This window comes from Vicia villosa, unplaced genomic scaffold (genome assembly GCF_029867415.1).
Source record: "Vicia villosa cultivar HV-30 ecotype Madison, WI unplaced genomic scaffold, Vvil1.0 ctg.001450F_1_1, whole genome shotgun sequence".
Classification (NCBI taxonomy): Eukaryota; Viridiplantae; Streptophyta; class Magnoliopsida; order Fabales; family Fabaceae; genus Vicia; species Vicia villosa.
The window spans coordinates 155,527-227,615 of record NW_026705621.1 but is presented as its reverse complement, the minus strand read 5'-3'; the positions used below and the strand labels follow the sequence as shown (position 1 = coordinate 227,615).

At 32.7% G+C, this 72,089-nt stretch overlaps 6 protein-coding genes and 1 pseudogene across 7 annotated transcripts in view; 5 read left to right on the top strand and 2 right to left on the bottom strand.

Moving 5' to 3' along the window:
- LOC131635228 (1-aminocyclopropane-1-carboxylate oxidase homolog 1-like) overlaps positions 1 to 971 on the top strand; it is a 1,549-nt gene extending 578 nt beyond the window's left edge. The window contains exons 1-3 of the mRNA XM_058905832.1: positions 1 to 10; positions 82 to 403; positions 500 to 971. The exon at positions 1 to 10 is cut by the window's left edge and continues 578 nt beyond it. Coding sequence (XP_058761815.1) covers positions 1 to 10; positions 82 to 403; positions 500 to 751 — 584 coding nt within the window. The 3' untranslated portion in view covers positions 752 to 971. The remainder of the gene's footprint in view (positions 11 to 81; positions 404 to 499) is intronic.
- A 4,033-nt stretch (positions 972 to 5,004) lies between these two features.
- On the top strand, positions 5,005 to 7,344 carry LOC131635227 (CASP-like protein 5B3). 2 transcript variants are annotated; one of them, XM_058905831.1, is made up of 3 exons: positions 5,005 to 5,378; positions 5,656 to 5,788; positions 7,064 to 7,344. In XM_058905831.1, exons 1-3 carry the CDS (start codon positions 5,242 to 5,244, stop codon positions 7,253 to 7,255), a joined length of 462 nt encoding a protein of 153 aa, XP_058761814.1. In that variant the 5' UTR covers positions 5,005 to 5,241; the 3' UTR covers positions 7,256 to 7,344. The 2 variants fall into 2 exon arrangements, 1 of the variants encoding a protein (XP_058761814.1); XR_009293759.1 differs by lacking the exon at positions 7,064 to 7,344 and having other exon boundaries at positions 5,244 to 5,378; positions 5,463 to 6,211.
- Positions 7,345 to 8,316: 972 nt separating this feature from the next.
- LOC131635237 (CASP-like protein 5B3) lies at positions 8,317 to 10,521 on the top strand (annotated as a pseudogene).
- Positions 10,522 to 16,785: 6,264 nt separating this feature from the next.
- Positions 16,786 to 19,822, top strand: LOC131635223 (uncharacterized). The gene is made up of 4 exons (XM_058905829.1): positions 16,786 to 17,847; positions 17,933 to 18,425; positions 19,150 to 19,514; positions 19,613 to 19,822. The coding sequence occupies exons 1-4, from the start codon at positions 16,786 to 16,788 to the stop codon at positions 19,820 to 19,822; spliced, it is 2,130 nt and encodes a 709-aa protein (XP_058761812.1).
- A 7,000-nt stretch (positions 19,823 to 26,822) lies between these two features.
- Positions 26,823 to 29,708, bottom strand: LOC131635219 (transcription factor bHLH104-like). Its single transcript, XM_058905823.1, has 5 exons — positions 29,466 to 29,708; positions 28,789 to 28,911; positions 28,173 to 28,250; positions 27,471 to 27,633; positions 26,823 to 27,217 (listed from the first exon to the last, which is right to left on the bottom strand). Exons 1-5 carry the CDS (start codon positions 29,561 to 29,563, stop codon positions 26,963 to 26,965), a joined length of 717 nt encoding a protein of 238 aa, XP_058761806.1. The 5' UTR covers positions 29,564 to 29,708; the 3' UTR covers positions 26,823 to 26,962.
- Positions 29,709 to 42,352: 12,644 nt separating this feature from the next.
- Positions 42,353 to 44,433, top strand: LOC131635222 (uncharacterized). Its single transcript, XM_058905828.1, has 3 exons — positions 42,353 to 42,362; positions 43,810 to 44,324; positions 44,389 to 44,433. Exons 1-3 carry the CDS (start codon positions 42,353 to 42,355, stop codon positions 44,431 to 44,433), a joined length of 570 nt encoding a protein of 189 aa, XP_058761811.1.
- A 12,430-nt stretch (positions 44,434 to 56,863) lies between these two features.
- LOC131635235 (RING-H2 finger protein ATL16-like) lies at positions 56,864 to 58,139 on the bottom strand. The gene has a single exon (XM_058905839.1). The coding sequence runs from the start codon at positions 58,078 to 58,080 to the stop codon at positions 57,103 to 57,105; it is 978 nt and encodes a 325-aa protein (XP_058761822.1). The 5' UTR covers positions 58,081 to 58,139; the 3' UTR covers positions 56,864 to 57,102.
- Positions 58,140 to 72,089: the final 13,950 nt, after the last annotated feature.

The window sequence follows — 72,089 nt, the reverse complement described above, 5'->3', positions numbered from 1 at the left end:
TTGTATGCAGGTAATCTTCGTTAATTAATGTTAATCTTGTGCTAATTAAACCATAAACATGCTTATTTTATTTGTTTGTAGGGACATATTGTTGAAATACTTTAACCAAGTGAAGAAACTGGGGAATATACTGTTTGAGTTACTATCAGAAGCTCTTGGTTTGAATCCGAGCTATTTAAGAGATTATGGTTGCGCTGACGGCTTATATGCTTTTGGCCATTATTATCCGGCTTGCCCTGAACCCGAATTAACTCTGGGAGCGGTAAAACATGCTGATGTTGTCTTCATGACCTTGCTTCTACAAGATCATGTTGGTGGCCTTCAAATTCTTCATAAGGACATGTGGATTGATGTACCTCCGGTAGACGAGGCTCTTATCGTTAACATTGGTGATTTTATACAGGCATGTTTTCGTCTTTCTTTTTCAAGAACTAATAATTATTTGGTTTTGATCCTATCATTAATGTTGTGTGGCTAATTAGAATATTTTTTATCTCAGCTTATCACAAATGATAAATTCAAGAGTGTTTATCACAGAGTAGTGGCAAATCTTGGAGCACCAAGAGTTTCTATTGCAAGTTTTTTTGGCACAATTTATCATGAATCTACAAGAAAGTTTGGTCCCATCAAGGAACTATTATCTGAAGAGAATCCTGCAAAATATAGAGAAACTTCAATTTCTGAATTTGTAGTTCGCTACACAAACAAAAGCGCTGATGGTACTTCTCCACTGATGCATTACAGGATTTGACGAGCAAGTTGCAAATGAAATAATTGGCTATGTGATTTTATATTTTCTCAATATATAATTGCTCAAGTTCTGAAACTTTGACTGGATTTGGACTGAATTATATAACTAGGTGTTAGTGTATTTGTAGTTATTGTTGAAACATTACCATGCTTCGGTTACTTCATGTTTTATTGTTGAACTTGCCTTATTTTTATCACATTGTTTTGTAGTTTAATATATATTTCATTTCTCATTGTTATATAATGGAAGTAGGATAAATTAAATGTGATAACCTCTGCTTCATCACAAAAACATGATAATCTCAGCTTCTTGCTTCAGATGGGATTTGGAAGACGAGTCATTTCTCTGTGTCTGAGACTGTAATTCTTCTAGAAACCTTGACTTAATCTTAGATTATTTCATACATACTTTTTTTAATTCAGGATACTAATGTTTGGCTTAGAAATAGAAGCTCTAACAAGTGATATGTGCAACAAAATCTGGTGATTTATAGAAACACAAACACTACATGTATCTCCCATGATCTTATTCCCTTGTCTCGCCTTTCCCTGTCTACCCGCTATGGCAAACTCCTTCCACACTTGTTTTAGCAAACCCATTCACGAACCCAGGGACGATCGTCTCATAAAATTGAATTCCCTCAATTGCTCTTGTACTATTATCAATGTAGATGGTAACTGTAATGACACACCAACTTACACTGGTACCATTCCAAACTGTAACGATATCCTTTAGGCGAAACTTTATACTATTTCCCCTTGTCTAGATCTTTATGACTCAATTTTCTACGCAGACTCTTCTCTTAGTCTCACTCTATCAAAATCATACTAATCAAGTGTCATGAACTTCTTGTGTTGATTCAAGAAATCAAAGAGCTTAAGGTGTTGCTTTAATGGCAAAAATCAGAGTTGCGGATACTATTGACCTCACAATGCATGCCTCATCTAACAAAAGAGAATGATGACTTGCAAAACAAGTCATCTTAGTAAGGTGCATGTGAGCAAGGTTACTTGTTAAGCAAGTAAATCAGTCTCTAAGTTGGTCGGATAGATACTTAGAAATTCATTTTTCTATTACAATTAATGTAACCGACTTCCCTCTTGCTTGTGCTTCTATAAAAGTTGAGCTTGTATCCATTATTCATTAATAAAGATATGAGTTCATTCACTCTTTTTCACATATTTTAATTGTGCTAATATGGTATCATAGAGCTCACTGATCCAGCTCTTCTTCCTCTTTATGCAAGAGCAATGACGAGGAATAACGACAACAACAACAATGGCAGATATCAGGGTGCAGACGTGGAACTCAGTCCATATTACATCCATCCATTAGAGAATCCAACCACTCTGTGTGTGTGACGGCACATTTGGAAAGAGAATCCAACTACCATGGTTGGGCAAAAAGAACGCAACAAGTTCTTACCACCAATAACAAATTTAATTTTGTGAACGGTTCAATTCCTATTCCACCAAAAGATGATCTCAACTACATTGCGTGGGAGAGGTGCAACAATCTTTTTCATTCATGGTTAATCAATTCCATGAAACCGTAAATTATAGAGAGTGTGCTTTACACCGAATAAGTGGTGGACGTCTGGAATGATCTTAAAGAACGCTATTTACAAGGTGATAAAGTTCGTGTTGCTGCTTTATATCAAGATATCCCGAACTTCAAACAAGGGGAATTTGAATTTCCAAAGTTTTTTTTACTAAAATGTGTGCTATGTGGGAAGAACTTGAGCATTTTAGGCTCATGCCTCAGTGCACATGTCATGTTTGCTTGTGGCTGCGTCGCTATGCGCAATGCAAGAAGATTCAAGAAAGAATTTCTTATGGGATTGAATGAACAGTATCAAGGTGTCAAGTTTAAAATTTTGTTAACGGACCCTCTACCAACCATCAACAACGTTATTTCAATCATGCTGCCAGAAGAAAGACAACAAGGTTATGGATCTAGTTGCCTTGCTGATGTGAAGGAGCATGAAGTAGAGGCACTAGCTAATGTAGTGGAAAACAATGGAGTTAATCAAAATTTTGGCAGGGGAAGAGGATAGAATCAAGCAGGACGAGGTTTATTTATTTTTTCAAGGACAAGGTCTGCACACATCGTGGAAAGAATGGCCACACTATGGATGTATGCTATAGGAAACATGAATATCCTCCCAGCTGAGGAGCATGAAGAGGAAATTCCTCTGCTAACAATGTTGGAATTGATTTTCAAGAGGTCAATGCTGAAATGAAGATGAAGGGCAATGATGAAGGGAACATGCCCCCACTCAAGAACTATATAGCAGGTTGATAGCTCTTCTTGAAAAGAATAACATTGATGGAGGGAAACATGCATCCAACATGGTGAGAGGAGAAAGCAACAATTGTTATTCTGCAGGAGTAGCAAGTAACCATTCTAATTGTGAATCCAAATCCAAAGATAATGATTATAACTAGATTTTAGATACAGGAGTAACAAACCATATATACAATTCTATTGATTGGTTCATGTAATATAGATAAGTAGTCCCCCTATAACTACTGGCTTGCTTGATAAGACAAACATTCAAGCACACATGATTGGAAAAGTGAAAATACATGATAAGTTGGTCATAGTTCCATCGACAAAGAAGATGACCAAAAGATCTGCTACAATTGCAACAAGTCTAGTCACTTCAAATATGATTGTCCCGATTTACAAAAGGATAAGTCAAAGAGAGGAAACTTCCAGAAGGATAAGTTAAAAAAGAATTTGTTGAGAGAAAATTTCATTTTTTTCGTTTAAAAATAGTTTGTTGAGAGAGTTTTCTATTTTTCAGTTAAAAAATAATTTGTTGAAAGAGTTTTATATTTTTTCGCTAAAAAATAATTTGTTGAGAAAGTTTTCTATTTTTCCGTTCAAAAATAATTTGTTAAGAGAGTTTGCAATTTTTCCGTCCAAAAATTACAATTGAGAGAGCGGTTGTCATCTTTCCGTTCAAAAGTTGCAATTGAGACAAAGTCTGCAATTTTCTCCTTAAAAATCACAGTTTGGAGGGTTTGCAATTTTCTCCTTAAAAATTGCAATTATATGAGAGCGTATTGTTTTTTTGTTATTTTCTGAACCAGTAGTATCAAAATCAAGGTTCTGATCCAAAAGTGAGAAAGGAAGAGTAACAAAAATTCGGATAAGGAAAGAAAAAGACATAAATATTGAAGAGTAATAATTTTACGAATATAACTAATATGAGACTTTGGATGAATGTATTAGACTTTGAATGAATTTGTATCTTTTTTTAAAAAATCTTAAAATTTATGATATTTGTGAATTAATATGAATTTATGTCTTCTTTATATCATTCTATTAATTCACAAATATCATAAATTTTTTTATTTTAATATCTAGTTTTCTCGACAAACCAAACACTTTTAAGTAAAATGTCGTTTTCTTTTCCATCATCTCTTTCATTTATCTTGAAGTAAAAAATCCCCAAGTATTTTTATAAGTTTTGAGTAATAAGTTTGGGAAAAAGTTCAATATGAATAGTGTAAATATGAAAGAACAATTCAATCTAACTATTCTTAATAATGGAATAATAGTTTAGCATCAAAGAATTCATCTTAGACATTACCTCAAACTATAAAGAGAGATTTTAAATAAAAAAACAAAATTTTAAAATTGTCTACTATAAAATATTAAATATTTTATAGTCAATCAAATTATATTAAATAAATTTTCATTTAAATATTTTCAAAACCAAGATAAAAAATACGTATAATATAGCGATTTGATTAATTATATGTATAAAATAGTTTTAGATAGTATTCTGGTAATATTAATCTCATGTTTTTAATAAGTTTAAAAAAATTATTCAAAAGTATATGTTAATTTAATTATATGAATTATAATTAGCTGCAAAATAAGACTTTAATGGTAGTGCACTGTCAGTGTAAAGAAGTATTACACATACATCCAATCAGATTATTTTAAAGTGCCAAATCATTTCAGTATTTTAAAATTTAAAGAATGACTTGGTAAGATACATGGTTGTCATTGGTTGACAGTGTAAAAATAATTTACACTGCCAGTGCACATCCCCTTTTCTCGCAAAATAATTATGTAAGAATTAAAAAAAGATATTAATTGAAATTTGTAAGGAAAAGCGGAAAACCAATATTTAATTTTTATAAATTATAACTATAATTTTTCATTTAAATTTTGGTTATAATTACATTATAATAAATTATTAAAAGTTCATTTGCTTAACCATTTTCCCTTTCAGTTTCATTTGCTTAACCATTTTCCCTTTCAGTTTCATTTCAGAAGTTCCTTTCACTCTATTCTTTTGTTGTATTGTCTCCATAATTAATCACCAAAAATTCAAATCTTATTTCATAATCTTCACTTTGTCTCCTTGTGGATTCTTCTATCTATTCATTGAATTTCATTCTGAATTCTGAAGATGGATTTTCAATTTTACCCCTTAGGGTTCTGAGGATTGGTGTTTTTGGTAAAGGAAAATGAAGGATTTCTCTGGGATACCTGGCACTTTTCTTGGCTTGATTCTTAGGATTACACAGTTCGGTTTTGCTGTTGCTTCAATGGCTTCCATGGCTAGCGCTAAAACCCCGCGTTTCTTCAATTTCACTACATTTTGGTAATTTTTCAATCCATTTTACGTTTAAGATTGATTTAGCAATTGTTAGCTACATTGTTTGATTTTATTGCAATGGATACACAGGTTCAATAGACTTATAAGATAAGTTATTAGAAAGATCTCGATTAACGTTTTGGATAGAAGCATTTTACTGGATAGAATATTATGGCGAAAGTTGATCATGTATCTGATTCCACTTAGTGAGATAAGCTTCAACAACCATGCTTGAATGTTGGATTGAAATATCTTAATACTGACTGTTCCATTGGTTTTTCAGTTCCTTGATGTCTTCAATGGCTTTACAAAGCCTTTGGAGTTTTGCACTTGCTTTGTTGGATGCGCATGCTTTGGTGACAAAGAAGATCTTGCTTAACCCTGTAATAATTGGCTTCTATGCTGTTGGAGATGGGGTTAGTTTCTTAGTAAATTTATACTTTTCCTAATTGGTTTGTTAGACACACCTAGGAATTGCCCGGCCTGCCGGGCCTGTCTGATTTGCCCACACTTTTTCATGGGACGGGTCAAAGTTTTAGACCCGCATCCTCTAATGTGCTCGCACATTTTTACAGGACGGGTTAAGATTTTAGACCCACACTTAGGGGTGTTCATGGGTTGGGTAAACCCAATAAATCCAGTAAAACCCACCCAAACCGATCCAAAAAAGTGGGTTGGGTTGGGTTATTGGGTGAATACGGTTTTCAAAAATGAAAACCCATTCAAAATAATTGGGTTATGGGTAAACCCACACCCAACCCACAAAACCCATGGGTTATTGAGTGACTATATTTTTCTCTTTTTTGTAATTTGACAAGTGATGACTTTGATGTTTTTAATTTTACTTACTTCAATTTCAACTTTTTGAACATCTTTTATTTAGTAAGTAATGATTTTAACTTATTTAGGATGTCACCCTGTGATTATTTTGATGCTAATTCTAATAAGTTGCAAGTATTTTATGCAATTCTAGGTTTTACTGTAATGTAACTTTGGTTTTTACAAATATATGTTTATGATAAATTTTATTATACATTTAGACATTTGATGTTTAAAAAAACAGCAGTAATATGTTAAACTATTTATTAAGAAAAAATGAAAATATCATTAATAATTATATAAGAAAAATAATATTGGGTAACCCATTACCCAACCCAATCCAACCCATAAATTTGTGGTTTTACCCAAACCAACCCAATGATATTGTGGGTGGTTATTTTTCCTCACCCAAACCAGTGTACCATGTACGGGTTGGGTTATGGTTTTGGCTAAATTCAACCCAAACCGACCCATGAACACCCCTACCCACACTCTCTAATGTGCCTGCCCTTCCCCACCCCATTTTCTTGCGCGCGCGGGAATTAACATAATTTTTTGCAATTTTTAGGCTTTAGAGGGGCATTGCCCGCGGGCCCACTCATTTTTTCACGGGGTGGACCATAATTTTAGGCCTGCATCCTCGACTATATCCGCCTCACCCCGCCTCTTTTTTTGCAGACTTTTGTGTGGTTTACTATGATTTTAGGCCCGCATCCTCGACTATGTATATGTATGAGGCTTATATTAAGAAAAGTTGATGCAGGGAGACTTATATTGAAGGACAATTTTGTTCTCTTTCAAATAAGACTTACAATTAAGGACATAGTTTGTGATAAGTTTTGTTATTGATAACTATTTTCCACACTCTACAGGTAATATCAACACTATCTCTAGCTGCAGCTTCTGCCTCAGCTGGCGTTACAATTTATTACTTCAATGATATGGGAAACTGCCATTTTGTAGAGTGCCAAAAGTATCAGATTTCTGTTGTTTTTGCAATCTTGAGCTGGATATCAGCTTCAATGTCATCTCTAATTATGCTCTGGCTATTAGGTGCAGCATAGCTTGGCCGTTGGATTAACCTAACGACTGAGCATATTAGGTCTCGACCATTTAGATTAATCTAATGTCAAGAGATGATTCATTTTGAGAATTCTCTCGTCCAACAGAAAAAGTTACCTTGCTGAAAATTTTCTTGCAAAGTGTGAATAGAAAAAGAAAAAAGGTAGAGCTTCACATTCAAATTTATATCAACTAGAATTGGGATAGCAGCAGATTGTCAATGGTACGAAAAGAAAAGTTCATATGTATCTTGAGTCCTGGCATTTCTTGTGCTTGTCCCTATTTTGATTTTAAATTATATGTTCATTCTTTGCAAAAATAAAATAAAATAGTATAGTACTTTTATACCAGAAGTTATTTTTCTATTTTATATGCAAGTTCTCCACAATAGAGCATACTGAAAGAATTAAAACAAAAAAAAAAGAACTAAAGAGTAATCATAAACATTCTATTTACAAAGTTAATCCAATAAATCTAATATTTTATGCAGTATATTTGAAAAAGACGCATAACCAACATGAAGACTATTACTAAGAAAGACTATTACTCACATCTTTATTAAAAAAGATGAGTTCGAAAAAAGATGAGTTCCAAATGCTCATTGTTGTTGCTTAATTAAGACGGTCCATTTGTGAAGAATTCTTATCGTTATTTTCCATGACTCTTTTTGGGCATTCAAAAATATATATTAACTTAATTACCTAGTCTAAATTTATTCATATTTAATCTTTATAATTATAGTTGTTTTATTTTAATTTCTTACTTAAAAAAAAATTGCTTCATGCTGTAAAAAAATATAAAATTGCTTCATTATTCTCCCTTTCGGTTACAGTTCAGAAGTTGGTATCACTCCATTCTTTTGTGTCCATAAATAATCTCCACTTTGTCTCCTTTTACTTTCTCATTATCTCTTTCTTTGCTTCATCTTTCTCTCACTATATGTGATTTGAAGTGAGTTTTAAACATCTTTCCTTTAGATTCTCTATTGAACTTCATTTTGAAGATGGGTTTTCATTTTTAGCCCTTAAGGTTCTAAGAATTGGTGTTATTTTTATGAAGGAAGATGAAGGATTTCTCTGGGACACCTGGAACTTTTCTTGGCTTGATTCTTAGAATGTCACAGCTCATTTTTACTGCTGCCTCAATTGCTTCCATTGCTACTGTTACATCACCCAGTTTCTCAAATTTCACTGCATTTTGGTAATTATTTAAACTACTTCACTTTTAAATAAATATTTTGTTAAGTACATTGTGTGATTTTGTTGCAATGGATAACACATGATGGTAGATATATTATTAATTCAGATTAGTTGACTCCCTAGCACTTGTAGCACTATTCTTAAAATAAAAAAAAAAAAAAGGTATGCCCATTTTGGGTTATTAAACAAGTAAATTATGATTTTAAAATTAAATTCATTCTCCAATAATGTACTTCCAATAAATGAATCACACACAATACACCAGAAACACGACAGTAACACTTACACCTCAAACACTGATAATTATTTAAAAAAATAATTAAATTAAATATAATCATAAGTGTAGGTGTCTGTATCAAACACCTACACCGACATAGACACGTCTTTTTCAGAAGTATCGGTGCTACAAACCTTACAATACATTATTAAGAGTTTTATAAATTGTGAGACCGATAATAATTTAAAAAATAAATAAATTAAAAATAATCACGTTGTCTGAGTCAAACACATAGTGGCATACCTTTGTTTAGTCAAAATTCTAGAATTTTGACTAAACAAACTAGATGTGTCGCTATGTCCTTCCAAACTTCATCAAAATTTGTGACTTATCTAACCATTGTAATATGTCCCGGACCACTCCGGCCAATCCAACCGGTAAAATATAGAACAAAACATGTATTCGGTTCAAATGACTTCATTATCCGCCTGGGCAGAAAACTGGACTACAATGGTCCAAATGAATCCATTAACTGCCTTGGTGAAAAAGTTTCGGTCCAACCTTTAAAACTTGATCCGTAGCTACACTGGTTCAGTATAAGTCAAGATAATAATGCCAAACAAGTATGGAATTTAGTTGTGGTTGTGAATTCAATGTCAAGAACAAAGTACAGAACAAGGAAGAAGAAAGAACAAAGAAGAAGAACACAAGAATTGGTTATAACTGCTATTCTTTTACTTTCTCTTAGAAAACAAGATTACAAGTTTACAAGAATAACAAATAACCTCTCTCACCCTAAATTAGGATTTTCTGTGTGCAATGATGAGAGACTAATATGCTATTTATAATAAAACTTAACATACTAACTAATGTGTTTGTGATCAAAAAAAAAAAAAACTAATGTGTTTTTTTCCACAAGGCCCATTACACAAGCCAACTTAATAAACAAGCTAACTTAACAAATTAGGATTTCAACACTAAAACCTAATTTAACATGCTATCAATCCTAGCATCTCCGACACCAGCATGTGAACAACCTTCGACTTCATGCTTAATCCTGTCGAACCAATAAGCTACCCTTCGACCATACTAGAGTTCGATCCAATATCTCACAATTGTAAATCAAGATAAAGAACCGTGTTTGCAAAGGATGAAGATCCATTATAAATGATAAATTTCTTGTTTTCTCTTCAAATTTATATTTTACTTTCAAGAATTCTGGTCTTGAAATTTGCTTTGTTCATGAATACTTCACCTGGCATACTTGGATTGGATTATCTTAAAACTTACTGTTCCATTGGTTTTGCAGTTACTTGACAGCTTCAATGGCTTTTCAAATCATTTAGAGTTTTGTACTTGCTTTGTTGGATGCATATTATTTGGTGAGAAAGAAGATTCTTCTTAACCCTTCATCAATTGACATCTTTATTATTGGAGATTGGGTTAGTTTCTCAGTAAATCTATACTTTTTCTAATTGGTTTAGTATCAATTATGATGCTTATCATTATTTTATTATTAGTAAAAGTCTCACGTCAGACAATATATATCCTGAACATATATATTTTTAAAGTGGAATCAATCCTCACGTTATAAATTGGTTTTGTCCATACTCTACCGGGAACATCAACATTCTCTCTAGCTGCAGCTTCCGCCTCAGCTGGTATTACAGTTTTCTACTTCAATGATATCACATATTTCCATTTTGAAGAGGAGTGCCAAAAGTACCAGATTTATGTTGCTTTTGCATTCATGACCTGGATATCAAGTTCAATATCATTTCCCATTATATTTTAAGTAATAGCGGCAAGATAACAGACCAAAATTCTTAGGTCCGACCGAGGTTCTCTCCAGTCCCTCCCCCTAGAAGAACTTTGGCCGTTGGATTAAATTGATAAATGGGCGTATTAGATGTCGACAATTAGGTTAATCTATAATGTTGGAGGTGCTGTTATAGAGTTAAGAGAGGATTCGTTTTGGGAATTCTCTCTATAACAAGGAATGTTATCTAGTTGAAATTTACTTTCAAAGTGGATATAGAAAGGGAAACAAAGAAGATCTTTACATTCAAATTGTATTTCATTTATTCATATTTCAACTAGAATTGGGATACAAAATATCTTGAGTCCTGGTATATCTTGTGCTTGGGTCTTCCCTCGAGCATACCTTGCTGCTGGTGTGCGCCTGCGGCCTGGACATGAACCCGGGTTATGTTCTAGCTTTGTAATAACTGAACATCACGCCAATAAATTTGTTGGTGCTACCCCTGTTAGAACAAGATTGAGAATCTATATTCAGAATCTGGTTTTGATGATAACAAATTTATATTTTGTTAGTAACAATTTTACTACTAATGTTCTAATTAAGTGTGAAGATATTATGCTCCAAGCCTTATACGACATCATCAGAAACAAAAGCACATCATCAGAAAGAAACTCAGAAAAGCTTATAGGAATTAAACAGAAATATCAAGATACATGAAGTCTCGTTACAATAAGAAAACCATATGGATATAAGATCAGAAGTTCTGATAAAGTAATGCAGTGACATACAAAAAGCTACAACAACAAAGTCACACGCGGACAAGAAAAGAGAATACAAACTCAGCCTACAAAGAGCAAAATCTCATAATCAAAAGAAAAATCGTTACAAACATCATCATTAGCAAAACGGTTGCAACAATTAAATGGAACAACTCCCAAGGTTGATTAAAGAAGCAACCCACATGCAGCACGTTGGAAAGACAAGCTTAACCAAGGAAACACGTTACCAACTGTCATCATCACGCTAGAGATAAGATTATGCAGTGAACAACACTTGTCATTCTTGATCCAATCGAGACAAAGTATTCAAAGCAATCTTCAAACAAATCTTAACGGCTAGATTCCAACGGTAACACATCAAGCTATATATAGATCAAACTTCAAACTTAAATGTGTGCATCCAATGTGTGTATCCATTGTGCATCTACAGAGTGCAACAAAAGTAAGATCTTGAGTGTGAATCTGTTGAGAGAGTAAAGCATGAGAGCTTAAACAAAGAAATATAGACCATGCTTCAGAAGTTACACAAGAGGTAACACATACTCAGTATGTGATGAAACAAACAATAGTGTTGTCATACACGAATCATAAACCTATGTGAAGAAAAGACTCCATCAGAAAAAAATGCTGCATGCAATGCAGATTCATTTGAAGGGAGCAATGAGTGAAAAAGAATGCAAAGATTTAATCATAATTCCCTCTATATTAGAATGACTTATAACGATTATGTACACTGAGTTGATGCTCAACAGTGTAATAATTATGTTTGAGATCATTAAAATTGCTATTTTCCTTTCAAGAGAATCATGTTTAGCAGGTGAAGAAATGAAGATCAAATCAGAAGAAATTTATAATAGAGTTGTTGCTCTAAATCAGCTTAAGAAGATTTGAAGATAATGATCAATTCAAAGAAGCAACCCAAAATAGAGTTGTTGCTCTAAATCTGCTTTAGAAGAAATGAAGATCAAATCAGAAGCAAATTTACAAAAGAGTTGTTGCTCTTAATCAGCTTAAGAATATTTGAAGATGAAGATCAGCTTGAAGAAGCACACAACATATGGAGCTGAAGCTCTTACTCTACTTACCACCAAGAAGCAAAGATCTCGTTCAGGAGATGCAAACAAGAGGACTCCAAAGATTATTCATTCACTCAAAGTGATTACTTGTCATTGTATCAAAACAAATGTGCTTAGACATTAGAAGATCTGCTTGTTTAGAAGCATTATGTTGTAACCAATTCAGTTGGTAATGATTCCTTGGGCGACAAAATAAATGTCAGGAGCTTGAGAAGACAATGATGGTGGTCATTATGGAAATCCTCATGGAGACCAAGTGAAGGTCAGAAGTCCAGAGAGGTCAATGAATGTTATATCTGTGGATCAGATCACTAAACAGTTCATTGAGGTTAGTCACAACAGGTTGGTTGTGCAGGGTTAGTCACAAGCAGTTGGCTTGTGCAGGAAGTTAGTTACAACAGGTTGGTTGTGCAGGGTTAGTCACGAGCAGTTGGCTTGTGAAGGGTTACTAAATTGATGAACATTATATCTCGTTGGGATCACTGAACGGTTCAGTCATCTAGGGGTTAGTCACTCGCGGGTAGCTTGTGCAGGGTTAGTCACAACAGTTGGCTGTAAAGGTTGTTAGTCATGATGGTTGATCATGTAGTTGTAATCAAGTTTGGTTATAGTGGATAAAGTCCTCTGTTGAGAGGAAAATCACCTGAGGAGGGTGGACTGGAGGTAGCCTTATTCATAAGGTGAACCAGGATAAAAGTGAACGTGTCTTTTACTTTATGTACATTTCATTTAACTCAGAAACATTCACGCAAAATGTCTTCAGAACTGTACTGAGACAAGTCAGAAGTTCTGATGATATAAAGAAGTTAAATTGAATATCTCATTGGTTATGCAACTCCATTCCAATCGCGCTTCCGCAACATCAAAAGCATATCCAAAAGATGAGATACTAAAAGAAAGAAAAGAATTTTTAAAAAGGGAAATTTAATTTGATAAAGAACACAATTCAATCCCCCCTTTTCTTGTGTTTTTCTCCACCTTCAACCCCAACTTGTTTTGCCTAATGCATATATTGTGACTTTTCCAAAGACTCCAAATGATAATTTTAATAGGTGATTGTGTGAATGTCTCTCAAATAATAGATTTAAGATTTAACCGTCTGTTGGGGGCGATTTGGAGTCAATTTTGACTTAGAATCACTCCTTTTGATTATGATTATTTTTCTAAAATTTAAATAAGTTTTTTTCTTATATATATTTAGTGTTTTCTGTTTGTGATTTTGTTCAAGGTTGTCAAGATCCCGATCTAGATCTTACAATATCTTAATAAATTTAGTGATATGATTTCCACGTCGCAACTTTTCCACGTGAAAATCACGTCACAACCCCCCCAACAGTCATAATAATTAATTACTCAACCTGCACAAAGTTCAAAACACATCACTTCAATGTCAACTATTTTTCCTCTAAAAAAGTTGCGACGTGATAAACATGTCACAACGTAATTTTTAAAATTTTCAAACTTCCCTCCTCAGAAAGCTGCAACATTTTAATTTTTTTTATTTTATAAAATATGTTGCGACGTGATTTCCATGCCACAACTTTTTTATAATAAAACTGATACACCATGCATGTACTAATGTTACTCTGATTATGTTATCATCTAAAATTTTTAGTTACGTGATAATCACGTCACAAATGTATTTTTTTGCCACATGATTATCACGTCACAAATGTCTTTTTTTGCCACATAATTATCACGTCACAAATGCCATGTCGCAGAGGAGCATTATTATTGTAGGGTTAAATCCTCAGTTGATTTAAGAATATATCTTCTCCAAAAATCAACCAAATTAACTCTTTAATGAAGAATGCGCCATATCTCAATCTTTTAGAAGATCTAATCGATTAAGCTCTAGCTATAATCGATTAGGGAACTTATTTTGGAAATATTTTCAAATAATATTTTTCTGAGCCAAATCTCTATGGAATTAATTGATTTTTAAGCTCAAAGAGATTCAGAAACTACACTATTTAAAGGTACTCACTCATTACTTCTCATGCATCCCAAACACTCTTTCTTTCTTCTATTGCTTGAGCGAGTTTCTAGTTTTTGCCATTATTATTATTATCATCATCATGGCTCCAACAAGGAGACTACCCAATGGAAATCCTTCTTCACACAAGTCTCCTTTGTAAGGATCGTCATCAAAGAATAAAAAAAGATATGTCCAACTACAAGGTGATGTGGCCAATCAACATGGAGTATACTTTTCTTAGGGAGTTCAAACCCTAGAGGAATATCAGGCAAGGTTTTTTTAGATAGTTCTTTTCCAAACTACCATATCACATGTTTCCAAGAATTGTTAAGCAATTCTACTCAAATATCAAGTAGAAGGTTCGACTTTAACAACTTTGGTTAACAAATGGAGGTTTGTTTCATATGGATGATTTTGGAAGAACACTTGAGTTACCATTATATGGAGAAACATACACCTATGACGGACCCTCTAAATCCAAAAGTTTCAGCCTCTTAGTTTCTTACCTCCATCCTTTAGAAGTTGGCTTGGTTAGCTTGTTGATAAGGGATTCTCATCTATTTTCTTCCCATTTGTTTACTTCTTCTGCAAGCTTCACCACACTCTTATTTTTTTCTCCCTCACTCTTTTTATTCTTTTTTGGTTATTTATTTACACTTCACATTTATCTCATCTTCACATTCATTTTCAACTTCTCTGTCGACTCTCTCTTTATTCGTTACTTCATAAAAAAAATTATTTTCAACTGAATTTCCTTGCAAAACTATTTTTTGTTTTTGTTTTCAAGAGTATATACAACAATTCATTCACTCAAGTGAGTAGTCAGTTGCCTTAACAACTAACCAATTTGAGTCTCTATGTTTCTAATAGGCATTTCATTATTCTCGATGAAAATTTCTTGATCTATTTTCATAGATTCTAAGTTGCTTTGAGTCATCTTCAAGAAATGAGATAAATACTCTTCTAAAGATGGATAGTTATTGGTTGTTGAGTTTGATGAGCATTTTGATTCGATCATTGACTTGTTTCACCTAAAATTAGGATGGTATTTCCATCCTAGGCAGGTGTTAAATGGATTACCTTTTTGAAAATTCCCCATTTAGTTTATTTCTTCAGCTTCTCCTACAGGATCACACTTTCCATTCACATGTCCATGTCCAAGCCCACACATTTCACATATAAAGGATTAAGTTTGTTGAAAATTTTATTGAATGAATTACCATATCACTTAGAGCATCCACATCCATACCACCCAATTTGCTGGTATAAATAGACCCCACTTAATATAATATATTATTTCACACTTCTCAATTATTTAAACCACTCTATTAAAATTTATGAATATCCATACTATCCATCTAAAACTATAAAATGGGTCCCACTAATCACACAATATACACAAACTTTACATTTAATATAATAAATAGGGTTAAATAAGTTTTTAGTCCCTGTAAATATGACACTTTTCAGTTTTAGTCCCTACAAAATTTTTCTTCGAACTTTGGTCCCTGTAATATTTTCTGTCCCCAATGTTAGTCCCTCCCGTTAGATTCCACTAACGGAGGGTGACGTGTAACGCATACATGGATTTTATTTTATTCTGATTCGCCAGCGTGGATATGATAAGGGTAACCATTCATACATATTATACTCACCCACAGATTCACCCATTTCGTTTTCACTCACGCTCTCCTCTTTTCAACTGCAAACCCTAGAATCAGCATCATCTTTCAACATCGTGGTCCTAACATCCCAGACAAGAAGCATCTTTGTGGTCCTAAAATGAAGCACCTTGTGGTCCCAAAACGAAGCTTAGTGGTCTCTGTTTCGTACCTTCGACTGTGCATGGACCAGGTATGTGGGTGGTTCCTCTTTTTTCGTTTTCTTGCTATTTTCTAATGATAGTGGTTGTTAAACAAACATTAACTACTATAGGACAAAGATTTTGACTATTATATCGTATCTGTTGAGTATAACATTTGGATTTTGTTGTCGTTTTGTTTTGCCCTAATTAGAAATTGTATTAAGTCTGTGTATGATAAATGTACAGGAAATGTATAAGTTTAAAGTAATTTTCTACACAAGGGGCAAGTTTGTAAAAGACCCTGAACTGAAATATGATGGTGGGGAAGTGTATGCTTTTAGTGGTCAAGATGTTGACTATTGGTCTTTCTTTGAGGCATGTGATTTAGTGAAGAGTATTGACCCTGAGTTTGATTTTAAGATGGTTAAGATATGGTGGAAACAAGAAGAAGGATCATTTGAAGCTGATTTAAAACCATTCAGAGATGATGGAGATTCTGCTGAGTTGGCTGCTTATGCTGTTGGTCATGAAACTGAAGTTGAGATATATTGTGAGCCAAAACCAGATGAAGGAGAACAGACTTTTATGGACTTTGTTAGGCAAAAAGGGAAGGGTAAGTCTTGTGCATCAGAGAAAGAACCATTAGGTGAATGCAGTGGAGATTCAAGTGATTAGTCTATCAAGGATGTACACTTTGATGACAGTGAGGAAGAAAGGATGAATGGGTTTGAAGATGACTTTGAGGAAGTAGTTGGTGTAGGTGTTACTAGTGAAATTAGGAGTCCACCTGTTACAAACAATGCTGTCCCTAATGAACCAGACAATAACATATTTATTACAGAAGAGATGGGCAAGGCACATGTAATTGAGGAGGAATACATGACAGATGAATTGGATAGTGGAGCTGATGATGAAAGTGGTGATGATAGACCATGTGTTATAAGGTTCAATGCAGAGGAATCTTTCAGTAAAGATTTTGTTTTTAAAGTTGGAATGGAGTTTCGTTCACTTAGGCAGTTTAAAGATGCTATACTAGAGCACAATGTTCTTAATGGGAGGGAAGTTAAGTTTGAAAAGAATGATGCCAATAGATGTAGGGTTGTATGTAAGGATAAGGAGAAGTGTGACTACACTGTGCTATGTAGTAGAGTCCTAACATCCAATACTTTTAGGATTAAAACCTTGTATTCTAAGCACAAGTGTGGAAGACAATTATTTAATAAAAGTGCTAAAGCTCATTGGGTGGCTAAGGTAATTGTGGATGGGTTGAAGAACAACACAAAGATGAAGTTGAATGATGTGGTAGCAGATGTTAGGCTTAGATATGCAACAGAAATCCTAGGTTGTAGGGAATTCAAGGCAAGGCAGATTGCTAGACAGATTGTGGAAGGTGACTTTAGTAAGCAATTCAACCTCCTTTGGTCTTATGGTGCTGAGTTAAGAAGGGCATCCCCAGGGAATACATTCAAACTCAACACAACATGTTCTGGTGAAGGGTTAAATCCAAGATTTGAGAGGTGTTATATGTGTTTTGATGGGACTAAGATGGCATTAAAAAAAGCATGTAGACCTTTCATTGGATTGGATGGATGTCACTTGAAGCACAAGTATGGTGGAATTCTGCTCATTGCTGTAGGAAGAGATCCAAATGATCAGTACTTGCCAATTGCATTTGGAGTTGTAGAAAATGAATCAAAAGACACTTGGAGCTGGCTCGTGAAGTTGTTGTTGGAAGATATTGGTGATGGAAGATGGTGTTTTATTTCTGACCAGCAAAAGGTACATTATTTATGGTGTTTACTTGTATTTGTTTTATAGTGTTTTGTTGCAGATTACTTATAGTGTTTGTTTGTTTGTGTTTTAGGGTCTGGTAAATGTGTTTGATGAGGAGTATCCATCTTTTGAGCATAGATTCTGTTTAATCCATCTATATGCTAACTTCAAAAAGATGTTTGGTGGAGGGACATTGTTTAGGGATCTAATGATGGCTGCTGCTAAGGCAACTTATTATGAGGCCCATGAGGCAAAGATGCTCATGATTAAGGAAGCAAGTGTGGATGCTTATGAGTGGTTGCAGGCCATCCCCAAAAACAAGTGGTGTAAGCATGCTTTTCCTTTCTACTCAAAATTTGATGTGTTAATGAATAATCTTAGTGAATACTTTAATGCTACAATACTTTTGCAAAGAGACAAACCCATTATTACAATGTTTGAGTTGATCAGAAACTATTTGATGGGTAGGTTTGCAACACTTAGGGAAAAGGTGAATGCTTATAAGGGGTATATAATGACCAAAATATTAAGGAGACTAGATAGAGAAATAGAGAAAAATGCTAGTTGGACAGCAACATATGCTGGTAGGTTAAATTTTTAGGTAACACATGTGCTTTTCACTGATAGCTTTGTAGTGGACCTAGAAAAACATAGTTGTTTATGCTGTAGCAGCCATTCATAGGAAAGTTGATGACCCAATTAAGTATGTACACAAATGTTATCTTAGGACCACTTATGAACATTGTTACAGTGAGGTCATAACACCTCTGGATGGGCAAAACAAGTGGCCTAAGACAACACATCCTATCATCATGCCACCATTGTTCAAACGTGGCCCAGGGAGGCCCAAAAAACTACGCGGGAGAGAACCTGATGAGGCAAGTCAAACAAAGTGGCAAAGAACAAATACAAACCACAGATGCAAGATTTGTTTTGTACTAGGTCACAATAAGAGGACCTGCAAGAAAAACAAGCAGCTAGTTGTTGTATCTCCTGCAACAACATCACAACAAGCTCCAACACAAGATGCGCCTACAACAGAAATTCCTACACAAGCCAGTCAAACTAGCAAAAAGAGGGTATTGTAAATAACATATTTATTTCATATTCCTGCACTTTTAGACATTGAGACTGAGCTAATTCTAATATTTTAATCAGGGGAGGCCTACAGGGTCTATCAACAAGAAAAAGAAAGATAAAATGGAAACCAAGACAAAAAAATCTAGGGCTGTTCCAACTGAAACTGCTGTTCCTGATCAAGATGTTGTTCAAGATGTTGTTACTGAAAAAGATGTTGTTCCTGAAAAGACGCTGTTCCTGTAAAAGATGTTGTTCAAGATGCTGTTCCTGTTCAAGATGCTCCCATTCCAACTGAAAATGTTGATCATGACACACATGCATCCAATGCTGAAGATGCTCACAATACTGAAACTGAAAGAAATACTGACATTAATGATTCACAGTCTTCTCTTCAAAAGTATTGTGGTATAGATGCTGACACATTGGCTAAGCTGCTTGATGATGATGAAATTCTAGATGTTCAACCATTGAATGTTGACACAACACCTGTGAAAAGAACTGTCAGGACTTTTGTTGGTAAAGCTCCAAAGGTGGCCAAGAAACCTTCCAAAGACAATGGTTCATCTTCATCCAGGCCAACATGTTCAGAACCTGTGAGTTTTAATTTGTCATTACAATCTTTTTTCAAATGTCTGTTTCATCTAGCTTAACTGTAATTGTTAATTATCCCTAGGTCAACAAACCAAAATAGAAGCCTAAGCACAAGAAGAGTGTTGATATGGGTGTTCAAAAACGGCAGAGTGACAGACTTAGGACCCTTAAGACAAAGAATATTGGTGGCCCTGGAAAGAAGCCTGATGACCCTTTGGTAATTAATGAAGATGAAGCAACCTCAGACCAGTCTAATGGTGGGAAGCAGTCAGAAAATTGGGAGGCCATTTGCAAAAGGATGACTCAGTAGGATGACTCAGTGATGTTATGCTGTTTGAAAATTAGGAGACATATTTATGGTGTTTAGTTTGAACTATTTTGAAATGTTATGTTTGTAATGTTAGTGAGGCTAGTCCTCTAACTATTTTGATGTTATTGCAATCTATTTTGTGTTTTATGAACATATGTAACAAACCTAATGGTATGTCAATGGTATTTTGGAGTCTTATCATACTGTGTGCAAATTTTATACCAAATTATAGCTCATTAGTAAGTCACTTTTATGACCAATTTATGACCAAATTTTGGAGTCAAATTATATGTCAGTTGAATGACAAATTACAAGTCACTTTCAAGATAAAATTATATGTCAGTTGAATGACAAAATAGAGACAATTATAGGTTAATTGAATGAGACAAATTATAGACAACTTATCCAACTCAGATTTATATCAACAACATTAATACATATTGGCCATAAAAACATCACAGAACAACAACAGATTATAGAACTGATTCAACAATTATCCAACTCAGATTATAGAACACTGATACAACAATTGTCAAACTCGGATTTCATAACAACAACATTACATCCGAAGTGAACATTCTAAACACTGATTCAACAATTACATTTCCATAAAAAATACATATTGACCATTACAGAAACCACAATACACCAAGACTTCATCTTTCCATACATAGCATCTGACTTTAACTTCATCTTCAATTTCTTGTTCTTCTTCTGTGAAATTTCATACAACTCTCTCATAGTTTCAAGAGAAATTGAGACCTCCTTGATCTTGCTCTCAATATTTATCCTTTCATCATCTGACCTTTCTTGAACATCGGTTCATTGAGCAATATCATCATCCCATATAAATAAGTTACAAGTTTCATCACCTTGCCAAAATGGACATCTCCAAAACAGGCGCCCTTTGTTAGGTCCATTCTTACAGTAATATGAAGTCATCCGAGCATCACACACACACCTTTTACTTGGACGGGTACTCACACTTGTGGATTGATACGATGATGGCTTCGTTCTCCTTGATGAAGATGACATCGTAAGATTGCGGGAGACGAATTCAATTGAAGAGGAACAAGGAAAGGGGAAGAAGGAAGACGACTTCAATTGAAGAGGAACAAGGAAATGGGAAGAAGGAAGACGACTTCAATTGAAGAGGAACAAGGAAAGGCGAAGAAGGACTTGAATCTGAGACTGTGAAGATGACGATGGAAGATGAAGAAGAAAGACGCAGCCTGTAACAAGAGGTGGAATGAAATTAGGGTTAACATTTTTTCACGATCCCTTTTGTCTTTACACAATTATCCTACGTGTCTCTTCAATTAACACAGATGTAAAAAAATTCACACAACTGGCATGACACGTCACCCTCCGTTAGTGGAATCTAACGGGAGGGACTAATAATGGGGACGAAAAATATTACAGGGACCAAAGTTCGAAGAAAAATTTTGTAGGGACTAAAATTGAAAGTTGGGATATTTATAGGGACCTCATACATATTTAACCCTAATAAATAATTGAAACAAAAGACTAAAGCCACGGTGCTTTCTGCAGCAACGATAGTATATTGATACCCCACCAATTGAATTAAAAAAATATTATTTTCTGACACACAATGACATAAATATGTAATACCACTACCGATAATTATGCTCTTATGGGCCATTTGTTTTAGTTTTTTGTGAAAAATAATTTTTATAGTGGTACATATTTTTGTTTTTTAAAAATTACAAATATTTTTTAAAAGAACTTTTAAATAAATATTTGATTTAAGTAGTTATTTTTAAAATGTTATTTTAAGTATTTCATCCTTTTGATATAACTCTTTTTAGATATTAAAATAAAAAAAATTAAATTTGAAGTTATTTTTTAATTTGTTTACCACAAAAGAAAGATATCATTAAAATAAAAAGATGATACAAAGAGAAAACAAAGAAAGACCCCTAAATACAAAGCTTGATCCTAGGGATGCCTTCTTTGTCAAACAAAAAATCCCTAGTTAATCCACTGTGAATACAAGAGAACCAAGTGTAAAGCTTGGTTTGAAAATCAAGGTTAGCCATAAAATCGGCACAAAAATTGACTTCGCGATAAATATGAGAGATCATGAAATTCATGTCCAAAGTTAATGCACAACACTTAAGCCAACGAGACTTGATTTTCCACGGGAAAATATTATGGTTAGAAAAAGCATTAACAACGAAAATACAATCTGTTTCAATCCACAAACTCCTCCAATGGAGCTCAAAAGCTTTCTCAATAGCCGATATTGTTGCCCAAAGCTCAGTAGAAACAGAATTTCCCTCCTTCAAATAGGCACAAAAGCTTCCCACATGATCCGCTTTGTCGTTTCTGAAACTACCCCCGCAAGAACTTATCATGGGAGAACCTTTAGCCATTCCGTCGATATTACACTTAATCCATCCCCTCGGGGGAGCGCTATAAAGGACGTCCACGTTGTGCAAAGGCTTGCTAGGATGAATATCAATATCAAAAGCTTTTAACACCATGAAGCTGGCCAGAGCAGAATTAGAGCACTTAAGCGTACTGTTTCCCACCATTCTGACTTGAGAAGAGATAAAAGATATGCAACTCTCCCAGGAGGTCTCTTGGTTCTCAAATCTCACAAGATTCATGGCCTTCCATATATGATGGAAAACACTAGTGAAACAAGTAGAAACAACAACCTTAGCTTGTTCAGACCAGCCCCTCTGCAAAATAGAGTAATAGTCTTCCAACTTTTGGATACCCGAACATTAAATCTTGCTAGACATCCAAAGCCACCGATTTTTGGCAAAAAGACACTCAAAGAACACATGACGAGCGCTTTCCTGAGTAGCTTTACAAACAAAACACATGGAGGGGAAGAGGAAACCACAGATTAGCATGTTGTCATCCATAGGCATTTTGTTATGAATATAACGCCAAATCGGCATCGAGTGTGAATGAGGAATGCTGTTGTTCCAAGGGAAAGATTGCCAGGCATCCTTGGGTTGCGATTTCAGAATAAAATCGTTAGCACGTTTAACCGTTAAAATCCCATCATCAGCCGCTGCCCAAACAATACTATCTCCAGTCTCAGACCAAGGCGTAACTGAATGGGAGATAAGAGGGAGGAGATTGGGGTAGGCCACATGCACATTGGTTAGAATAACCCAACAACCATTAACCAACCAAGAGCCAACCTTCACAGTAAGAGTTCTATGAAAGATTTGAGGAATCTTAAAAGTGTTTACTAGAGGTTCCCAAATCCAATTATCAAGCCAGAAATTATCTTGTTCCCATTTCCAATAAGCCAGTGACAATTATCTTTGACCATAGAATATTTTCCTCTAATGCTGCTCCAAATGGAGGACTTAACAGAATAAGAGATGACGCCATAATTCCTTTTCACTATGGCAGCAAGAATGCTAGACCAACTTTTATTTTCTTTCAAAAAACTCCAGCACAGATGAATCTTAGTGGCCTCATTAAAGACATGCACATATCTTATGCTAAGACCACCCTCCTTGTAACTTTTGCAACAAGTTTTCCAACTCACAGCCACCATTTTCTTTTTGTCCATACTACCACTCCAAATGAAGTTTCTCATCCATCTTTCAATTGTTTTGATGACGCTAGTTGGCCAACAGTATATGGACATGCAGTGCACCAACATGCTATGAATGACCGCTTTGACAAGTTGGACTCTTCCAACCATGGAAAGAAGATTGACTTTCCATGCAACCAGCTTAATCTTGATTCTATCGGCCAAAAAAAGAAAATGACACGCTTTAGGTTTTCCAATGAAAATAGGGACCCCTACGTGAAGAAAAGGAGGGGCAGCCATGGTGAATCCAATGACATCAGATAGGCCTTGTGTCTACTACTAGACATCCCACTAGCATAAATAATAGACTTAGATTTACTACAAAACTGACCAGAGTAAGATGCATAGGTACTAAGCAAATCAGAGATAGCAGATAAGGGTTTTCAAATATCTATTTATAAAAATTATTTTTGAGATATATATTTTTGGAAAAAAAAGGTGATTTTGATATGTTTTAATCTTCAATAATATATTTATGTTATAGAATATCAAATTTTATCTTTTAATTAAAAAAAATATATTTATAAAATATTATAAAATCATTTTTAGAAATAGAAAGGAAAAATTCATTTTTTTTAAAATTAAAACACTCATTTTAGTATCAAGTTTTGTCATCATTTTCCTCATAGAACCCTTATAAGTGACTGATAATATTCTTTATGAGCCATCTTTTCTATAATATTTTTCACTCGAATTTTAGACTAGATCTTCATAGTACTTCCAACTAAAGATCATTTAAATTTGATCTCTTAAGTACTGGATAAAAATATGTACTTGAGCCTTGTCGTCCTAACCATGTGATGGATACTTCTTTACTAGCAGCTTGAACCTCTCCCATGAGTCATAGAGAGATGCAATGTAACCTTATTCAAAACTTGTGCATTCCTTGCTGTCTAAGAATTTAATGATGGAAAATAATTGCTTCAATCTTTTATCTCATCCCATTCTCTTTCTCAGTTTCTCTTTCTTTGAGACACTGGATTAATTAATATTAATATATAAAACTATATAATAATATTTTAATATAACTGGTGAAAAACGACGGAGCTCCTCCATCCCCTTAGTCTCTAGAGGCGACGGCACCATGCTCTCCAATGTTGACCAGCGTTGATTTTTTAATATATTATTAAATTATAAATTAATTTAAATTTGAATATTTTTATTTTTAAGTAAGTTTTATAAATAAATTATTTCTGTTTTGTTTAGTGATTTTAATCAATTACAAAGGTATTTACCATTTAAAATATAATTCCACTAAAATATACTCTTTAAAAAGTGTTCATTTATTTAAAAAAACATTATTTTTAATATACATTTATTGACCGATGAGATGAATATTTCTCCAATAAAAATATATCAATGGATGAATTGGATTATTCTTATAATAAGTAGATGGATTAGTTTAATTAAAGAATTTGAAAAAATATTGTAATTAATTAATAGATTCTACTGATCTATCAATCTACTATCTACTATCTATTCATTAATAATAGATTGACCAAATTGCATAAATTACCCTTTCACCAAAATTTATTTGCACTAATAAAAGGTCATTTTTGTAACTAACAAATTAAGTATTCACTCTTTCAACTTTATTGAATGGATGCCTCAAGTGTTAGCTTTTCATTGGTCCGAATTAAATAACATTTTCCCTACAACTTTATTGCATGAATGATGACATCACATGTAAGTCATGGATGATGGAAGTCATATTTAAATTTCTTTTACATTTCATTTTCCCACACTTTCTTACTTTCATTTTAATTTTTCTTAATTTATTTATTATCACAAAAAATATTAATAATCTATTTTTAAATTTTAATCTTACTAAAAAATTTAAATTTCTTTCGCATTTCATTTTTCCATACTTTCATTTTAATTTTTCAACATTTATCTATTATCGCAAAAAATATTAATAATCGATCATTTAATTATTATTCCCAAAAATATTTAATTATTTCACGGGCCACTATCAACTTAATATTTAATTTTTTTTAATCGATCATTACACATTTTCTCTATCTTAATTAAAATTTCAAATTTCTCTCACATTTTTTCACACTTTCTTACTTTCATTTTAATTTTTTTCTCTATTTATTTATTTATTATCTCACGGGTCACTATCAACATAATACCTGTTTTATTTTAATCAATCATTGTCTTTATTTGAAAGATAACATCTTTATTTTTATTTTTTTCTCCATCTCACGATTTTTTATCATTATTTAATACAATTAAATTTCCATGATTATTGTTTATTTTACATTTGTTTTTAAATATATTTTATATCGCATCAAATTATTTTTTTATTTCACGGGTCATTATCAACATAGTAGCTATTTTATTTAATCAACAATTACTATTTGAGAGATAATTTTTATTTTTAAATGTTAATATTTCATTTTTATTATCTCCATCTTATAGTATTTTTTTATATGATTATTTAATATAATTGAATTTATATGATTATTTTTCATTTATAATTAAACCATAGTGACCTATATCATTTTCTTTTAATTGTTGTTGGACCGTCAATTATTAAATTACCTGACCCAATTTTGCTATTGTGTTCTTAACCTATCTTAAACATTTTTTTGTGGATCATTGTTTTCTATATAATTATTGTTAAATTTACAATTAAGTAAATTATTTCATATTTTTTATTTATATTTAAAATTTTACATTTGCATTTGTTAAAATTTTATTTTTTTTTCTCCAACTCACATGTCCTTTTTTATATGGTTCTTTATTACACACAAAATTAACACATGAATAAGATAATAATGTTTAATCTTAAGGGCCACTTTCAATACAATGCCTATTTTATTTTAAACAATAATGACTTTTATTTGAAAACTAAAGTATTTATTTTCAAATTTCAAAACGATTCCTATGAATATTAAGTTTTCAAAGAATTGAGAGTATAACAGAGCAATCAATAAAACTCTAACTCTATTCAAGTAAAACAATTCCTTTTAATTATGCATATTGCTTATAATTCCTTTTATTTATATTATTCATATCATTACAAAAATACTACACCAGAAGAAAAAATCACCCGTGCGGAAGCACGGGTCTCTGACTAGTTATATTTAAAAAGCATAAATTCTTTCTATCATCTATTTTGTCAATGTATAACAAATTAAGTGAGCATCATTCAGCAGTAACAATATTCTTTAAACCAACTATATACAGAAAATGATTTACACTAAAATATATGGAATAATGCATCCATCAAAAGCGAGTGGTTGAAAATGGAAATGCATTTGCATCATAATTTTTTCCATGATGTGAAACCACCTTTCCTTTTTATTCAAAACTGTTCCAAATGAAAGTACCTGCTTGCCCTAAAGTTTTTATTCAAAAAGTTGACATTATTAAAGGAGAGATCTATTTGAAACTTGGACCAACATAGATTGGTAATTGTAAACCTAATTTATCATATTAAGACCTGAAAATTTGAAGCAATGGTAATTTACATGTCAATACTTGGACAGTGTTGTCAAAATGGTGAATGAAAAATTAACCAAAGGGAAGTAACACAAGCAAAGCAACTAGGCGGCAGGAGGCCTGAGCTCGTGATCTTGGGATGTGTCGCGAGCTGATTGGGGAAGATATTGCCACATTGGGATATATCCATAGTTTGGATAAACAGCCATCTTGTTCACGCTTGCTTGATAAGCAGCCATAGGAGGAGGAGGAGGCATAAATCCTGCTGGTGAAATAGGCAAAGTTTTCAGCTGTTTCTCCATCTTTTCTTTATCAGCTTTCAGAACAAGTTTCTCTTCGCGGAGTTCATTTTTCTCTGCCTGTCATGGATGAGAAAAAAATTTATATAATCTTACACACAAACACTCGAGCATTGAATGCAATGTCCTTGTTGATGTATCTATTTCATAGACAAAGATTCTAACAGTTGCACTAGAAACAAAAATCAATTTGTTTTCCACCGTCGTAGAGGGAGATTTCATGAGGTAGGTAAAGAAGATAATGTTTCAAGAGAAAAAGAGAAATGAAATATAGATAATAGATACTATTTTCAGTAGTTGAAAAAATACTAACCTTCAAACATTTTATTTCCTCTAACAATTTTCCATTTGTTTCTTTGAGTTCCTCAGCTTCAGTTTTAAGTTGGTTCAAGACTCTGATAGCATCATCAAGTATAGCAGGCTTATCTGTTCTCACAGGTCTCCCAGGATCCAAAACAGCACTCAAATCGCAAAACCTGCAGCAAATAATGACAGTTATGTTCCTCCCTTTGCTCATAAGAAGAAGTAGCAACAAAATACAGTACAAAACACTGAGAAGGCGTTTGGAACACAGTTGTCTTCATAACTAGGCATCTTAGAAATTTTAAGAACTAAGATCATTAATGACATAAAAATAGAAAGCTATATAATCATATCATATAAATGATAAAGTTGGAAGTTTATGAAAGTTCATATTAAGCTCATAAACATCATATTCACATCCTTTCAGGGAGATAAAAAATGTTTACAGTTGGTCGCTATCAATGCTTAACATTGTTAACAACTATTTTCAAAGGCAGAGTCATAAACTTGATACACCATAGTATCAAACACATGCAACTAACTCAAGTCTAAAAAGACTATATAAAACATGACCAGATATTTGTGAAACAAGCAACAAGAAACCAGAAACTAATGGCAAGAGTAAGTATACAAAGGTAGAAAAATGATGTTCAGCAAAAAGCTACATCATTTTGATATCAACAATAAGTTTAATAATTAGAAGCACTCATGCCTTTCATTGAGTTTCTCCCTCCGCATTTTCTCACGGCAAGCTTTTGTTCCTGCCTTGTGACATGATTCACCGCGTCCCCTACAAATGATTCGAAGGAAATTTATCACAAAAACTAAAATCTCAATTGATTCAAAAGACTGCACGATTAGACCTACATAAAAACAACAAAAAAAGAGGTATTCAACCCAATTATTAGGATTAACATGCAAATAGATAAGATGACTGAGACACCACCAGATTCATCTAATATCATCATTTGTCATTTGCAGTTTAAAATTTCTTGATAATTAATGTAATTACAGTTCATATATAAAAGAGAGATAACAGATTTGGTCAATCGCAATTGTGGAAAATAAAGGTTTGTTCAAATTCTGCTATGCTTCAATGATACATAGTATTGCTATACCCGGCATTTGACAAAACTTAAATAGCATGTATAGGGGAACAATAACAATTAGTTCAATTAGTTCAAATTCTTCTAGGATATAATACATTGCTGCTATTTGACAGCACTGGAGGTTACATAGAATCAAAATCATAATTTTCAAGACAGTAATAATTCCATCCTCACATTTTCAGACAAGTAAATCACTTCATATCTAACACATAAAGATACCTCTTCCTGGTATTATTCTCTTCTTGACATGCAACAACACCACTCGGAATGTCAATGTCTGCACTCACACTCGCAAAATCATTGCTTCGAACGTCAATTTCCGTGTTCACACTCGCAAAATCACTGCAAAAAAACAAATCATATCAGGCATAATTTACTACACAAAACATAAGCAACAACAATCAAATCTTCGGAAACAAGAAAGTGAAAACGGGGAACTGTTTCGCAATTCAAAGTAAAAACAGAAAATTAAAACAAAAACCGTTTTCTCAAACTAAGCAAACCCTAAAATTTCAGTGTGGGGAAAAAATCAACAACAAATTCATGATAATAATTTACAAGAAAAAACTGAAATTGAACTATAACAATTCCAACTAACAATCAATTTTATAAATCACCATCAGCAAAATATTGATCCAACCATGCAAAACCAATTTTCCCCAAAAAAAATTACCCTTTATCATATATATAAAAAATAAACAAAAATAAATAAACAAAAACGAACTTGAAAAACTAAAATGATGAATCAATAATATTGATTACAAAATCAAAACGAAAGTATGAGATTTCACCATATTGCAAACGAAAAACGCGATTTTTAGCGAAATATAATTAAAAAAAAAAAAGTGAATCGAAAAGGCGAAAAGGAAAATTAAAATAATGGATTAAGGGGAAACCTTGGATTGGACCAAAGAAAATCGGTGGGAGGAGGATCGATGAATGAGTAATCGAGAAAATCCCAAGAATCGGAGTTTCCTAACTCTAGAGAATCCATTGGCGATTGAATGAATTTCTCACTGTAACAAAACCGCTCTAGCTGGGAATAACAACCTTCGATTTTGGGTACGCAAGCAAAATAACAACGCCAATAATAAGAGGGAAAATACAATGTTACAATTTCTTTTTTGTTAAAAGAGTAATTTTGAGGTTTTTTTTTTTTTTGGGATAGATGCAATGTAGTCAAAATATTGCATGCGACCATTTAATGTAATTTAGATGGGTTTTTATTGGACAAGAGTGTAAAATCATTGAATGTCCATTGAACTTTTTTGATTGTAACAAAAAAAAATGTAAATTCATGTTTTGAAAAGAATTAGTACTATTTAAGAATTTTTGACCAATATGCCAACCCCACAAAAATAAAATCTCAAAATGTCACTATTTGAAAATTATTTTTCAAAATGTCATTTTTTTTTTTTTTTTTACTTTTTACAAGGTGACCTCCGTTTGAAATGGAGGACATGTAAAGGGCCGCCGTTTCAAATAGAGGGCAATTTTTTTTTTTTTGTTTTTTTTTTCTTAATATTTTTTAATGTTTTTAAAATGATTTTTGTTTTATGTAATTAGTTAATAATTATAATTTAATTATTTAAATTATTAAAAATTAAAAAATAAAATTTTTATTATTTTTTCAAATAAGGAAAAAATAATAAATACATAAAATAATAATTGGACATTTTAGTGAAAAATTATTTTATAAAATTATATTTAATAAGCTAATATTACATCATGATAATGCGATGAAAAAAAAATAATTTTGTCCTGGACGGTCATGATCTTGTGGTTGTTGTCAGGGCCGGCCTAAACAATTTGGAGGTCCTGTTCTATTTTAAAATTAAGCCTTTAATGAAACACGATAAATTAAAAAATAAAATCATATTTCGTTTAAATTGTAAATAAAATTAAATATAAAAAGATATAAATGACATAGAAATATTTTATAGAAATTTGACTCATCGAAGTTTACATTTTTCGCATTTTTCTAATCTTACCATCTTCGATTTATAGAAAAGTAAAGGAAATAATTCTTTGAACAATTTCGACAATATTAATAACGAAGTGTTTTATTTAATAAACAACGAACAATATAAAATTACAAATTTTTAAGTCTCAAAATTACTATTTCAAATTTATTAATATGTTAATTCCTAATAATAGAAAATATAAATATTTTCAAATTTACATTTTAAAAATTTTCTACATTTATAAAATATAATAATAAAAAATTGATAAGTTAATTACACCAATAAATTTTAAATAAATAAAATTCATTTTATTTAGGTTGTAGGGAACTGTACGTTTTAAAAAGTATGCTACGAATGTTTTTGTAAAAAAATATAAAATATATATAAAATGAAAGACTAAAGAATCGAAAAACTATGTTGTGAATATTTTTGTAAAGAAATATAAAATATATATAAAATGAAAGACTAGAGAATCGAACACAGGTCTTGCAACTCCAAAAGCAATTTAATTACCCGCAGCTAAACAACAATATATTCATAAAAGACAGAATTAAAGGTATATAATATATATGTTAAATTTAAATTAAGCCCATTTTTCAAATTTGAGGTCATGTGCGGTAGCATTCTTTGCACCCCTCAGGGCCAGTCCTGATTGTTGCAACAGGTGACTTCCGGTTGCACATCGGTTACACATATACCTACACGATGTGGAACCGGAAGTCACCTGTTGCAACAACCAAAAGATCATGACCGTCCAGGACAAAATTAATTTTTTTTCATCGCATTATCATGGTGTAATATTCTCTTATTAAATTTTCACTAAAATGTCCAATTATTTTTATGTATTTATTAATTTTTCCTTATTTAAAAAAATAATAAAAATTCTATTTTTCAATTTTTAATAATTTAAATAATTAAATTATAATTATTAACTAATTACATAAAATAAAAATCATTTTAAAAACATTAAAAAATATAAAAAATATAAAAACGAAGAAAAAAAGAAGAAGCATGCCCTCCATTTGAAACGGCGGCCATATGAAGGCCCTTTACATGCCATCCGTTTCAAACGGAGGCCACCCTGCAAAACGTAAAAAAAAAAAAATGGCATTTTGAGAAATAATTTTCAAAGAGTGGCATTTTGGATTTTTATTTTTGTAGGGATGGCATTTTGGTCAAAAATTCACTATTTAATCCTAATGTTTAAAATATAGTCTTTTATTTTCTTTAAGTCTTTGATTTTTTTAATATAATATTCTAAAGTTGTTTTTATTTCATCCATGTGATTTTTTAATGATAAAATAATATATTAATCTACCAAAATAAAATATTCTAAAGCACAAGAAGTGTGGAGAGGATAATCAATGAAACAAATAAAAAACTAATGAAAAATAAACATCACAACCAACATAATAACTAACCAAATAAATATATATCATAAAAAATATACTACTAAAACCACCAAAGAATCTACCAAGAGAATAACAAAATTACATATTAGAACCTATCTCATAAAAAATATAAACACGTGTCAGCTTGCTATTGGCTAAGGTGGAGGACAGAATTCTGAAGCTAGTTAAAGTATGTGCATGAGTTCACGAGTGACCTTTCTAAAAATCATTTCCAAATAAACAAAAATTCTCTTCTCCTCAACCTCTTTCACAGTTTTTGTAACATTATTAAGATGATATCATTTTGGCCTCTCTAAATAATCCAAACTACATTGTACCAAATCATAACAAAATCATCCCTAGACTTTATCCTAACATCTAAAGAAAAGAAAGACTCAAAAAGAAATTTATGGTCATTAGAAAGAACCATCTGACAATGCAACCATCGGAAGATCATATACCACATAAATAAAATTAACAAACAAGTGACAAAATATGAGAAATTGATTGAACCGAATATATAGTACAAAAACTTTTAAGAGAAGACCTACACTTAATGAGGAGTATGGACACTACTATAAAATATATATTTTGTAACGCACTGTCACTACGGTCATAGTTTCCATCGTGGTAAAATATATTCATTTAGGCAATTTTCTTTCATTTTCAATTTTAAACCATTTTTTACCGCGGTCAAAACTTTCAACCATGGTGAAAATAGAGTGTGGTCATGCGTTCGAATCCCAACACAATCACTTTTGTTTTTTATTTATTAATAAGTCATTTTCAACCACGGTTGAAATTTTCTACCGTGGTAAAAAGTGGCGTCTGGTCATGAGTGGAAATCCTAGCACCAGCAGTTTTGTTTTTCATTTATTTTTAAGTTACTTTTCCCCACTCTTGGAATTCCAACTATGGCAAAAAATGATTTATTCCTTTTAAAATTAAAAATAAATTACATTTGCAAGATATATAACGGTCTATGTTCATTCACTTTTGCCCTAGACTTACTTTGTCTTCTACCTCCAAATTCCATCTTCCATTTACGAAACTTTATTTCTCCACTAAACCAAACTCGAAAACATTATTTTGTCCACAATGGATTCAAGCTAGCAATGTCAATTGTTGTTGTTGTGTTAGATATTATATTTAATATTTTTGTTGTTGTTGTAATTTAATGTTAAACGATTTTATTGATTTGTTTTTTTTTTGTTATTTTTATTGTTGTTGGCGTTGATGTGATTTAATGTTTAACGATATTATTGATTTAGTTTTGTTGTTGGTGGTGGTGATGTTGAGTGCAAGTGTGAGTGAGTAAAGTCTGACATTGTTTATGAATGGGTGGAATGTTGAATTTATAAGAGGGATAACCCATTTACCTAAAACCTTAAGGTTTTAGGTTAAAATGTGGCTTCTCCCTCTCTTGTGGTCCTGGAGCATTAGTTCCATTGATGCTCCCGACTTCCCCGTACTCCCCAATAGTGGTATCAGAGCCGTCGTTCGGCTTGGTGGGGAAGCGAGAGCTGGATTCAGTATAGGATCCTGTTATAGGATGTGGGAGACTCACACTTGTTGGGGAGAATGTTGAGTGCAAGTGTGAGTGAGTAAAGTCCCACATTGTCTATGAATGGGTGGAATGTTGGATTTATAAGAGATATGAATGAGTGCAAGTGTGAGTGAGTAAGTAAAATTAAGTGTGTGAGTGAGTATAGTTGTTATTGTTGTTGTTGTTGTTATTGTTGTTGTATTAGAAATATTTAATATTCTATATTGTGATTGGAGTTCTCAATGTGGTCAGTCAAATGACTGACTTTTCACCACAGTTTGAACGTCAAACTATGGTGAAAAGTGGACTGATTGACATTTTATCATGGTTAGAAATTCCAACCGTGGTGAAAAGTGGGCTAACTATATTTCACCAAGGCTGAAATTTCTAATGTGGGATTATTTAGCTAGGTACTTTGTTACGTTTGTTGATAATCATTTTAGGTATGCTTGGATTTACTTTTATTAAGCATTAGAATGAGGTATTTAATATTTTCAAGTGTTGGAAAGAATTAGTTTGAAATTCTGTAGAAGAAAATACCAAATTCGAAGATGCATCTCCGAAAATCTGAAAGGACCTAATTCAAAGATGCATCTTCAAAAAAGCTTTGTGTTTTGCTTCAATGGCAGAATTATTTCTTAATCTTTCACTAATAACCCAAAATACATCAAAATCGTTGTGCTTGTTTGTATCATTACCTATTTTAAATTCTAATACTACATGCTGCATCAAAAATAAACTATTTTACCTAATACATTAATCAAAAGTAAGAAAAAAATAAATGACAAACTTACTAAAAAATGAGTTAATAAGGATGAACAATGTTGAATGCAGTATGTGAAGAGAGTTGATATTGAAAAGATTAAAGTAAAGGTACTTTTGTTGCTTGAAAAATTGACTTGCACAATATTGCTCACGAGCTCCAATGGAGAATGAAAAAGTTTCAGAAAATGAAAAAGGAGGATGGGAGAGTCTGACGCGTGTTATATAGACATTGAAAATGTTCGGAGATGCATCTCCAAATTTTTTTCTTAATTTGAAAACAATAATTAGTTGGAGATGCATCTGCGAACAAATTCTAAAACACATTAGAAGATGTATCTCCGAATTAAAGTTTGACAAAGTGAGGGGTGTTCAACAATTAGAGTCTATTTTGTGTAAAAATAATACGTCTAAAGATACATCTTCAAATGTAAGAGACATTTTTGACTTTTCACCAGAGATTTAAGAGAATATTAAAGAGTGAGATAAAAAATTCCTTTATTTTTAACTTGACAACAAAATTTAAGTTAAGATTATTCTAGAATTTGAGTTGAGTTCTTAGAGCATCTCCAATGGTAGTTTCTTCTATTGAGTTCTCCATCTGTACCATTAATTTAATAATTAAATATTTAAAAAATTTGCCATGTCATAATAGAGTTGCATTGCAATGCAACAACTAAAAGATTGTAGTACCCAATCAAATCAAGTTATGAGGTAAAGTTGTGGAACCCATATTAGATTTTTATTAAAGTTAAAATTAAATAAATTCTTTTAATATGATGTGGCTTAGTGGGTTCCATAAAAAACTCAAATGTAAGTTGCACCATTGGAGATGCTCTTATCAACCAGACCAACATACTAAGGTTTCAACTGAATTTAATATATATTATTTTAGAGCTATAATTTCAATGAGAATATATAGTTGCAACTTGCACTGCATTGGAGTATTGAGCTCAGGGTCAATTTGTTTCAAACGGACTGAAATTATGCTTTTATTATGAAGAATCAAGCAAGTCTCCACACGTCTTATTCAAGCAATATCTAAAAAGATATGAAGAATCTAACTTTGAAGAAAGTTAACGTTATAGAACCTAATCAAATTAGAAATAGGCCAATTTTAATAACCAGCATTAACAGGTTGTCTTTAACTGATTTAAAAACTTCAAAATTCAGTGGTGAATCAACCATTTACGTGAAAGGTAGTATGTCACAAATTTGATGTATAAAAGAAAAGTGGACCAATTTCTTGGATAAAATCTTATGAAACCTGTAACCATCATATTCATTTTTCTAAATATATATTCTGTATATGTTGGAATACGGAACAAAAATACTATACCACATATTTATTCTTATGCTTGAAATATATATTCTGTATCAAACATGAAAGCATTGGTAGTTAATAATTTTCCTCAAACAAAAATTTATCTTCACAAAATATGTTCCAAAGTTTAATTAAGAAGTCAACTCTGCTTGTTTGAGGTATATGCTTTAGATTTAACATTAGTTAAAATTAATGAAAAAACAAACACTAGCTAGGAATATTGTCTTTCCATTACTTTTTTTTTGGAATGTTGACTCAGTGATCAGTGATGACTCTCTTGGATATTCTATGTTCATGTAATGGTGACTTTAGGAATTTTGCAAAATTAGGACCAGACCTTTCTTTCCTATCAATTGTTTGAGTTTGGGATTTTCATTTCATTTTTAATTATTTTAATGATATACATGCGTGGTTATTCTTTTCATAATAACCAACACTTTTAATTAATTTTTCAAATAACTCACATTTCCATCTAAATACTAGACTACTCATGTTTCAAATAGAAAAATTTCTCAGTAAAGTATATGCATCTAATAAATTAGTGTCAGTTCTTAAAAATGAACTTATGCACTGGTGAGAGCGGCTACTACATTACCAATGCGTCAGTCCAACAGGCACCACTGATGTGGCCTTGTGGGAGAAAGGGAAGAAGTCTATGTGTGTGTATTTTTTTTTATAAATAGGTATATATATCACTCTCTATCATTTTCACATCTCTTCTTATTTTCTTCTTTAGTTTTTCGTTATTTTTTCTAACATGATTATTAAAAGAAATGAGTATGTTTGTTATTTGATTCTCAAGTCTCCAATGAAGACGCGTTTTTAGAACATCTACACTTTTAGCATCTTGAGAGAAGCTTGATCCGTTGGTTAGAAAAAGAGATTCAAGACGATGAAAAAATTAAAAGAATTGGTAGGCTTGTCTCGGTGTTCAACATTACAAATGAGAATAATGAAGCACATCATGCGTGGGAGTCACTTAAAACTGACAATGATGTTCGTGTTATGATGTATGAACCAAATGATATTGTTTAGATGGTTGTAATCTCTTAGATATGTTGCAGTGTTAAGACCTTTTGTTTGTTCTTCGTGTTGTTGATTTAGCATGTTTATTTTTGTTTGTTGTAACCGAAAGTTGTATTCAATATTAAATTTTATAGTTACAAAAAATAAATTACATATCAAAGTGCATACGATAATTATGTCATGTTCCCAGATTCGGACAATGTTTTTCGTGTGTCTGGGATGACGATATATACCACATAATCTTACTATTTTGTCAGCCGAATCCATTTCGATTCTAATACACGTGCTGTTAGGACGACCCTTTTTCTTCCTCCACATATTTTTGTTGTGCCAAACTATGTCCCCTTGATATGTAGGACAATATTCCTTCTTTTCTACCACTAGGAAGTTATTGTTGTACACATTGAATACACTTATGACTTTGTAAACGGTGGATAGATGCTTGGAAGGGTCCCGACGAGCATATGAACATGCCACAGTAACATGGGAGCAAGGCACACGGAAGGATTGAAATTTTCCACAGTCACACCAACCTCTATTTAGTTCGACCCGATAGTATCTCATTTGCCTCCCCTCATTATGGTCCATTGTCTCATGTACACTGAAAGCGTGTCTATGACGATCAAAAATTGTAACCCCATATTTTTTAGCTTTGGAAGTTTCCTTCCTGATAAATTTCTTACAACTTTCACTAAACAATTGCCTCAATTCTAACACTGAACTCCACTTTGCACATTTATTCACAAACAATTATCCTAACCTAAAATAGGTTGCTATCACCAACACGGTTATAGGTAGGTTTCTGATACCTTTGAAGAAAGAGTTCATGGATTCCACAAGATTTGTTGTCATATGGCCCCATCGTTGACCATTGTCAAATACCTTGGTCCACTTCTCCATTGAAATATTATTGATCAACCTTAACGTGTCCACATTTGACAATCTGATCTCTTTGTAATATTGTTGGAATGATGGTTGAGTCTTGTCTTTGATCTTCCACATTAAGTTTTGTGCAATATGTCTAATGCAGTAGACATGCGTAGAAAGGGGATCTTACCAACCGTTATCAGGATTATTGTACCCAGTCTCAATAGATACATGTATATCTTAAATTAAACAAATATTAGGTTGCAGAGCAACGCGTATTCGGAGATTCTTGAGAAAGAAACTCCAACCACCACCGGTCTCACCTTCAATCAGAGCGAAGGCAATTGAAAAGATGTTATTGTTGCCATCTTGTACCACTGCCATAAGTAACATTCATTTATATTTCCCGTATAACCATGTTCCATCAATTTGAATAATAGGTTTGCAGAACTTAAAACCTTTGATGCACGGTTGATACGCCCAGAAGAGTCGATGAAATATTCTATTTCCCCTAACGCAAGTTTTGTCTAGCGTAAATGCCGACACTATCTCCAAAATTGCAACAGTTCCCAGAGCATATGTCTTAAGTGCCACCAAATATTGTGTATGTTCTTTGGACGAATCCTCCTAATTTCTGTATACTCATTCAATAGCGCATAGCTCTTGCATGCATACATAGTTGATTTTCAACATTTAACACGTACAACAAACCATACACCCACCATCTTACCTGTTAAATTACACCCTTAATCAGTTCCCTATAAATAATTCCTTCACTCACTTCATTTTCATCATCAACAAACACATTTTCCTTACTCACCAGGTTCACTACTGTGAAGATATAGTGACAGTGTCAAACTTCAGTTCAGCATGCATCAACAAATCCCAGATTCCCCGACGTGTTTGGGACAGTGGCATTAACTTAGACTCGATGCCCAATGAAACTTTACTGATTCGAAAGACTTTTCTAAGGATGCGTGTTGTTAGTGGAAGTGTTGTCATCAACATGTCATAAATGAAACTGTCATTCCATTCGACTCTAAACAAATGCAAAATTATATGAATTGGTATATATTAGTTACGACAACTCAGTTTGTGTCTGAACCGAGGTATTTGATCGGCTGACGCCAACGAGCTTCGTCATCAAACGCCTAACAACCAACCTAACCAGTGGCGGTTCTATAGCCCGGCGAGCCCGGACACGCGCCCGGGCTCAACCCCTATTTTCTTTTTATTTCCCCCAATTTAATAGTCGAATTCTAGACGAAATTAGGGGCAAAATTAATAAAAATAAAGGTGTGAAAATTAATATAGATGAGTACTCAATGGTCCAGACAGGCCCAACCCAATTAATTATATATGAATTATAACAAAAAAAAATTTAAAAATTAATTATACTACAGTGTTATAGACCGGCTGGTGTTTCATCTTCCCCCTCTTTGTCTTTGACGGCTGGTGCTTCAAGATATACATATTTAATCATTATTATTAAATATTATAATAATAAGAGTTTTCTTGAATGATACCATTTTCATTTTTTAGTCTTCTTGCAATTTATGCTTTCAAAAATTTATAATTAATTAGACCTTCCCTAATTTTCTAATTTTTCTTTTACTTCTTTTCTATTATAATTTAGCGACATTATAATTTTTCATATATTATAAAATCAAACAAGAAATCATGGGCGTTTAAATTTAATTAAAAGGTAAAAGTAATACAAATTGAAATGTATGAAAATGATGACTTTTACTATGTGGTCAAATTAGAGAGTTCAAGCAAAATTAATTTGTCAATATGAGAAATTATCTAAGTTTTCCACATAATAAATAACATTAAAATTTTTGGGTTTTTTTTAAGAAATAAGTTGAAAATGTCCAACTATTATTTTGTTAGCTTTTGAGGGATTATATTTTATGTCCCTCACTTTTTATTTTCTGTTTTATTAAATAAATTATTTTTAATAAAAATAATATTAAAACTAATGTATAAGTAAATTTATAGTTATAAAATAAAATAAGTGCATAATAATTTGAAATTTTAACTCAATTATAGATATTATAATAAACAAATATAAAAACTAAAGTGGAAAAAAAACTATTTGAATTTTTAGAGTTTTTTAGTTTCCTCAAGGGTACACACGTTTACAATTGAACATTTACTATTGTTCACTATAAATAGATCTAACAAAAACTAAAGATAATTAAAATACTCTTTATTTCCTTATCATCTTTTTTTAGAGTACAAGTTAGAAAAGGCAAGGTACTCAAAATCATGGGCGGAGCTACAGCCCAGCGAACCCGGACACGCGTCCGCGCTCAACCCCTCATTTCGTTGTATATTCCCCACTTAATAGTTGATTTTTAGACAATACCAGGGGCAAAATTAGTAATTTTTAGACAAAATTAAGGACAAAATCAGTAAAAATATGGTGTGAAATTTTTGGACAAAATCAAGAGACTTTTTTTTAGATAAAATCAAGAACAAAATTAATAGAGACATGATGTAAAATTAGTAAAAACAAGGTGTAAACTTTTTGCCCAGACTCCCTAAAATTTCTAGCTCCGCCACTGAATCTAACCAAATTTCCAACCCACCTACACTCAACAACATTACCGAACCGCAACACCCAATAACCAAATGAACATCATTATTAATCTACCAACACTGAATAACCAACCCAATAATATTACCAAACTCGTGACCGATTCATGCCACACACTCAAACACAAAAACAATAACATCACACATACCCCCAACAAACATATGTTGCGACCATATTTTACCATATCATTGATGAGGTATATGATATCACCACTTCCTACCCTAGCACCCAACCAACATACACTCAAACATCACACTACCAAAGCACACAAACATCACACAATCAAAGCACCAAAACAACACATGCCTACCAAAAACCACAACAACCATTGCTTCTTTCCAAAAAAAATCAATGTCCCAATTCAGCCATCCAGCCCGTCCACCCGTAACCCAACCAACACAATTAAACTACGACAACATGGGCACCAAACTCGATTGCGGAAGTTGGGAAGAGATACTAGCTATCATGGATAACACTAATATCCTAGGGACCTCGCACCAAACACCTCCTGTGAATCCTCGGAGGCACCAAACACCTCTGGTGAATCCTCGGAGGCACCAAACACCTCAGGGGAATCGGGGGAGGCCTCAATAGCAAAGGGCAGCCCTAGGGAGTGAAACTGGTAGCCGTTATGATCAAGTGGATCGTTAAAATAAGTGTACAAAATTTCCCCGCATGTAATTCTATTTAAATTCATTAATATTAGTATTTTTATTATTATTTAATTGTATATTTTATTAAAAAAAATACACATTGGCGCCAAATCAATTGGCACATGCATATAACATTAGAACATAAACGCTAATGGATCTGACGCATTGGTGGTGCATGCGCCAATTGATATGACGCCTCAATGTAATTTTTAGTGCATGCATCAATTGCATGACACCTCCTCTTTGCTGCATAATATTTTATTTGAAACATGGATAATTTGGTGTTTAGATGGAAATGATGGTTATTATAGAAAATAAATTGAAAAGGTTGGTTATTATGAAAAAAATTCCACATGTGTATCCTTGTGCAAGTTGTATCTTCTCTTGAATAATTTGATCTTGCCATTGTACAATGAATTATCTTGGGTCCATTTACGAGATTATTTTTTGATTCATTCCAACATAGAGGAGTTAGTTATTCTCCAAGGTATGAACAAGGACATGAACTTTTTCCAACCACTTTTTTTTTTTTACAAACCACATAAACTCTACAACATCATTGTTCATTTTAGGCCACTAAAACATCTTTCAAAAATTTATATTTGAGTAGCTATGGGAAGAGTAATCACCTTACAAGCCAGTTTTATAGAAAAGAGTTAGATCAAACTCTAATTCTATCATGGTATCATGAGCCTATCGATTCAGGTCACCCAACATTTAAATGTGCACCAAGCCCAATAGTATCGGGCGTAAGGGGGTGTGTTGCAAAAAAATCAAGTCTCATATATCGATAATTTGAGCCACCCACTATTTATATCCATGCACCAAGCCCAATAGTGCTGAGTGTGAAGAGGTGTATTGGGAAAAACCCAAGTCCCTAAATGGTTAAAGATAGAGTTCACAAAAGGTTTAGATAGAGTGACACCCCTCACCTTGCGAACCGATTTTTTAGAAATGAATTAGGCTAAACTCTAATTCTATCATACTTTCTTAAATTTCAGAAACCCATATTCCTAGACTCAAGAATATTAAACACACTACAAATTTTTTATGGTCGATGGACATTTCATATTTTACTCTATAGATATTTTTTCCACATCTTGAGTGTAAATACTACTGCTCTTGATTCCAAATTATGGATTGGGTAATTCTGCCATTGTATCTTTAAGTGTCTTGATGTATAAGCAACTACCTTACCAATTTGCATCAAATCTCCTCCTAGACATTTCAAAGCAACATTATAAAAAACCATAGACAATTTAGTTTGATATAGTTGTTAGAATATTTTATTGAAATAAAATATTTAAATAATATTATGTGGGCATATATATTTAAATTGATTATATTAGCTATTTATCAATATGAAGCCTTAATTGATTTAGTGGTCAAATTATGTAATAAGGCTAATTAGTTTTCTATTTATATAATTAATTATTTATCAATTAATTGATATGGGTCAAATTGGGTGGATGTCAGATGGCCCATTTCGGGATAATGGGAACTCTAATGGGCCATCACCTATATAATGGGCTATGGTCCCCAATATATCAGTACGAAAAGCATATTCACTCTTCTCCCCATCTGAAGAGTACTGAGGCGTGAGGAGTACTGGTTGAGGAAGAGCTATAGCCAAGTGAGTAATTCTACAATGGATCCAGGTATTCCTTGATTCCTTACTCTTCATTAATCTTTAATAGATCAACATGATAAATGATCCTATATTCATGTTCGTGTTCATATATGTATTTTATAGCTTCCGCACTAAAGTGATTATATGTTATAATCTTTGTAAAGAACATGTTTAGGTGATTTTTTACTTACAATTGGTATCAGAGCTTTATTCATGATTGATTTATTGGGATTATTTATATTATGGAGATTGGGTTAATTGTGTTTGTATCAAATTTCTCTTGTTTTGTATTCTTGCTACTCAAATCAATTTCAGAGACATGAATCTTTTTTTTTTGAAATGATTGAATTGCCTATGGTTTTTTTTACTGTCCTATTAGTTAGTAATATATATTTTATTATTATTATATTAAAAAAAAAATTGGTAACGTAGATCAAAATTATTTTTTTTTCTATGGTTTTTTTTTAATCATTTTATTACTGTTGCATAAAATGACTATGAGATGATCATGTCCCTTACAATTTGTTTATTATTTTTTTTATGATCATTTCATTATAAATGATCTTTAATATGGATGTAACGTGTATTGAATTGGTAAAGTAACCATAAAGTAACATAAAGTAAGGTATTGAATCAATTTTATTATGTAAATTAAATTGAAATAAATACCGTACAGAGTTAATTGGTCATGGTTTTTTGAAATAAACTGTATAGAATCAATTGACCGTTTTTATTTTCAATTGCCGGATACACAATTGTTAGACAATTGCCGGATACGTTAGACTATATAATAATGTTATTTATTTATTTTTTAATTATATGTTTTATTAAATGAATTTTTTTATATAATATAATATGTATAAAAGTATTTATTTTATTTAATAATATTGGTTTATTATACTGGTATGTACATGACATAAACACAATCGTTGGATAATAATATAATATAAACATACAATTGGCATTGCATTTTGCAAGTGCTGTTCATGAAAAGTTTTAAGACCTTCCCATTTAATTTATTTATTTATCTAGTAAATTTTATTGAATTAGTTTAAATAATATGTTACCGAAGTAACCTCTATTGCATAATATTAATTCAATTGAGTTTACGAAAGATGAAGTGTGTAATTACTCATGCGAGTTGTAGTCGGCCCGAAGCATGGCACAACTTGGCCGTGTAATTTTATACTTGTGATGGTAAATATGTGATAATTATAAATTTATTTTCCATGTGGATAATGGGCTGCCCTAAGGTGACCATTATTTGACCGGACTTATTGTCAATATTTGATCGTTACGTTGAGAGTACCGTTTGCAACTAATTTTTTACAATCCGAAGATTGAAAATTAATGGTGCGTTTGGTATCTTGTTAAGGTCTTGTTTAATTTTCATATTAAGATTATTGTGCATGTCTCTACGGTTATTTTTGACATGCCTACTAATGTTATTGTATGTTTATTGTTCTCTCATTTAGTTGTTGTTGCTACCGCTCAAAACTTTGTTGCTCAAATTAACTCCATCCCTATGCTGAATGGGATGAACTTCAAGTCTTGGAAAGAATCTGTTGAGATTGTTCTTGGATGCATGGACTTGGATTTATCCTTGAGGGAAGAACGCCCGATCGCCACTGCTGAGAATCCAAATGAAGCAAAAATTGAAAAGTGGGACCGCTCCAACCGAATGTGCCTCATGATGATCAAAAGATCCATACCTGAAGTTATTAGGGGCTCGATTGCTGAAAGTGAGAGTGCTAAGAAGTTCCTTGAAACCATTGAACATTTTTTTGCTAAAAATGATAAGGTTGAGACAAGCACTACTTTGTCGAAATTGATTTCAATGAGTTACAAAGGTAAAGGGAACATACGAGAGTATATCATGGAAATGTCTCATCTTGCTTCAAAACTTAAGGCATTGAAGTTAGAACTTCCTGAGGACTTAATTGTGCACTTAGTTTTGATATCTCTTCCTGCACACTTTGGGCAATTCAAAGTGAGCTACAACACTCAGAAGGACAAATGGTCCCTTAATGAGCTGATATCTCATTGTGTACAAGAGGAAGAGAGGCTGGAGAAAGATAAGACTGAAAGTGCTCATTTAGCTACTAGCTCTCAATTCAAAAGGAAAAGAACTGCAGGGAATCCTTCTCAGAACAAGAAGGCAAAGGAACAACCTAAGGAGTCCACTTGCTTCTTTTGCAAGAAAGCTGGACACATGAAGAAGGATTGTTCCAAGTACGCCGCATGGCGTGTGAAGAAGGGTAAATTTCTCACTTTTGTTTGTTCTGAAATTAATTTAGTTTCTGTACCTAAGGATACTTGGTGGGTAGATTCTGGTGCTACTACTCACATTAGTATGTCCATGCAGGGTTGCCTGTGGAGCCGTCCGCCAAGTGATGCCGAAAGATTCATCTATGTGGGCGATGGCAATAAAGTTGCAGTAGAGGCTATAGGGACTTTTAGATTATTGTTAAAGACCGGTTTTCATTTGGATTTGGTTGAGACTTATGTTGCACTGTCTATTAGGCGGAATTTAATTTCTATTTCTGTTTTGGACAAATCTGGTTATGCTTGTTCATTTAGAAATAATAAATTTAGTCTCTCATTTGATTCAAGTGTTATTGGTTGTGGGTCTTTAAATGATAATCTTTATATGCTTGAAATTGAACGTCCTTATAACAAAATAATGCAAATAGAGTCACATGGTACAAAACGAAAATTAAATGAAAGTTCTGCCACTTTATGGCATAAGCGATTAGGACATATCTCTAAACAGAGAATTCAAAGGCTTGTGTCAGAGGGTATTCTTGGACCCTTAGATTTGACAAATTTTCAAGTTTGCATACAATGCATTAAGGGTAAACAAACAAACAAAAGAAATTTTGATGCTGATAGAGCTAAAGACGTCTTAGAACTAATTCATACGGATATATGTGGTCCTTTCCCTACGGGTTCATGGAATGGACAAAAGTATTTTATTACGTTCATAGACGACTACTCTAGATATGGCTATTTGTACTTAATTCATGAGAAATCTCAGTCCCTAGACATGTTCAAGTCTTTCAAAGCTGAAGTTGAACTTAAGCTTGGAAAGAAAATCAAGGCCGTCAAATCAGATCGTGGTGGTGAATACTATGGTCGATATGATGGATCAGGGGAACAACGTCTTGGGCCCTTCGCGCTTTTCCTCAAGGAGTGTGGAATCGTTCCGCAATATACAATGCCGGGGAAACCCAACATTAATGGAGTTGCAGAACGACGAAATCGGACTCTTAAGGATATGGTGAGAAGTATGATTAGTCATTCTTCCCTACCAGAGTCACTTTGGGGAGAGGAATTAAAAACTGCAGTTTATATTCTTAATAGAGTACCTAGTAAAGTAGTAGCTAAAACCCCTTATGAGTTATGGACTGGGAAAAAGCCCAGCATTAGGCACTTACACATTTGGGGATGTCCAGCTGAAGCGAGACCTTATAGGCCTCATGAAGGTAAGTTGGATGCAAAGACTATTAGTTGCTACTTTGTTGGGTACGCCGAATACTCTCGCGGGTACAAATTTTACAATCCCATCACTAGAACAATTTTTGAGACGGGAAATGCAAGATTCCTTGAGGATGTAGAGTTTGGAGGGGAAGGAAGCATAAGGAGTGTTGTTTTTGATGAAGAAACTGTTACTGGGAATGAACAAGTCTTTATACCTGTCATTCTACCAGTAATGGATCCAGAAACAAATCAAGATGTTATTCCTAACATCCCTCAAGAAGAAGACAACACTGAGTTTCTTCCTCAAGCACCACCTATAGTTCAAACTCAACAACCTCAAGAGCAGCCATTATTAAGAAGATCCATTAGAGAGAGGAGAAGTGCAATTCCAGATGATTATGTTGTATTTCTTCAGGAACATGAGGATGGCATTGGCTTGACTGAAAAAGATCCTATCAACTTTCGTCAAGCTATGCAGTGTCCTAATTCTCTCAAGTGGATTGATGCCATGAAGGATGAGATGAAATCGATGGGTGACAATGATGTTTGGGATCTTGTTGAATTACCTGAAGGAAAGAAACCCATTGGTTGTAAATGGATATTTAAAACCAAAAGGGATTCAAAGGGTAATGTTGAGAGATATAAAGCTCGTCTTGTCGCTAAAGGTTTTACTCAAAAGGAAGGCATTGATTACAAAGAGACTTTCTCTCCAGTTTCATCGAAAGACTCTTTTAGAATCATAATGGCTTTAGTGGCTCATTTTGATTTGGAGCTGCATCAGATGGATGTTAAAACTGCATTTCTAAATGGAAACATTGAAGAAACGATATATATGGTACAACCAGAAAATTTTGTATCGGGAGATCCAAAGTCTATGGTTTGCAAACTTAAGAAATCCATCTATGGCCTTAAACAGGCTTCTCGTCAATGGTATTTCAAATTTCATCAAGTAATATCCTCTTGTGGTTTTGAGGCTAATCCAGTTGATGATTGTGTATACCACAAGTTCAGTGGGAGTAAATTTATTTTCTTGGTGTTATATGTGGATGATATCCTTTTGGCAAGCAACAATATAGGCTTATTGCACGAAACCAAGAGATTTCTCACAAAAAATTTTGAGATGAAAGATCTTGGGGACGCCTCCTTTGTCTTAGGAATCCAAATAATTAGAGACCGCTCTCGAGGTATCTTAGGATTATCGCAAAGGAGCTATATTGATACAGTTTTGGATAGATTCTCCATGAAAGATAGTAAACCAGGAGACACACCTGTTGCTAGAGGAGATAAATTTAGTCTCAAACAGTGCCCCATTACGGATCTTGAAAAGAAAGAGATGGATAAGATTCCTTACGCTTCAGCTGTAGGGAGTCTCATGTATGCTCAAGTTTGCACTCGTCCCGACTTAGCTTTCATTGTAGGAGTTCTTGGCAGATATTTGAGCAACCCTGGTATGCAGCACTGGACGGCAGTAAAACGTGTTTTACGCTACTTGAAGAGAACTAGAGATTTTGTGCTCACTTATCAGAAGTCAAATAACTTGGAGATCATTGGATATTCTGACTCTGATTTTGCAGGATGCTCGGACAGCAAACGGTCCACATCTGGTTATATCTTCCTCTTGGCTGGAGGAGCCGTCTCCTGGAAGTCTGCAAAACAGACTTTAGTGGCTCCTTCCACCATGGCAGCGGAGTTTGTGGCTTGCTTTGAGGCATCAAATCATGCAACTTGGTTGCGAAACTTTGTCACGGGCCTACGCGTCATTGGGAGCATCCAGAGGCCTTTGAAGATTTATTGTGACAATAATGCAGCTGTACTCTACTCAAACAACAACATGAGTGCTACAAAATCAAAATTTATTGATATCAAGTATCTTGTTGTGAAAGAAAGAGTCCAGGAGAAACAGATTTTGATAGAACATATAGGGACAGACTTAATGCTAGCTGACCCACTAACCAAAGGCTTAACGCCTAAGTCTTTTCATGGGCATGTTGCTCATATGGGTCTTGGTTTTGATATTGCCTTGGACTAGTGGGAGTCTTACTTCTTTTTTGTTATATGTTCTATACTTTGGTTTCATTTTTTTCCGGAACAATCCATGTTATATTTGAAATTCTGCAGAAATAAAGTTTATTAATCTTTATTGTTATAACATTATATTTTTTGGTTATGTGCAAATATTTTGTTTTAAATTGCACTTAAGGAACTTTAGTTTTGATCTCATTAAAGACTTTAGTTGGACCAGTTGGAAATAGACATGATAAAGAGATCACATTGCATGAAATTTCCATGCCACTCATCCATATCGATCTATTTTATCAAATGCATTGATTTGGTGGTCATCGGGGTTCCTTCACGTCTTAAGTTAGTGACGATAGCCGCGGTGGTCCCTTATTGATGTGTGAGGTGAACTAGATTGTAAAGGAGAAATCTAAGGATAAATAGCATTCGGATGCGCGCCTAAAGAATAATGATATAATCATTAAGATATATTGCCCAAGTGGGAGATTGTTAGAATATTTTATTAAATAAAATATTTAAATAATATTATGTGGGCATATATATTTAAATTGATTATATTAGCTATTTACCAATATGAAGCCTTAATTGATTTAGTGGTCAAATTATGTAATAAGGCTAATTAGTTTTCTATTTATATAATTAATTATTTATCAATTAATTGATATGGGTCAAATTGGGTGGATGTCAGATGGCCCATTTCGGGATAATGGGAACTCTAATGGGCCATCACCTATATAATGGGCTATGGTCCCCAATATATCAGTACGAAAAGCATATTCACTCTTCTCCCCATCTGAAGAGTACTGAGGCGTGAGGAGTACTGGTTGAGGAAGAGCTATAGCCAAGTGAGTAATTCTACAATGGATCCAGGTATTCCTTGATTCCTTACTCTTCATTAATCTTTAATAGATCAACATGATAAATGATCCTATATTCATGTTCGTGTTCATATATGTATTTTATAGCTTCCGCACTAAAGTGATTATATGTTATAATCTTTGTAAAGAACATGCTTAGGTGATTTTTTACTTACAATAGTAAGGTTAACATTGACGTTATGGTAATTTTTTCCTTAAATCTTCAAAAACCTTCATCACGCTTCACATTCCATGCTAAAACTTAATTATTTTATGTCAAATGGTTTAAAGGCAATGTGAATTTAGAGCATCCTTCAATGAATCTCTTATTGTAATCTTCTAATGCCAATAAACTCTAGGTTTATGTCACGTTCTTTGATGCCTTCATATATTCAAAAGCTTCTACCATCAAACAATCAACTGTAATTCTGCATTTTAGAATTACATGACAAAGGAAACTTTTTGAATCAAAATTTTCACTTCAAAAACTTAGCAAATAAAATATTGTTTTTAAGCACTTGTAATACCATTTTGAGATGTTGTTCATGATTTTTTTTCTCCTATAAAAATACATAAAAATATTTTCAATAAATAAGACATAAAATGTATCTAAAAACGGTCTAAGTATGTATTTATATAATTCATTAATATTGTAGTCATATTCTATTGATTAGAAATATAAATAAAAAATGTCTATAAGAGAGTTAAATAGACCATCCCCTATAAAACAAATTTCAAATATTTTCTAATACATGATCAATGATTTATGTACAAAAACAAAAACAAAATAAGATGAAAGTTTAAAAACTCGTTAATATAATTTATAACTAAGATATTTCAATATTGTCGCTAAAATTATGATCCTTTGAAGAACATAAACATAATAGTATAATTCAAGTTGATTGATCCAATCAATTTAATATCCAAACATAGGCATTCTTTTTATCATAATTGACTTAAAGACAATTCAATAGATTTGATGCAACACAGACATATGCTTATACAATAAACCACTATAAGCATAATCTAACATAGATGACATACAAGCGATGTTATGATATATCAAATGATAATTCTTTTGTTGATGCAGATACTCAATTTCTACATACAAGATCCTCGATGATCTTGATCCAATAATCTTGCTATCCACAATAATCTGGTCCAAGCTTCATTTCTGCAACATCCTTTCCTCAAATATGACAAAGACTTTTATGAGCGATTGCCACTAGCCTTGAACAATTGGATAACTCCCAACTTTGTTCTATGACAACCTTCACATGGTTTCGCCAAAGTCTTCAATGGAGTACAGAGAAACTTTTCTCTCTTTGTGAACAACACACAACCAGAATCCTTGTCTAAGAAACAATTCTTCCACCCGTTACACAAAAATAAAACTTCAAATAAAAACATTAGATTCCCTAATGTACCTTTAATCCACCTCTCACACTCAATAATTAGAGTTGAATATCCACAACAATGGATCTTAATTAATGTTGAAGATGGTGAATAATATATAAAGAATTACACACGCAACTAATTCTCACAATTGGTAGTGGGAATGAATTGAACATGTAATCTCAATTGGTAATGGGAATGGATTGAACATGTACTTGACTCCAGGGTACATGGTTCGATTTCCATGAAAGGCAAAAACTTTACTAGAGAGGGGGGTAACGAAGATCGTGAGGTAGCAGTGTCGGGAGCACAAAAGGCTCGGGCTGTTACATGACTCCCCTACGAAGCATCAACATATTCCCACTGACTTGGATCACGATGCACATCACTTTCCTCATATTTTCTACTCTTCTTAACTCCTCTCTTTGGCTTGTATTTCGCCGGCGGTGGACACATTAAAGTTGTGGATGGATAGGCAAGATTACGAACTTTTTTCTTTAACGCCCTTTGACCCACAATATCCAAAGTACTGAATTGTATCTTCAAATCTTCGCACTCCTCTTCTAAATCCCACTTGCTCCCGTCAAGACTCGCCTCATGTTCTGAAATTTACAATTTCGTCCAAAACACATGAATATTTTCCAAAGGTATAGTTGGTAACCGACGAGCTGACACGCACACGGTAACCCATGTGTTGTTCTAATGTAACAACCACACCTCTCCTTGCTCGCGCCAACAAATTTGACTCTTTCTAGTTCCTTTCTAATGAGTTGTATACACTGTCTTGAAACAAAATTGTGCAATTTAGAATAGAATGGAGTGTTATACTGATGCTCAATATTGACGATACTTTTTTGAAATGACACTCTTATGGAACTTAACTACAACTTCAACATTATGTTCACAGCATCCCAGCTTGCACATAAATCACCATGACTTGTAATCAATATGTTCTTCAATATCCAATGTGCAGAATCCACCCTAGAAATCATGGACACATTAAATAAAAAACACACAAATAGAAAACATAAACATATTTTCTGTTAGAGGAACGTACCTGTTTGTTGTTGTTTTCCCTAAATGAGTAACTATGTTAGTCCATGCAGCAACAAATCTTTCTTTATATGGTGTCAATCATATTTCTTTCATGTACTTGACCAATAATGGAATATCACCACACACACTCTCGAAGTAGTTGAGATGTACATCAAATTCGTCTTCTGTATTTGAATACATCATGTTGTTCCAGTGATCCATGACATGTTCTTGTCTTTCTGATTTCACATACTCTTTACATTTCATGCTAACGTTTTTTGAAATATGAAACGTACACAGCAAATGAGACGCATTTGGATACATAGAATCAATGGCATTCATCAATGCAAGTTCCCTGTTCGTCCCCATGACATCTGGTAGCAACTTCTCATAATAGAACAACTCTTTAAGCTTCTCTAGTGCCCATGTGAAGTTCTCCTCCCTTTCATGTTTCAAATATGCAAAAGCAACTGAAAACTTCAATTTTATTGAGGTAACACCAACAATCTCAAGCAGTGGTAGCCGGTACCTGCACGATTAAAAAAATGCATTCAGCAACCAACTCACTCGACATATTTTTAAGTTGGGAGAAATTAAAATTAAAATTCTTACCTATTCGTTTTGTACGTGCAATCAAAAATCAACACCAGAGGAAACATATTCAACAACTTGACAGAGTCAGGGTGTGTCCAGGAGATATCAGCCACAATATATGAATTTTCCTAATTTCTAGACCAACACATGTATTTCTCTTGGTGAATAAGGCTCAATAAAATTTGTATTTCTGTCAGTGCACCTCTCTTGCCCAGTTTGTATGTTGCTCTAGCTCGGTATATCCGGGTAATACTCGTGAGATTTTCTGGGTCTTTGTCTTTCAAAGCAGACGCGATGTACCTTGGTGCCATATTGTACTTCGTAATGTCATTCACAATCTTTCTTTCATTATCTTTTAGACGGCCCAAGATGTCATGACCTACCAAATCCTTATCTAGTCTATGATTATAAATCCCACATTTAATCTCCACCTTCCAACCAATACCACTCGGAACAGATATCAGCCTAAATGGGCATCTAAGCCTCATAGAGTCATAGTATAATTGCCATCAGAAGCGGCCACGACTTCATTTTTCTTTTTGTAATTTCCTCCTCTATCACAACCCATAATCAATTTATCCTTCCTCCCTCGCATTCCATTAGCAGAATCAGATCGGATTGTAACAACAATACCATGACTTTTTCTAATTGAACGTGCCCATTCTAGAACCTTATCTCGTGATTCAAAAATCTGACAATCACAAAAACGTTTAATTAGATAACTGCATCAATTTATAAAAAAAAAAAATTGTGTATGAAGTAAAGTAAACATATTGTATCTCTGACGAAGTACTGTGTAAGATCACTACATGAATCTGTAGAAGAAGCTGAAGTTTCCGGTTCAGGACCACAAAGATATAAAACTTCATCTGCCATACCAAAAATTTTAGGTTTTAAAGAACTTTCCGATACACAGCAGAAAATTGGAATTTCCGATATTGGGTTTTCTACCGAAAATTTGTGAAATTTCCGGGACAGGGTAATGAGTTTTGCAAAATTACCGTAATTTTTAAAATCTCCATGTATAATATGGAGGGTGACATGTTAATTTCGCTTAAGTTAGAGCCCACCAAACAGACTCTAAAAATGACATTGAGTAAAATGTAGTTATATTTAGCTTCACACTAACATCTCATAACACAAACACTAGTTAGCATTTTCTAAACACAACAGTTAGCATCGACCTTTGAAATATCTACCACAACCTGACACTAAATCAACGCTAACTTCCATCTAGCGTCCGCTTTTAGCCCGACACTTCAATTTTCTTATAGTGTGACCCAAGACATAACAAATCAAATTGAAAGACAACTTTATTGCCGGTGTATTCTTTACCAGCTTAATAGAATTGTGATACACATGTTTATCATACAAATATTAAAAACTAAATGGAAACACAAACTCCAAAATTTCTCACACGAAAGAAAGTCACCACTACATCTATTATTAATATATAAAAGCAAAAGTACCTGGAAATACCACTTAAAGCCCTCTGCTAAAAGTACTAAAACTTTTCTAATTCCATGGGTACAAATGACTTTTAGCAAAATAACTCAACCATATTGATTTGGCATTTATTGTTGCTGATGTGTTGCTCTCTTGATTTTTGTTGTTATTTTAAATTTATTTTTATTTTATTTATTTATTTACACAGATTACAAAACTCTAATAGCTCCTATTAAATGCTAATGTTTTTTTTGACAAAATTAAATGCTAATGTTGAATACACAGAGTTATTCCATAATTTGGATCGGTATTTAACGTTTTTGAAAACACAGAACCCTCCACTACCGAAAAATACATTTATATATCTACTGAATCAAAGGAATTCCACTCTTTAATTTATCTTTTTCAGGTTATCAATTCTTCTTCATTTCTGTTTTGCAATAGGTACGAATTTACTTCATATATGTTCGGTCTCTTTTTTACTTCGATTTTAATTGGCCAAATCAAGTGAAATATGTTTGTGTTCTTGCAGCCTTTTAATCATTGTCATGGCTCGCCTAATCGATTCTGTGAAGGACATCAATGAGTCGAAGGATTTGTGGAAGATGATAGTTAGGTGTAAGCATATATGGTCTGTAACAACTTCTCCAAACAAAGAACACATAGTGATGGTTTTATGGTTTTTGTTGATTTGGAGGTAGTATTTTGTTGCCAGTTCTATTGTCTGGATCCTAAATATTATTTTTTGTGATTACCAAATAATTATTCTTTCTATTTTTTTTGAAACGTGGTATTATTCAAGCTATTTTACCTACTTATTTAGTTTCAAAATTCAAGTTCTAACTTGGTTTGAATATGGTTTGAATTTATTTTATGGAATTGTTTGTATGTATAAGTTTTTTTTAATAATGGATGTTCAAACGACAATTTTTAGCTTTCTCTTTGAAATTTCTTGACATCTGTTGAATATTGAGATTGATATGCTATATAAAATTATTACTTCTTGATATATAAAGTTTTTAATATACTATATAAAATAATTACTTCTTAATATATAATTTTAACTTAAATCAATTATAACATGACTAATATATAATTTAGTGGTGTTTTAACTTTATTTTTATCTTAAATCAGTAATATAATACATTATGAAATATTATATTGTTTGAATTTAAAATTGCAAATCCTTTGGTAAAAGGATTTTGGAGTATACAAACCATTTTTTAGTTAACTATTGACTAATTTTTTTAATCAATGTAGTAATATTCAGCGAGACAAAAAAAACCTTTGTATTAATATTCAGTATTTAAAATTAAAAATCTAGAAAATGTAGAAGTGGATAAAAGATAAAATAGAGTAGAGTATGAAAAAAAAATTAATTGATGATGATGATAAAAAATTAATTGATGAAGATGATCTATGATGGAAATCATGAAGATGGTAACTACTATTTTGTTATAGGTTTTTTTAAGTTATTTATTTTATTTTTTATTGAATAATTTGATATTCAATAATTACAGGGGTAAAAGCCCATATTAATAGATAAATATTAGTAAACGCCAATATTAAATAACCGCATTTTAACTTTGAGTTTAAAATTTGAATTATTATAATCAATGGAAATATATTTATTAAATAAAAAAGAATAAGTCGATTCTCTTGGAACTACAAACACATTCTCAATGAAAAAGAATGGATCGTTTCTCTTATAACTACATACGTAAATTTTAAAAATAATTTATTTCTTAAATTGAAAAATATATGGAACATTTAATTAGAAAGAATATTTACCCAACAAACAATATCATAACCAATATTAAAAAATGATGTTTCAAATGTGTTAATATAACACTAATTAAAAGATAAGAATATAAATCAATAAATAACATAAATAAAATTTCAATAATATTTTAGTATGCAAGCGATAATTTTTTTATTGTGTCTCTTTTTAAAAAATTGTATTAAATCTTTATTATTGATTTGGAAACTAAATCATATTATGATAATTTCACACATATGTTTTTTATACAAATCAATCAATTTATGATGTTTGTACCTAGACTTTATTAGTAAATTAAATATTTTATTAAGACTTATTAATATATTAACTATAATCAAAACTATTATTAAAGAGGAGGGGGTATTTTTACTACAAGAGTAAGTTATTAAGACTTACACCTCATCATGACCATTGCTCCTTCTCTATCTAATGGTTAAAATTAATGAGTATTATTTTTCTCTCTCCACATTTAATTACTTATTAATTTTAACCATTAGATTGAGAAGAATCAATGGTCATGATGAGGAGTAAGTCTTAATAACTTACTCCTGGAGTAAGAATATCCCTCCTCATTATTAAAATATAATAAATTACATTAACTATACTACTTTAATAATAAATATTTTATGATGTTCTTCTTTTTAAAATTTAGTAATATATTAACTATAATTAAAACTAAAATCAAAATATAATAAATTATACTAAAATTTCAATTTATAAAAAAATGTTAGTGTTTTTTTATGATAAAATTGTATCATTTATACTAAAAAAATATTATAAATATTTGTATATGATAAAAGAACATGAGACAATTATGATAGAAACTTTTAAGCATTTGACGGGGTTGTCATACATTTTAGGTTTGGAATAAATGAACTAATATCTCAAATAGGTTTAATAAATTTTATTATCTAACTATATTTAATTTCTTAATTATAATTATATATTTTTTTAACTTATAAAATTATATTTTTAATATTTTAATAATATACGTTAAATGTAAAAGCTTTTAAGCATTTGACATAAGTTGTCATACATTTTAGGTTTGAGAAAATGAGCTAATATCTCAAATAGGCTTAATAAATTTTTAGAATTAACTAATTTGGATTCAACTGGAGTTTGTTAACTCATATGAATTGACGGGTAGATGTGAACGTATCTATGAGATACCAGCTATTGACTAATCACTTTAATGTCTATCTTTTAACTATTTTTTTTGTTGTTTTATAAAATCGAAGTTATAAAAATAATTGTACGATTTATTATAAATAGAATCAATGTTAAAAGATTTTACATATTATTAGTATATAATTGAAACTACATGAATATTTATGAACGGTAAAATAAGTTATATTATGTTAGATATTCCAAACACATTTAATTAAAATTTGATAAATTATTATAAATTAAAACTATGTTAATGTTATCCAACTTAAAACATGTGTCATACTTAACAATTTTGTCTTCTCCTGTTTTTAGTCATGGACAATTGTATGTTGCAATTTCAAAAGTTACTACCAAAAGTGGTCTAATACATGACAAAGGGAATGTCCCATGTTCGACCACTACAAATGTTGTATAAAAGAAGATTTTCCAAGCATTTTGTTATAGATGGTAATTTTTTTCAGCCTATCTTTGTATCTGTAATGTCACATACTTTATTTATTTTTTCAAAGTTTTGCAAAATCGATATCTTATTTTATACATTTCATAATGCAGGAATATGATGCAGGTTTTGTTGCTGGATGGTTCTGATTATTTAAGAAGATAACATTTGAAATTTGTACCATCTATATATTTATTGTTTTACTTAAAGAGCTAAAAATTTAATGTATTATTAGCTCTTTCATGGTTAACTTTTATGTTTTTCGGATTAACATAGACTAAAATTTGGTTGCATTTTGGTTAAACATATATATTTTTGATATATATAAAGGAATTTTACAAGTCATAATTAAATACATGTAATGTAAAATTCCGACAAGACCCGTGCGACAGCACGGGTTTCCTACTAGTTGTTCTAGAAAATACAAACGTTTAACTTGGGAGTCAACATTAACATTCAAAACACGTAGTGGAAAGACAATGTTTCTAGTGTGATTTTCTTTCCATTATTTTTTTTATTTTTAATGTAAAAGCATATGCCTCATAGAAAGAAACTTTCAAGGGTCCAAATGAATAGGTAATACAACATCTCTTGATCTACTTCCATGTCCAAAGGAAAATAATGATCTCTTAGCTCTACCACTACTATCACCACAAACTTCAATAGATAAGTCCAATGATAAAGACCTTCTAATTGGTTGGACTAAAAAACCATCATCTTTATCTTTAATACCAATTATACCCTCATTCTTCATACTACTCACTTTTTGAAGCTTAATTGCTTTCTTGTGTGAATTAGAACTAATAGAATCTCTTGGAGACACCACCAATTCTTGACCTCTTTCATGTAAGTTTTGTCCCCCATCATCATCATGTTCATTTTCATGATCCAAATCAATCACAACAAAATCTTCACAATCACCAACGATGTTCTCAACATTTTTGGTTTCTCTTGTCAAAGAAACTCTTCTTCTACAAAGTGGACAATTTGCATTATTTTGAAGCCAAACATCAACACAATCAATATGAAATAAATGGTTACAATTAGGTATAGCTCTAAGTTTCTCATCTTGTTCAAACTCATTCAAGCAAAAAGCACATTCACAAGAAACTCTTTCATCATCACCATGTTCCTTTTCTTCTTTGTAGCGAATAATCGGAATCGAATTAATCACTTCTTGTTCTAATCCTTTTGGCTCCGATGTCATTGAATATGACGAAGATTGATTTTGATCATTTTGTCTTGAAAAAGAAAAACGTCTTCCTCTCACAAGATCAACATTGTTCCAATCAAGACAACATTTGATAACAAGAATATAATAGGCCATAAGCAAGAGAGATGTGGCCATCATTCCTATTACAATGATTGCTACCACGGGAAAATTTGTAACGGAATTTGGATTAATATGTTGGATAGGTGGAAAAGCATTTGGCAAAAATAATGGTGCATTTGAAACATGATGGATAGTGCTTTTGTTGGTCGTAAAATACATGTTAGATTCTATAGGATATGTTGGATGTTGTGAATTTATCATATTAATAGAGTATTGGGATAAAGGGATACAAGAAAAATAGGGAGTATGGAAGTGGTTAGTGTGAGTGAAGAGAAATGAAAGATGGAGAGAGAAGTAGAAAACTATGGTAGTTTATAGGAGTGGTGGTGTGTGGACTTAATAGAGCTTGGAATTCAAGAAGTGACATCAAACGTGTATATTACATTTACACTGAGTCAAACGTATATATTACACTGAGTTAATAGAATACTCCATTTAGATGAAATATAAGAAAAAGTTAGCTAAATTATGTATATAAATTTTGAAAATAATTTATATAGAGTGACCGTTCAGCTTGGTTCCGAGATTTTAGTCTACTTCCTTAATCCTAACATCAGCGGTTTCGGATATCACGAACGATCGCCTCATGTTTGAGCATGATGAATCACTTCGTGCCGACCTGTTGCCAATAAACTTTCCGGCCTCATATGAGAATGGAAAACTGACATCTTTCATTTTATAAATTGATTTTTGAAGAATAATACAAATCAAACCTTAATATGATATCGATACTTTGCCTAAAATAATATACATGTGATTCACAACTCAAACATTGAGAGTCAATGTAACAAAATTTTGATGAATAATATGTAACTATCTATGTTCTTTGAAACTTTGAGGTCTACCTCAAATCTCGAAGTCTATATCATTTTAATGAACTCTGAGGTTCAATCAATTTATTACTTTCTATCTCATAAAAAGTGTTTAATTTAAAAAAAAAAATTGTCTCAATAAATGTTTTTTATAAGATATCAATACAATATTTTTTATTGTTTTTATTAATATATTTTTATTTAGGTGAACACTCGGGTACCCTTGAGTTTAGTTGAATATCAATACCCTTATCCAATCAAATAAGATTATTCATTGTGATGTCACTTTTTTAATTATTTTATTTTAAAATAATTTAAATTTTTTAATTAAGTTACACTAAAAATACGGGTACTTATCATGGATATTAACTTTCGCTCAATATAATTCAAATGATTATAATTAATAAGTGTGTTTGAATGAATAACACTACTTTTATTATTAAAATTAACATATTGAATTTTATCAATAAAACATTTATTATGAAATGGAGAGAGTAAAAAATAAGTATAAGTATTATTTTATGAGGAACATGTCAAAGATGTAGAATAAATTACACTGGAATTGAATTTCTTTATACTTTTAGCTTAAAATATAAGTCGATGAATTTAATTCCGATTCCAAGTGAAGTTAAGCTACAAAATATTCAAAATTATTTCTGTATGTCTGTATATTCAATAACGTGTAATTCAGTTTTGAAATGTACACACCAAGTAGAATCAGTCCTTGTGGGGACGTAGTAAATAGGTTACTCGACGACCTCGTCCGGACCAATGAAAAAATATGTTGAGTTGTTGACCCTACAAAATTTTATAAAGTGTGTCAAAATATAATTTGTTTAATAAAGCCAAGTTAATAAATTTTAACGAAAAAATGTTCATTCAATGTATTAAAACCTTAAATAATAATTTGATAATAACTTTTTAATTATAATATTTAAATTATATATTTAGGCACTCTTTATCAAAACTTACTTTTCTTTTTCTAATACAAAGTGCATGACATAAAAATATTTTGCTCTTATGCAATTTAAATTTGAGAGAAAGAGTAAATGTCTAATCTTTTAATTAGTTTTTGAAAAATATTCTGCGGACTCGATTTTTAGAGACTGTGTAATTGTTTAGCCTTTTAATCACTCTCAAATATACAGTTTATCTTTATGCACTCATGCTTGAAGAATTGTGTAAACGCCCCAGACCACTTATCAATCTCATAAAGTTATTGAGCAACCTCCGCCCCTTCCCCCTCCCCCTCCTTTATCTTGTTTGTGCGGAATTTCTTTGCGAAGCTCCTAACAATGGTGGAAATTCTCGCTTGCACAATCCCTAATGTTATCTTCTTGATGAATTATGTAACACCCCTTTTTAACCCCAAACAGATATAACATAAATCAGAGTAAAATAGAATGCATAACACCAAATGGTGTCACATGTCGTTCTCAACAGAATTGAAAATCACAAAACATTCATAACATGTACCTGATCATAATCATAACACCTATTTAAACTTCATGTTTCATAAACTATACATATCACAGCGGAATAATTCTTACTCAATTATCATCAATGATTATATCTCATACTATAATCATATATTCGCATACCAAAATCTCATATCCTAATAAGAATATAAATCTAAACATTGGGCACCAAGCCACTCAACATAAACATAACAAATACGAGAGCACTACAATGTCTCCCAACAACAAAACACGAGTTCAAAATATTCTCCCAGTGTTACATGACCAGAGCATCGACTCACTACCTAGGAAAAGCGGATAAACACCAAGATATCTCCTCAACTATCCTCGTGCGAAGCACCACTATTCTTCAACACTTGAGCGATTTCACATAGAACATCATTCCAACAGAAGGGTGAGAATTCACATCATTTTAGAAATATGTAATATAAACAATGCATAAAACATACAAACATCCAACGAATTCATCACACTTCACAATCAAAATGATTTCTACATTATCTCATATAACTTAATTATCAACCATGTAACATCAAGGTAACAACTACCAATTATTGCATATCACACACCGAAGCAAACATCACTTAATGACAAATGTGACTCCAATGCAAATTTATGCGACTCATGCATGTGGTACCAACGTGAACATCAAGCTCACCGCGCTCCCGATTCAACCTATAATCAGGGTCACACTCCCAATCCGGACTAGGATCCAAGCCCAAATATGAACATATAGTCCACTGCTTCTATTTCCACACTATGATCAAAGCAACCAACCGAAGTACAATCTCCCCATGAATGCATGCGGAATTAACCAACAATATATGGAATTAAGATTATCCATTCAATCTTAATCATCCAAGCATATCACAATAATTCAACACCTTGACTTATCCACCAACAATTTGCACAAAATATCATGTATCATTCAAACATCTTCAGCAATGTATTCACATAGCATTTACCAATCATAAATAACATATAATATACAAGACAACCAATGTTATTCTCATTAATCACCAATTTCCAATATACACATACTAAAATTCAAGTATCATGTATTCGTTCATTTTTCGACTCAAAACTTATCCAAGCATCATTGAATAAATTATCAAAATACACGAAAATCCCTCATAAAATATAAGCATACAGGATCCCAAATCAAAGAATAAAAAAATCACAAAATTACATAGCAGGTCGCGCTACGCGCCCCAACATCAGACCCAACCACGCGATGCGCGCTCCAGACTGCACGATGCACCGTCTTCGATTTTAGGAGAAAATCATCTTTTGACAGAACTTTATTCCACACGAATCCACCGACCAAAACATACCCAAACAGTTATTTACCACAGTTAAAGGGTATCCTATTATAGTTATATCATGGGTTATCAAATACCACTCATGAAACATGATTTTCTCATTCAATTTCATGGATTTTCTACACAAACCCTAACATACAAGTTCATAGAAATTTGAAATCAAATACCTAAGCATGTGACTACCCATTGCATACAACATATACCCATAACAATATGAATACCCACCCTTACCTCTTGAAGATTTTTCTTCTAAGTTTCCCGTCACTTTTCTCTATTCTCCTCTTTTCCTCTTCTCTTCTCTTCCTTTTTTCTTAGCAAATGAGGGTTTAATCTCTTGTTTCACATTGTTTCACAAAACCCTTACTAACTAGTGTTTCTCTTATTGGGCTTAACCCACTTACCCACTCATTATTTCTATTTCTAATAATTAGGCCCAATTAGTTATTCCATCATTATTACTCCTAATGACCCAATTACACAATTAATACATAATCACTCAATTAATTTAATTATCACACCACATAATAATTAAAATAAATAAACAACTATTAAATATAGCTATTTAAATAAAAATCGGGATGTTACAAATTTTACTTTCTTTTTGAGTTTTGGAAAAAAAAAAGAAGAGGCTTTTAGGTGTTATGGCTTTTCTTCCAAAAAAAAAAAAGTACTTCTCCTTTCTCTCTAATTCTCCCTTTTTTTCTAATTAAAATTTTAATAATTAACCCCCTTTTATTCCCATTCAATGCCCTTAATAAAATTATGATTTTTATTTCTTTGACTTTCCCTATTAATTTTTATTTTTCCAACTTCCTTCTTCCACTAACTCTACTTAATTCTAATTAATTCTCATAATTCTTATCCTTGATAATAACAAAATAATAGCACTAATAATAATAAAACCATAACAAACAAAAATAGGATTATTAATAAAAATAAAATTTGAATAAAAAAAATTTGGGGTGTTACACTAATCTCAAACCAAAGTAAGCTTTTGAGCCTGGTTTAGCTTACAAACCGAACCAACGACTTAGATCCTGAATTCTAAACCAAATCTTTTAAAGTATTTAACTTTGAACCTAAACAAACACTCCCTTATACATAAACTATTCAATCAAGAAAAAAATACTCTTTGGTGAATTTACAACAATGCCCTTTTCATAATACATAAATTTCTCACTAAACAAAATAACTTTTTCGAAGTGCTACGACTAAAATTATGTGAGAGAAAGTTGAAAATATTTTAGAGAGAGTGAGGAGTTAGATAGAATGCTCACGTGTTTGGATGTGAAATTATAAAGGGAAGGCCATATTTTATACTAGAGGTTGACACAAAAAAGGAAAATTTCATGGGCAAAAATTTATGTACCAATCGATTAACACCTTGCTCCAATAGATTGAAAGGCCTAAAAATAAATGATTACGAAAATTTAAAAGGAAAGAAAAGATTTAGAGACGTTGTTGTTCGTTAAGACATAGTCCAAAATATTTAAGGATATTTATGCATTAACCATGAGTGCCAAACGATTGGACAATATAATTTTTTGTCCAAAACCATGCACATAATTCCCTATTCAATTGGCACGAATCCAAACATTTTTAGGGATTTTTTTTAAAGAAATAAAGGCTTAAAAACTTGTTTTAGAGTGTTTGTGATTTAGACGTATAATTTATGAAAAACCCCTTGTGTTTTTTACGAAACACGATTCTCTTAGACGCGACAGGGCATACTTTCACATTTCCTCTCTTGCACACTTTGAAGCTTCAAGACTTGTCAAGTAAACCAATCATATATACACTTGCTTGAATCTTCTTGCAATGATCTTCAAACCCTAACTTTTCTGCTTGCATCTTTTAACCTCTTATGATATTTAAATCCCTATAGGTTGTAAAGGTTTTTATGCAAGTTGCCATACATGTTTCATGATCAAATACTCCTTTTAAATGTCATAATCAAATACTTATTTAACTACCTGCAAAACATGGTTGCAAATTCTCCCTCTTTTGATGATGACAATGTATCTCTTAAAGAGGTGGTAAAACAAACAAATGTATTATGAGTGGTTTAACTCTCCCTCAATTGAGTATAGATTATACTCTACTTCCCTTGAGAGTATACTTCTCCTCTTTTATAAAAATCAAAAAGGCAGGTAAAATGATGCATTGCGAGAATTTAAATATGCAAAGACAAGCATTTATAAAGGAAAACATCACACTTTGTTAATTCAAAGCATACTGGAAATAAAGTTCAAAAAGCAGGAAATTTCATAATTTAAGAATGTTGTGAAAAGTAGGAAACAAACACACTTTAAAACTAAGACATATAAGTGAGAGTATTCTGCGTCAAAATCAACGTCTAAGATTAAATCTCAAGGCAATTATGTTGGGTCTTTGATAAAGTGACGAGTTATGAAGTAGATTTTTTCGTTTGTTATATCAATCTTTTTTTACTATAACCTTGAGTAGATCTTCAGTTGAAGGGAGTTGAGGGATAATGTAGTTAAAGTCTTATAAATCTATAGGTACTTCTTGATCAGCTGCCCTCCTCTTGTTTTCATTTGAGGGCTTTTCAATCACTTTTTCATCGATGATCTCATATTTTACATATTCTTCTTCTCCAAAGTTGAATTCGATGTGTTCCAGGATTTTTCTGACTAAATTACCATATGGTAGGCACAATCCTTTTTTCTTACTTCCCATCATGTATTGGATTACTTGATTTTCCTTGTTTTCCTTGAGTTTATTTTTGATTACCCATACGACTTCAACATTAAACAAAGTTATGAGAACAAAGTTTCTCTTTCTTGGAAAAAGTATGTAATTGGCCATATAATGGAGCATACGATTGTCAGAGCGAATGTATCCAACAATTAATGGATTTGGTATAGAGGATGATGGATTCTTCAACAGAGAGGATGAAATAGCATTGAGGTTCAAGTTGTATCCTTTATCTCATGGCTCGAAGACAATATCTTAATGGGGGAAGATTTAGGATGTTTGCAAAATATTCCAATGACAGAGATATCCTATGTCTTTTTTACTTATGAATAAACTCTTCCATGAGTGAAGTAAAGATTTACGAAGAACATCTTAATTAATGATGGATACACCTTTCTTGAGGCGCTGTAGAGTAAGGTGGATAGGTTTAGTTTTTTAAAAGTCTTAAAGAATTTACATTCTTTAAAAGCTTCTAAATCTAGGGTGTGAAATCTCATAATGGTTCGGTTGGCGAACTCTTTGAGGAATCGCTCTTCTTGTTGTTAAGAGGTGAAGTAATCAAAGATAAGACTAGAGGAAAAACTCATCCTTTTAGGTGCCAAGATGGTGTTGAGAGAATAGTCTCACACACACAAAATTTGAGATGAGTTATAGTATCCAATGCAAAGAAGTGATAAATGAATACTTATTTATAGCGTACCTCTTGACCATTTTCAGCGTGTAATTGTTGCAAGCAATAAATGGAGATTGTACACATTCAGAATTAGATCGAAATAATTCCAAACATGGTGTGCTAATTGTAATGCCCCAGACTGATTTCAGAATTACCGACTGACCCCACAAACTAACATATGTATTTTCAGCATGCTTGACCTCACTCAAATGCTTTCCAAGAAACTTCCCAGAAGGTCACTCATCTCTAAATTTCTCAAAGTCAAGCACGCTTAACTTTGGAGTTCTGATGGAACGGGCTACCGAAAAGAAGATGCATCTTGCTGGTATAGGTAGTACCTATCAATCCTTATATGAATTCCTTCAACCATGCAGTCCATTGCCTGCACAGCCTTAGGATCTCTCTCATTTCGATGTGGCGATCACCCTTGCCCTCTTCGGCCTTAGGTGTTTCATGCAGTGCAACCACCCCTCGCCTTCTTCGGCCTAGGGTGTTACATGCCCACCAGCTTCCGCATGGTTCGTCCTTGAACCACATCATACTGGGAGAGGTTTGGCTTTGATACCATTTGTAACGCCCCAGACTGCTTTCAGGATTATCGATTGACCTCACAAACCAACACGAGTCTTATCAGCATGTTTTGATCTCACTCACAAGCTTTCTAGGAAACTTCCCAGAAGGTCACCCATCCCATAAGTGCTCCAAGTCAAGAACGCTTAACAGTGGAGTTCTTATGGTACGGGCTACCGAAAACAAGATGCATCTTCTTTTCGATAGCCCATTCCATAAGAACTCCACGGTTAAACGTGCTTGACATAGATCAATTTTGGGATGGGTGACCTTCTGGGAAGTTTTACGGAATGCTCGTGAGTGAGGACAAATCATGCTAAAAAGACCCGTGTTGGTTTGTGGGGTCAGTTAATAATCCCGAAAGTAGTCTGGGCGTTACACTAATCGATTGGTTTATGGCTCCAATCAGTTAGATAAACAGATTTTCCGAGATATTGAGTAATTTTTATCAATGGGAGGATGTGATTACCTTGGAGACTACGTTTAGCTCATATTTGATTTGAAAAGCTTTGCTGTTTAAGTTCTTGGGTAAGAAAAGTTTTAATCTTGAAACCCAATTCAAACCCTCTCATGTGTTTCTTTGAACCTTCACTCCTTTCTAAAAACACTTAAAATACTCATCTTTTAGGCTAAAAGTTTTTTAGTGAGATAAGCAAAATTAAATTCATTATTTTAAGAGTTTGATCAAAGTTTTCCAATTATTTTTACCTTAAAATAATGTATACCTCTTTTATCAAGAAAAATTGATAAATACTTCCGTTAAATGGAAACAAAAAATATACTATAGTGTATCCTTCTCTACACATTGTTGGATGTAAGAGTTAGTAAAAACAACAAAATGAACAAGGCCACTACAAACATGTCCATTCAACTGATTACTAAGGATCATAAACTTTGTAATATTATCAAATAATTTTCTTTGATTACAACAATTGACATTTTCCATCATCATTCATCCTCGAATTAGAAACTTCATAAATGTTGTATACTTTAGAAGTATACTCTTGCTTTGCATAACTGCACTAATAATAGTCAGATCCTCGAGGAATATTCAACTACTGAGTATGTTCTTTCGAAGGATTGCACTTGAGTTATATGATAGGAGTATGATGAAGTTGATGATTCTTCAGTTTGTATCCCTTCATCTTTAAGTAATTGAATTAGGTCATTCAGTTTCTCTACAATTTCCTTCTTTCTTGATTTTTCCTGAAATTCATGAAGGCTCTCATCTTTTGATTTAAGAGTTGGATTAAAATTTCAATTCTTAATTCTTAGATATTTCTAAGTGATACAATTTCCAATATTTCTAAACTTTGAAAAACATCCATGATTGGTACCTTCACCTTTTTTTGCCTTGTGTTCTCATTTTCTCTTGTTCGATACTTGGAGAAACGCTATATATCATTTCAAGAGTATCCCACATTTCCTTTGCGGTATTACATTGATGAACATAATAAAATTTTCTATCATTTATATACATTGTTATGAAGCCCTTGGTTTTAAAATTTATTTCAAACTTTCCCTTTTCCTCTTCGGTCCAAAGGGAATCGAGTTTATCTACTACTTCATCATTTACTTGATGAGTATGGATAAACGAACCATTGACTATTGTTTCCTATAGTTCATGATTTATGATTTAAAGAAAAATTATAAACCTAGCTTGTCAAATATAAAATCTACTATTATTTAAAGGTGGTTGTGTGTTTAGAGAAGATCTCTTGTCGAAAGTCTTCTTTCTCCTGAGACGATAAGTCCTTAAACAGGAGTTAGACTCTGATGCCACTTGTTGGACATGTGACTTTACACATAAGAGGAGGGGCGAATTATGTGGTTCAGAAAATTGTAGTTTTGAAAAACTTAGCGGATAAAAATCAGAGTTTTAAAATACTTAGAATATTTAGCAGATTGCATATTGTAAATTGCAGGAATGAAAGAGTTTAGCAAAAAGAGAGAACACCAAAAATTATAGAGGTTTGTTCAAAAACAAAAGGACTTACTCTTCTCCCATAAATTGATCTTGAGAGTATCCAATAAAATTTGATAGCTTTCAGTAGAAAATACTCACAAACCCCTTATACAAGGAAAATGATTGAACTCCAACTAAACAGTGAGACTGAGAATATAAAAGATGAGTATTTTCTTCTAAATAGTAGATCAAAGCGATTAGTCTTTTTTCCACAAATGGTAGATCGAAGCAGTTAGTCTTCTTTCCATAAACAGTAGATTGATGCAGTTAGTCTTCTTTCCACGAGAATCTTGGAGCGGTTAGTCTTCAAGCTTCTAAATAAACTTTGCAAGCTTTTATCACAAGTTGAGCTCACGAACCTTAAACCTTGATTTTCACAGGCTAACCAATAACCTGAGAGATTTTAATACCAGACTAATCTTAAACCTTATCTAATCTTTTACCATGGTCTAAGCTTTAATTGAATTTTGGTTTTACCACAGGCTTACCAAGAACCTAAGAAGACTTTACCACAGACTGATCTCGAACCTATACTTGGGCTTGGTCACATAATCCTCAAACCAAATATTTTTAAGGATTTAGCTTCTAATTCACAAATAATCCCTAAAGGGATAATATTGAGCCAAGGTGTATATAAAACATTCCTTTGGTAAATTTTACAATTCTACCCTTTCGGAATTACAACTTATCTTCACTCACAAAAGAACTTTCTCGCAAAAGCACTTTGGCTAAAATATTAGTGGAAGAAAGTAAAAGAAAAAGTTTAGAGAGAGGGAGAGAGGGAGAAGTGTCAAAACACATTTTTTAGATGATTTTAAATGAGGGAAGGGACATCTATTTATAGGCTAGATGTTGGCTCAAAAATAATGTGAAATTAAAGCTTTTTAAACGTTCCAATCGATCAGCGCTTAATTCCATTCCATTAGATATTCAAAATATAACCGATTGTAAGTTTAAAATAGGAAAAAAATATCTATTTGTTGCACATCATTAAGGTGTTGTTCTAATCGCTTGGGGATCAATTTTAAACTAAGCTACTTGATTAGGTCAATATGCTAATCGATTAAAAAAGTCAAAATTTTGCCCGCAACAATTCTGACAGCTCCCAATTCATTTGGCACAACTTCAATTCATGTTAGAAAACATTTTCCTGAAAAAATCAGTTTGAAAAGATGTTTTCATTGTGTGTGCTTTAGCCATGTAATTTTATGAGAGCGCGCTTATGTGTTACAAAGTATTCACTCATACTAACTAAGGTAGGACTTTTTTGCACTTCAAGATTTTGTCATAAACTTCCTTTTGTAGACACTTGAGAAGAGGCTTGAGCTTATTTTCCATTTGGTTTCCATCATCGGTTAATCGAGTACATCAAACCCTAATACTTAGGTTTGTATATTTATTCACTTAACCGCGTATGCTTGAATTGTCAGAAGATGTTAGTTCATCAATTAGTTGTCATCTTCAGTTGTCATCATCAAAATTTGATGTCCTTGTTAAAAGCATACCGCCTGCAAAACAAGGTTGCACAAATACATCTTTCATAGAACTTTTGATCATAAGTTTTCATGCGAGGCCAATAAAAGAGAGTTTTAGCCACCCAAAATGCCCTATTAATTCTCCTTCACAAGTCTATTTTACAAGTAATTCTATAATGGAACTTTTTGGCACGCATAATTTTTTTATTTAAATAAATAATTAGTGTACCTAAAGTAACCATTATGGGAAGCATGCTGACAAACAAGAAACTTTGAGGAAAAATCAAGATCATTTTTATATGATTCCTTAATATGCTCAAGGTCAAACACTTTTGTTTCAAAAGTAGAAAGTAAAGCATGTCTTCTAGAAAGTGCATCCGGAAAAACATTACCCTTACTATTTTAGTACTTGATCACATAAGGAAATTGTACAAGAAATTCAACTCATTTGACATGTCTCTTATTCAATTTAACATTCAAAATGGGGCTGGTACTCATCGCCCTACTTCGATTTAAAATTTAATAAATGAAACTCTTGGTAGGACTCGTGGCATGTAAGACATGAAACTTGAGAGACGTAGCCTATATATCATGTTGAATAATCAAATAACAACTATTGATTCGTTGTCAAACTATTTACATTTCGAGTCATTTATATTTTAAGCTATTTAATTTTCCAATTTATTTATTTTTTAATATTTTACTTTACGACTCTTTAAAATTAAACGTCTCAAACTTGAATTCAACTCAAACTTATTTTTAAAATGACCATCAATTATGTAAGTTACGAGTTATAAATATTTAAAACTTTGCAGTCGTGTGTATTTCAGATTTTCTTCATTTTCACTAAACATAAAATTACTGGCAAACGAACACACAAAACCTAATAAAATAGAAGAAGATAAATACATTAGTTTTTTGAGGATTGACCAACCCGATCACAATAAGACAAAATAATAGGGAAAAGAAAAAAATAAAGTGAAATTTGAAAATTTACTTGTTATGTAAAATTTCTTTAGCCACCTCCCTATGGGGGTCACCCCCAGCGAAAATTCCAAAATACCCCTGCTTCGGAAGTTCATTTCCGAAAGCGTCTTTTTTTGAAAAAATTGACTTATTTCGGAAGTTCATTTCCGAAAACATTATTTCGGAAGTTCACTTCCGAAATACTGCGATTTCTGCAAATTTATCAAAACACTCCCCCTCCCCCAATCATTTACCCTAAATCAAAACAAAAAGTGGCAAAGGCGAAAATTTGTGCAAACAGAATTCCAAAGATGCATCAAGGCTCCAATCACACTGCTAAACAACATTCAAAAGCCTTCAATCCTAACACTTTATAAGTTTTGAAATTTTTAGATCTATTATTCAAATGCATGTTATTTAGGGTTTTAATTGCATAAATGATATATGGTTAGGTTGTTAGTAGTATTTAGGTTGTTTAGAAGCATTTTGATTTGGTTTGAAGTTTGGTTTAAGGGTCTGCCATGGAAGTTGCAGAAAACTCCATCGCAGGGGTGTTTCGGAAGTTCATTTCCGAAAACACCTCCATCCCAGTTTTCGGAAATGAACTTCCGAAATGTATCAGAAGTTCAAATTTTTTTGTTTTTTATTTTGTCTCGCATATTAATCGATTTCAATTGTTTACAGGAACATGTCAGACAATCAACCAGCACGCAGGACTGCGTCTTCTAGAGAGGGTAGGGAGTGTCCGTTTTAATTTGCAAGTACTTTATTTTTAACGCCTTTGTTTATTGTGCCTATTTCTTTGAAGTTTGTGTCCCTTTCTTCTTTTATAAAAGGAGGTCTCATGGACCTTTCTTTCTTCATTTTTACGCAGGAATGGGTGGCGCTAAGGGAAGAAAGGGTTCTTCAAAGAAGGAGGTGAAGGAGGTGAAGGAGGTGAAGGAGAAGAAGAAGGTTTTGACTGGTTCTGCTTCTCGTCCCCTGGGGGTCCATGGCTCGGACGTGCAGACTCAGCCTTCAGGCGTGATCAACGCTGATGGTTCTGATACTGAGTGGGATGAGGATTGGTATAATTATCTTCATTCGGAGGAGTTCGCTCGTCGGGAAGAATAACGTGTTTTTATTTTGTTTGATGTGTATTTTGTAACACTCGTCGGGCAGAATAACGTGTTTTTGTTTTGTTTGACGTGTTTTGTTTTGTTTTGTTCTGATTTCGGATTGTATCGCACAGTATTTTTGTATTGGATTTATCATCTTAGTTTTTGGATTGTTCTGATTTCAATATGTAGATTCTTGGATTTCATCGCCGCGAACACTATCCATCTTCTGGATTATAAACATAGAACTTTGACTTTCCTAGCGCACCCCTTTGTTTGATTTTTTTGTAATGACGTCCCCTGATCAGGTAAGAAATGTGGACACATGTGCCTACGTAAGCCTTCTAAGACGATTACCTTCTAAGAAATGTGGTAACACTTTCCTACTTAAAAGCCTACGTCACAAAAATTGGGAAGCTCCACAGCCACGCCCTATTTAAAAGAATAAAAAACCTTTTGAAATTTCGAAGTTCCCTTTTCCTTCTCCCCACCACTCTCAGACGGTTAACTTCTAAAACACTTTCCTATTTAAAAGCTTCTCACCCATTTTTCTTTCAAAATATCCCAAATCATTTTCGATCCTAAGTCTTCTTCTTTGCTTTAACGTTTTCTATCTCTTGTTACTGCTTTCATCACAATGTCTCGCCGCGGTGGAGGAAATCATCCCGAAAATCGTCGGAGTCAACCATCTCCTGCACATTCTCAACAATCATCCATCAATGCTGCAGGATCAGGCCGTGGTGGTCGTGGTCGTGGCTCTCGCGGTGGACGTACCTCCAATCCTTCTTCCTCCGGACATCCACCTCCTCCGTCATATGCTCCGGCCCCGGTTACCCCTCCTCCGTCTGTTGTTGCAGCTCCGGTTGTTCGTCCATCTGTTTCAGCGCCGTTTGTTCCATCTGTCGCAGCGCCGGTTGCTTCCTTGAGTTCGGCTCTGATCTCCATCGAGAGCCTGACTGCCGAAGTTAAACAGAAGGCTACTCTAGAGTCGGCTCCGTCGTCTCAGAAGGAAAATTGGGAAGGAAAATTCAAGTTCGTGCTAATCATTTTCAGTTGCGAGTGGCTGATAAGGATCTACACCACTATGATGTAAGTATAGTTTGCTCATAAGTTTTTTGTTGTTGTTTATTATG

What these genes read in the sequence shown, in the direction of transcription:
- LOC131635227 (XM_058905831.1), top strand. Translation starts at nt 5,242, where the DNA reads ATGAAGGATTTCTCTGGGATACCTGGCACTTTTCTTGGCTTGATTCTT. An exon ending in TTCAATTTCACTACATTTTG is followed by an intron (nt 5,379 to 5,655) that starts GTAATTTTTCAA and finishes TTGGTTTTTCAG; the next exon opens with TTCCTTGATGTCTTCAATGG. An exon ending in TCTATGCTGTTGGAGATGGG is followed by an intron (nt 5,789 to 7,063) that starts GTTAGTTTCTTA and finishes CACACTCTACAG; the next exon opens with GTAATATCAACACTATCTCT.
- LOC131635223 (XM_058905829.1), top strand. Translation starts at nt 16,786, where the DNA reads ATGAATGGGTTTGAAGATGACTTTGAGGAAGTAGTTGGTGTAGGTGTT. An exon ending in TTGGACAGCAACATATGCTG is followed by an intron (nt 18,426 to 19,149) that starts GTAGGTTAAATT and finishes GTTCCTGAAAAG; the next exon opens with ACGCTGTTCCTGTAAAAGAT. An exon ending in GGCCAACATGTTCAGAACCT is followed by an intron (nt 19,515 to 19,612) that starts GTGAGTTTTAAT and finishes AAACCAAAATAG; the next exon opens with AAGCCTAAGCACAAGAAGAG.
- LOC131635219 (XM_058905823.1), bottom strand. Translation starts at nt 29,563, where the DNA reads ATGGATTCTCTAGAGTTAGGAAACTCCGATTCTTGGGATTTTCTCGAT. An exon ending in TTTCTTTGGTCCAATCCAAG is followed by an intron (nt 28,912 to 29,465) that starts GTTTCCCCTTAA and finishes GTTTTTTTGCAG; the next exon opens with TGATTTTGCGAGTGTGAACA. An exon ending in GAGAATAATACCAGGAAGAG is followed by an intron (nt 28,251 to 28,788) that starts GTATCTTTATGT and finishes AATCATTTGTAG; the next exon opens with GGGACGCGGTGAATCATGTC.
- LOC131635222 (XM_058905828.1), top strand. An exon ending in CACACTTTGGGCAATTCAAA is followed by an intron (nt 44,325 to 44,388) that starts GTGAGCTACAAC and finishes ATTGTGTACAAG; the next exon opens with AGGAAGAGAGGCTGGAGAAA.
- LOC131635235 (XM_058905839.1), bottom strand. Translation starts at nt 58,080, where the DNA reads ATGATAAATTCACAACATCCAACATATCCTATAGAATCTAACATGTAT.